The sequence below is a fragment of the Chamaea fasciata genome, unplaced genomic scaffold (genome assembly GCF_029207755.1).
Source record: "Chamaea fasciata isolate MVZ Bird 193981 ecotype frontalis unplaced genomic scaffold, bChaFas1.0.hap1 SCAF_17, whole genome shotgun sequence".
NCBI classification, from domain to species: domain Eukaryota; kingdom Metazoa; phylum Chordata; class Aves; order Passeriformes; family Sylviidae; genus Chamaea; species Chamaea fasciata.
The window spans coordinates 9,468,265-9,537,015 of record NW_027094102.1 but is presented as its reverse complement, the minus strand read 5'-3'; the positions used below and the strand labels follow the sequence as shown (position 1 = coordinate 9,537,015).

Below are 68,751 nucleotides of genomic sequence, written 5' to 3'. Positions count from 1 at the left end.
CTGAGGTTCCTCTGAGCTAAGGGGATTGGTAATGGCAACGGAGCAAGTTGGGCTGGCAGGGAGACCAATGGGGGCAGGCACTCCACAAGGAAAAGCAAAACTCCCAAGCTGTGTCTGCAGGGCTTGGCGACATGTGAAAGTGTTTATTTCATTGGATGGGGATGGAAAAACAGAGCCCCAGCAGAGGCAGTGGAACAAAACCTCCTGCAGCAACCCCTGGCTGGGAGCTGCCAGCTTCCATTCCTGCAGCACGCTTCTGCTTGGGACCCGGCGCCGGAGGTCCGTGGCTCCCGGCCCCTCCAGGGAAAAACAAAGGCCAGGAAAGGGCAATAATGAGTCTGCCAACAATTAACACGCTTGGGGCCAGGCTCTGCTCAGTTCACCCAAAGTAAAGCTGTGGCTGGCGGTGCTTCTCCAGGGAGGCTTTGGTCTGCAGAAGCAAATGCAATAAAATAGATGAAATCTCTCTAAAATAGTGGGTTGGAATGGACACAGGGCAGAGGGGAGCAGCAGGTAAATCCCACAGGATGGCACTACATGAAAGTGCCTGTTGAAGTCTTTACAGCTGATAGAAGACTACATGGAGCATTTCTGCACCTTCCACTTCTCCAGATGGGCTGGCAGAGAGATGCTGGCACTGGACACCTGTATTTCCATTATGGGACATCACACCATGGGGCAAGGCTCTTCCCACCAGAAGATCTCAAGGTGCTTGGCATGTGCTCAGAGGCGAAGCCTCGGAGAGGAGGAGCCAACTGGGGCCCTGGGGGCTGGGTCTTGCACCGCCCCAGCAGCCATTGCACCAGCAAGGAAGAGTTACGTGACTTTCCCAAGCTCCCCAAGTGACTCATAGGCAAGGCCAAGCCAGATGTCAGAATCCTGACTCTGGGACTGAGTGGTCTTGGGACCTCCCAACTCTTTGAAAGAGCAGATGTGCTGAGAACCAGACTTGGCGGTAGTGTCCAGGCTCGGAAGGAAAGAGAGGAAGGAGGTAAAAGAGAGATAATGCAACAGCTTTGAGGTGGTGAAAGGGCCCATCCAGAGTTCAGAGGTCGGTTGTGTTTCTGTTTTGCCTTTTGCACATGAAAGCAGTCAGAGGGAGAGGCTTCAGGGGAGATATGCAGCCATGCTCATTTCAGCCTTCCTCAGACAATCCCAACACTCCAACCCAGCAAAAAACTCCTACAGAGGAGAAGGAGCAGTTTGAGGAGATGTCAAGCACCTTCATTGCCTAATAAATTCCTGGCTTCTCCTCTGGGAGAAGACTGGGTCCAGTGGATGTCAGCAAGGGGGAGTGCGGGTAATGTGCAGAAAGGGAACAAGGCTGAGAACAGCCCTCATTTCCCACCGGCTGCAAAACAGCAGCTACAGATATAAATATATGTGTGCATACATCTCTAATGTGTCTGGAAACTCACAGGGAGATCTGGCCAACATGGCTCCACATCACTCCACCAGACACTTTACAGAGAGAGCTGCACTGTAAAACTATGTGTGATGGGATGGGATCAGGGCTCCCAGGCTGAAAAACACTTTTTGGCCCTCACCACGCTCCCAATCACTCCACTCAAGGGCCACCCATGCCTAAGCAAGCAGATGATCTCCCATTCCCAGCTCCTGCACAGGCAGGTGAAGCTCAGACCTCCCTTCCCTGCCTGTTGCTCTCCTCATTTAGATGGGGAGAAAAGGGAAACCAGGACAGAAGGTGAGGAGAGAACAAGGCGTGATTTTCAAGAAAGATTTTTTTTCCGGTGAGGGTGGTGAGAGATTAGGACAGGTTTTCCAGAGAGGTGGTGGGTGCATGATCCCTGGGAACATTCAAGATCAGGTTGGATGGGGTTCTAAGCAACCTGATCTTGTTGAAGAGGTCCCTGCCCATGACAGGGAGGTTGGACTAGACGGCTTTTAAATGTGTCTTCCAACCCAAGCCATTCCATGACTCCAATGGAGCTGAGAAGACAAATATACAGAGCTGGTTTTACTTTCTGATGTTTGTTTGGAGCAAATCCCTCAAGGCCACCAGATCTATTGGGCTGCAGACTTTGAGACCTGGCACTGGCAATGAAAGAATTTTGTCCCTCTCTGCACTCCCCTCATAGGGCAGAACATGTTCTTTATTTCATTACACAGCCCCCTCCCATGCCTGGAGCATGTGCTTTGCTCAGCCTGAGTACTTCCAATGGATGGGAGAGGTTGCTAGCTCAGTTTCCCTCTTGATGCTTTGGCCATGAATCTTCTCAGTTCCCTTGTGGCCGCAGGGTTGGGAAGGGAAAGGTGGAGCCCTGGCAACATCCTGGGGATGGACAGAAGGCCAAGAAAGTTTCCAAGATGGAAGCCATCCAGCATAAATACAAGCGTTGGGCATGTGTGTGGTCTCCATATATTAATGCTACTCATTGGCTTTAAGGGGACATTACAAAGGCCATGGTCAGGCCCCACAACCAAAGTGAGCCCACATGATCTGGGTCCAAGGGAGGCCGGTTCCTCACTGCCCATCACTCACTGTAGGGTGAGCAGCCGAGAAAAATCCTTCCTGACACCTTCTCCAGAGATTTCCCTCCTGCTCCCTCCTCAACACCCTCCAGTGATATCTGCCCCTGTCAACACACACACACTCATTCGAAAGCTTGCTTGCAAAAGAGAAAAATCTCCGAAAGTAGCAGGTGTCCTTAAGTCCTGTCACAATTCATCAGCGCTGTCTCTGGGGCACGGCTGGCCCTCGGAGCCCGGCCTGACCCCGGGATCCAGCCGCGCCAGCCTGGTCCCTGCAGCAAGGCTGTAATTAGGGCTCGGGAATGAGCAGCGCCAGCAGACAGGAATTTGCAGCACCGCTCGGTCCTGTTGCCTGCCCCATCCCAGTGCAGGCAGGCGAGTGTGGCAGCAGGGCACCCACCTCCCACAGGAGCATCCCAGGGACGCCCATGGGGAGCAGTGGGTACCCGAGCACCGGGTGTTGGGCAGACACAGAGCACCCCCAGAGCACCCCCAGAGCCAGGGGGGCCCCGAAGGGCTGGTGGGGCTGCAGAGGTGGTGGGGAATGACGGCGAGGAAGGGGCTGAATGTCCCTCGGGGAGGGGAACGGGACGGTCAGACGGGTGTCTGCAGGGCGGCTGTTTGTTTTCTCACCCAGAATTAAAGGAGCACGATGTGTCAGGGAAGATCCCTCATGCAAACAGAGTCCACTGTAAATCTTCAAGGGATGGGCTGCCAAAGAGGTTGAAAAGGGGTTAAGCACTCATTTCGAGGAGGCTGACAGAGTTCAGCGCATGTAGCCTGGAGGTTCTCCAAGTAGCCTGATGTTTTATGTCTTTGGGATGTTTTTGTCTTCCTCCAGTTGTATTCAGTGCTGGTATTGTGTTTATATCAGCAAAATTCTGGATTATTGCCTCCTTTTTTTTTTTTCTTTTTTTTTTTTTAGCAAACATCTGCTGCTTCTGCTTGTAACTCATTGTACCACTGCATCCTGCCAGCAGAGAGAAGCTCCAAGTAGGACGTGGGTGGCAAACGTGATGCTCCATGGCAGGCAGAGGAGTTCAGCAGAGCTCAGCCTGCCACTGTTGTGAGTGACACAAAACAAACCCTCTCTGTCTCAGCTGCTCCTTAAGAAAAGGTACTGCTGCATTCAAACACAGAATGAGGTGAAACCTCCTGCTCTGTCGGATTGCAAAGCCACAGGATGGAGAGCTTGAGGAAAAGTAGCTCTTGAAGTGCATTTTGGTAGGGTCCCAGAGTACCCCATGGCTGGAAACTTGGTGGAATCACAGCCTGGAGGAGAGGTGCTGGGCTGGCAGGTGGTCGTGTGGCATTCTCCTGGCATGCTGATCTGCTTGGAACCAGGCATGCAAGGGGTGGAGGCACTGCTGCATTATTTTACCCACAGGATTTCAATAAGGGCTCCCCAGGGACCTGGTGCCTTGCTGGGAGATGGCACAGCCTCATCTGTGAGGGTGGGACCTGGGGCTCCCATCCCCATCCATCCCGTGCCAGCCCCACGCCTCCCAGCTCTCCTGCCTGATCCTCTGCACTACAATCCCCTGTCGCCTCCCCCTCCAGAGCAGCTACTGGGGTAGGAAGCCACCAGAAGCCAAGGGAGCGTGTCACCCCTCCTGGCCACACACACCACCCTGCTGCCGTCCCCTGTTTTCCATCCCGAAACCAGCACATGAAGGGGAATGTGAGTAAACACGAACCCCCCAGCCCCCTCCCATCCCAAATTCCAATGAGTGCCAAAGAGAGGCTGCTGGTGAGCAGGAGCAGTTTCAGTCAGCTCCATATTTACTTATAAATTCCAGCCAAAAGGGTGACAAAGGTGCTGGAGACCTCCCACCAGCCAGGCTTTTCACCCCTCACACCCCAGCATCTCCTCCCACTGCCCAAAGGAGCAGCTCTCTGTGTCCCAGGTACAGTCATTATCCCTTTGCTCCTGTCTTCCAGTGCCTCTCCTCGCCTGCCTGCCTGTCTTTCTCTATCCCTTTCTGCACTTGCTGAGAAAGAGGGTTTCCACATAAGAAAATGAGATCAAATCAAAAGAGAACTGGAAAGAAGTGCCTTAAAACTTGCTAGACAGACTTTTTTGCCCAAGATCAAGGGCCAAATTCTGCTTTCATCACACTGGACAAAAATCTGGACAATTTCCCCTTGAATTAATGGCATTCCTTTGTAAGGGGAACAGAATTTCATTCATTTGCACCTTGTACAGCAGCAGAGGGGCCATTAATCCTTACGGCTTCCAGTCACATCTGCCCCAGTTCACAGCTCCAGCCAGGCCTGCATGGGAAGTCCCAGATCATTTTCTCGCATCCTTCCTTGACTTGTCAGCTCATGATAAACAGCATCTCGTCCGGATCCCAAGTGTACAAGCACACTGAGTGATTACATCACCCCCAAACCCACTCCAATAAGATAAAATGTAGCTTGCATCCAATTTGGATAACTCCACATTCCCCCGTGGGCTCTCTCCTCTCGTGCGTAGCACTCAGGAGCCAAAACCTGGTGTCTGCTGTACGGCGTTCAACACACCACCATCCCTCCCTGGAATCTGGGGATTATTGCTCCAGCTTCCTGCCAGAATCACTGCTGGGGGAGCCCTACTGAAGCAGATGGTCAGAGATGCTTCTGGGAAGAGAGGCTGCCCTCACTCCCTGCCAACAGCAGAGCCCTGAAACCACCTTCCCAACAGCAGGCCACAGCCCTGAGAAGAAGGTGGGGGAGTGCTGGAAACTCTAATTTTCATCTGTGCTATCTACAGGGAGAGGAACCAAGCTCCTTTAAAGCTGAAGTTGGCATCCAAGTCTTGGAATCTGATGTGTCGAAGCAGTGGATTTTCTGCTGCTTTCCAAAGAGAAGCTCCAAACCAAACAGCAGGCAGGCATCACGCTGGCTGGGGATGTGTGTTGGAGTGATTCCACTGTCACGACGGAGCTTTGCCCGTGTGTTAAGGTATGTGCTGGACTTGCCGGGCAGGTGCTGCAAGGCCACAGAGGACTTAGTCTTGTGCTCTCAGGAGGTGTCTGACACCACAAGGTGTCAGTGCACAGCTACTGCTGATGGCAGCACCAGACCCTTGGCAATGTTGGCTCCTTCACCCCAGGAACATAAAGGTCATAAATTAGGAAATATGGCCATGGGACACAGGGTATGTGACAATGAGCCCTACACCCAGCACAGAAGGTCACTGCAGGGACCTCTTCCAAAACCTTGCTCCAAGCCTGCCCTGGGCATATGGAAGGAGCCAGGCAGGCACAACCAGCCCCACTGATCACACCTGAAACCCCTCTGAGATGGCTGCACTTATTTATTAAGATCAGTGGGCAGCAAAATCAATGATGATTTTATAACGTGGACAAACACTTAAATCTCAGCATGTCTGCACTGAAAGGTCAGCAAGATGCTGCCAGGGAGTGAGGAATTCCCTCTTAACACCTCTGAAGAGCTTAGCAGGGAATGCAGCAGGCCAAGGTAGCATCTCAGCAGTACAGCTGCCTCTCAGGACTTCCCTTCCCAAGGCACTGGAGTACCTCAGACCTTGGGAGTGGATGTGGGATTAAAACAAGGGCAGGGGGATCTGGCAATATCTGGGAATAATGGCTTTCTGGCATTAAATGGGCTGTGAAAGGGGAGCCTGCCAGTCTTTGGAGGGGGTTGGGGTGCAGATGGGGAGCAGGCAAGAGCACTTCCTTGCTTTACATCTCTGGGGCTGCTGAGAGCCCCTGGGTGAATAAAGCTCCAGCTTCCTGCCAGGTCTTAAACCTTTACAGTAAGAAACGTTTTTAAAATAAGCAAATAGAGGGAAATCCTGCTGTTTGCTGTCTTACTGCGGGAAGTGCTTGGCATAGGAAGGAGCAGGAGCTGGTGGCAGGCCAAGCTCTGCTGCAGCACAGACCAGAGGAGCAGCTCTGCAGAGAGGGTGAATGTTGCTGCAGGGCAATGGAGCTCAGTGCCTGCCTGCCATGCTCTGCTCTGCTTCTGTACCCAGGATTTCTCTGTGCTGTAAGCAGGAGGCCAGGGAGCAGGGGGGCAGAAATCTTTTACCCAGCAGCCATCCAGCTGAACCTGTGGAGACGGGTTCCTGTGCTGGGATATAGAAGGAGCTAAATGGGCTTTGGCACAACACCTCACATCAGTTCCCCCATTTGGAGCAGTCTGATGTTGACACACGGCTGCAGATATGCTATAAAATTGGAGTGAGGGTGGAGGACAGCATCCCCTGAGCCCCACAGCATTTTCCTTCCAGAGCACCAGTTTGGTTTGCCTTATTAGAGTTGGGGTTCTGTGAAAAATTAGTGACCCACTGGAACGCAGCACTGTGCTGGGGGAGCAGGAACCAGCCCTTTTAGGGCTGCAGAAATCCTTGTCCTGACTTCAGTCTGATGTGGCACAGTGATTTTTCTGCCCTACAGAAACAGTCATCTCAGGCAAGAGCCCACAAAATGTCTCTTCTTACAGAAGACCCTCAGGATATTAGCAGATTTGGATGGGGAAGGGGGTCCTGGAGTTCTTGTTGGGCTTTCATTGTCCTCACAGCTGGAATGACCCTGTCAATTTACACAAACTTCTCCAGACACATGCTGGGGTTTATGCTCTACTGGCACTTGCATTTCTGCAGTCTGGATTCGGGCTGGGAACTTTTATTGGGTGGATTCTAGCAAAACAGAAGGCAAGGAATAAAAATAACTTTTTCTGGGCTGTGTTGATTGTTCTTACACCGGCAGAAATCCAGGTCAGCTCTACTGATTCTTAAGGAGTAACTGGGTTTGTGCTGGTGTAACTTTGTCCCCAGAGCTGCATGAAATGTTCACAGCAAAACCTGAAATTGCATGGAAATAGCAGAGCTCCACTATTGGGGTTTCATAACAAATTTGAATCTCAGACCAAGCTTGTCAAAAAATTCCTTAAGGTTCGTGAACCTTTCAGTCAAGCTTTGGCCCGGAGTCAAACCGAGCCCAAGCTGATTTATAGCTTTGCATGGAAATAATGTGAAATCAGTGGGTTTTGTTTGGTCTCTAAGCTGAAGCTCAATGCTTGCAGCTGAGCTTGGCTTTTGAGAGGTCAATTCTCTTTGAAAGATGAACTCAAACCTGAATCTGCAGTGGGGGCTGTAGGAGATGCTGTCGGGATTAAAAACACTGGCTGGATTTGCAAGGGTAATGAGAGGGGTGATTCCTACACAGCCCTTTCAGTATGAAGAGCTGTGCTGCTGCTCCATGCTCAGAGCTGGGCAAGGAATCAAATGAAATTCATTAGGACATAAGGGCATGTAAGGATCATTTCATTCAGCTGCCTGCTGAAGTGAGCTAAGTACTATTAGTCCTAATCTCTGACAGTCCCTGTGACAGCCCCGTGGAGAGGCAGGAGATAGCAGTGTTCCTCTGATACTGCACTTCACACTTCAGGGATGGTGCAGCTCCCGCTGGTTATATATTGCCTGCGGGATTAGGATCTGCAGGCAGCAGGGAAACAGTTGACAGTGTGGTTTGGCAACACAGACCTCCTCCCCAGCCAGAGCCAAAAGCACAACGCTCACAGCAGCCCCGGAGGAGAGGGATAGAACTCTCCCTGAGCTGTATGGGGCCACGCTCAGAGCCCAGGCAGCTCAGCTTGCTCCTTTTCATGGCCATCTTGGGGTGAAGGAGGCCAGGAATGGACCTCATTCCTAGAGCTAACATAGAAATGGCCATGGCTTGGTGGTACCAGGGTGCAAGAAAGGCAGTGTGACCTGCAGCATGGGACAAATCCTGCTGTGGCACAGCTAGGCTTGTGTCTGACCACCTGCATGAGAAGACTTTTGGTGTCTTGGCAGCAAGTGAAGGCGCCTGGTGTGGACTGGAGGGAAGAAGCACTTCTGCTCCAAAAGGAGAAAAACAGCAGCCCAGGACTCATGGCACCATGTGGCTTCTCCTTGAAGTCTGGCAGGATGAGAAACAGAGCATCTCCTCTGTGCCAGTCAGCTGCCTGGGTTTTCCAGAGTGGTGGTGGTGTTGTTTTAATGCTCTGGTGTTGCCTGGGGCACCCAGATGCAATGAGAGCCCTGCAGGTCCCAGCCCTTGCTTAGAAGTGCCGTCTTGGCTGCATCACTGGGCTTGCCACCACAGAAGCAATTTTCAAATTGCCTAGATACTAGGAATAAAATTATTCATTAAAAGGGTGGTCAGGAATTAAAAATGGTGAAATTGCTGTTCCTGGAAGTGTTTGAAAAATATCTGGATGGATGAAAAATATCTATCTGTGGTTTAGTGGTGAACACGGCAGTGCTGGGTTGACAGCGTGGAATTGATGATCTTAGAGGTGTTTTCCAAACTAAACAATTCTCTGATAAATCAGGAGCTGAGGTCTGCTGGGAGGTCCTGCAGAAGACACTGAGAAACCCCAGGCAGGGTCTGAGGAGCCCCAGAGAAGGAGCTGTAGCTGAGGAACTGGGCCATCCCCACCTGCTCAGGGAGTTATGGCCTCAGGGATGGAAAAGACCCCCAGAGCTGGGACCCAACCCCAGGGCACAAAACCCAAACCCTCCAATTCCCCAATCCTGTTTGAGCAGCACCACGAGCCTTCTTCCTGCAGGACTATTTAGTTGGACCTCTTGGGTGGCAGGATAAGTTCTCACTTATATTGGTTGTGGTTTTTTCCTTTGAATACATGTGACTGCTGTGTCCTGGTGGCTTAAGATCAGACCTGTTGGAGCTTTTTAGGGACTGAGATTCCCTGGCAAAACTGTGCTTACCTAATCTGAGACTAGAGAGCAACATGTAATCTTCCTGGGCAATCACAGCTAATGAGTGCAGTTCACATGTTAACTTTTGGCCAGCCATGCACAGAGCAAACAAGCCAAAATGAGATTAATTGAAAATCAGTTGAAGGGACTTGACATGTGCTCACAGAGATGGCCCAAGCAAAACTAGAGGCAAAATTCAATGGATAAATAACTCATTGTGAGTTATTTGCTCGGCTCTACTTAAGTGGTTGATTATGTGGGTCTTTGGTTAATTGACTTATTGAGTGGCTGGCGTGGGTTTTTGGCTGCTCGCTCACTCCCTGCACGTTTTTGCTATTAACTCAGCTGTTTGATGGAACAAGTAGTCTATTGTCTGTTTTCTGCTGGCTAGGTTGGTGTTTGGTTGGATGTTGGCTCTTGGGCTAATTGAACACATCTGCTGCTGGCTGTATGGTGGCTTGCTGGGTTCATCACTGGCTCTTTGTTTTGTTGCCTGTCTGATGTGTTGGTGGCCCAGTTTGTCACGGATCGGGTGCGTGCCTACCTAATTGCCCTCCTAATTTCCTGCTCCTTTGAACTTGCAAACCAGGTTCTTGCTTTTCCCCGTTGCCATGTGGGGTTTCCATTGCCTCTTCCCTCATCCTTGGGCTCCCAAGAGAGGGCTCCTCCTCCCTGACCAGCTGCAATCAGTGTATCATCTCTAGGACATCTGAGGATTGTCGCTGGGAAGGATGGACATTTTCTGGAAGTCCATTCCCATCTGTAGCTGTGTTCTGCAGCCCTGGCATGGCTCCAAGCTGACCTTTTACCTTTTCCATTGAATTTCTCCTCATGTCTGTGGGGAAATGTGGCACGGGAGTGTTTGGGTTAGAAACAGGTGGGATGTTGGCTTGCAGGGAGGCTTCAGCTAGAGCAGAGGAAGGGGAGGGAAAGAAGGGGAGTAGAGAAGAGATGAGACCTGGGGAGGAAATTATCTCTGGAAGTCTATTAAAAAGCTCACTTGATTTTGACAAGCAGTCTTCATGCTCTTCTGTTCGTGTTTGGCCCTGTCCTAACTTTAATTTTGGGGTGAAAGAATATTTTTCCACTGTGGTGAGAACCATTCCTCAGAGTTTCGTGCTGGGAAGGGTAGAAATTGGCGTCACGCAGTGAAATGTAGGTCTGAGAGCCAGGAGCCAGCTGAAAGGGGACATCATGAGAGACAAGGATGGGAAGGAGGGGGAGCATTCCCTGTGCTCTTGCTCCATGCCTTGCTGGAGCACCTGAAATCCATTAGCAGACAGGTCCCTGCGGGCAGCCTGGCTGGGTTGGGCTCTGGCTGATGTGGGAGGTGTTGACTGGAGCTGAAGCGGACTTGACAAGGCCCCAGGGAGACACTCAAATGAGCTTCTTTACAGCTCTCCTGCTCTTTTATTTCATCTGCCATGCTTGTAAAACACTCTCATGGAGGAGATGGCAGTGTGTGTGTGTGTCCTGCTGTGCTTCCTGCTCCTCTGGGGAGCCTGGCAGGGTGCTTGGCAGTGTTGAGCAGCTGTGACACGTGAGGTAATGCAGGTGTCCCCTGCCACTCCCAGAGTGGCCCTTTTGTGTGTACCCTGTCCCTCAGGCACAGAGAATGAATTGGCTCTCCAGGTCAAGGTTAAAGTCATGGCCAGGGTAGGAATGCAATGAAATATGCTCTGGAAGAATTCCTGCCCCAGGTGAATTCATCCCTGGGCTTTGCAGCCCTCAGAGATCTCATCCCCAGCCATGGCTCAGGGGACCATCCTGAGGGAAGCCTGTTGCTCCTCTTGGACACTTGATGAAACCCCTGGTGTTCGTGCAGAACTAGCTGCTCCCCTGGCCAGGGACACAGAGGAAGAACATCCTGCATGCCTGGGCAGTTTCTGTTGCCCCGGCCTCCCTCTGCAATGCCACACACAAGATATCCCTGACCTTTTTTATCCTCTACTCCAAGTCTGGGGTTTTCCTGGTGAGCTGCAGCACTGAGTTTGTCTATCTGCCCTGGTGCTGCAGACGGAGCAGTCCCTCTGCAGCACTGATCTCCAGCTCAGCAACAGGAGACAAGTTATTTTTGTTCTGTACTAGCCAGGCCTGGCTCCCAGCAGAGAAGAAGGATGTCTGTGGCCTTGGGCAATTCCTTGGAGGAAAGGGGTGGGATAAAGAGGTACCACTGAGGTCAAGATTTCTGTTTCAAACCTTATCTTGGATTTCTCCAGCTGTGCAGTGGCCAAAACCATCTAGGAGAACGTGATTAATGCAAATCTAAAACTTAGGACTCCCCTTGAGCAGCCAGACTCTCTCAGTGGGGATGAGGTGCACAGCTGGTATTGAAAGATCTTCCTCCAGCCATTTGGTTACACGAGGAATGTGCATGAAAATAATTCCTACATTAGCAGTCAAGTCATCTCCTCCCCACCTGTCTCATTCTTTCCCTTTTTCCATTTCTGTGGCTCGTTCCCCAGCAGGCACCCTGGGCTAGGCTGGCAGGAGCTGTCCTGGGGTATGACAGGGAGCAAGGAAGATGCTGCCTAAAGCTCTCTGAGGGTCACCAAAAGGTAAGGGGAGAGAAATAGGCCAAATTCTACACATTTTTTGTTGCTGTCTGAAGTTTCTCCTGTCTTGGAAAATGCCTGCAGGGCTGTCTTGCTGCAAGCCCTCAGAAAAACACGGGGCTTTGGGAGGGCAGATGAAATGAAGGTGATCCAGGGGGGTAGATTCGTTTGCTTAGCTTCTTGGAGAGGCAGTGAGGAAGAAAAAGGTGAGTGATGGGGTGATTTCCACTTAATGTCAGTTGAAACAAGGGACAGAAAGACAGGAGAAGAGAAAATGGGAAGAGGCTATACTAGCAATGGATTATGTGCCTGTAGTCCTTGAACTTCAGAGGGTCAGACACGTGTCCTGCAGAGCTGGTCCTTGGCTCCCACTTGGAACCATCAGAGGCACCAGGACAGTGTTCCCATAGGATGTGACAGGAGTAACTCCTGGGAGTGATACCCTTGGAAAAGAGCCCTGCCTGTATCCCAAGGATAATCAGTTTATCATGATAATCAGGATAACATGGAGCCCTCCTAAATGCTGCTGCAAGGACTGGGTCAGCTGCTGCTGGGTTTACTGTGATAGTTTGTGCAGATTAGAACAAGACATAACTACCCCAAGATAGCACCCCAGCCTCTGGAACAGCCAGGATGTAGCATCTGGATCAGCTCCACAATGTTTCTGCAAGCTGGTGGCTCCTCTGATGCTGGTACCTCTGTCCTCCCTGGCTTCCATTGGCCCCTGGCAGGATGTTTCCTTAGCTGCTTTCCCAGCACATGCAGCAGCATGTGGCTGCTCCACTGCAGCCCAGCTGGACTGTCTGAATTAAGCAACGAGTTTCTCCACAAAGCTAAGAACCATCCAGAAAGTACTGTAAGGATGGGGATGCAGGGGGAGACCAAAGGGGAGCTCTGAGGAGTCCTAGAGCCAGCAGGGTTTGTGAGTGCTCAGCCCAGCACAAATTTCATTTATCCTAGGCTTCCAAACTGAGTTTTTTAGCCCCAGTGAAGTGAGGACAAGTATTAATGTGTGGATTTTTGTTCTATAGTAAGGAAGAATTTTCTGGATGAAAGCTTTAATTAGATTTGTTTGGACCATGTTCACATGCCTCCTGGGTTCACTTTCTCTGAATACTTTAAATAACAGCTTTATTGGCAGGAACGTTTGTGCAAACTGCAAATTTGGGGTCAGCATCTCAGCTGATATCAATCAGCATGGGCCTCTGTGAGGTGGTGGAGGTACACAGATTTACACCCACAGAAAGGCAGACTCCCTCAACGAATATTGAGAAATTAGTCTTGGAACATAAACTTGGAGAGAAAACCTCCAAGTGTTTGTACTGGAAACCCTATCCTGAGGCTGCTGCAGCTTTTGAATTGCAGCAGGGAGCATCAAGCAGCGGTCAGAGGAGATTCTGGCGTTCTCCTGCACCTCCTCACCTCCTCTGTCTCCCCATACTGCAATGCTCTGCTCCCAGCCAGCCCTTCCACTCTGCTCACCCTCTTGTTGCCACCACCCAGGCTGAGCTCCACAGTCTGGACTGGTTGTCCCAGCTGTACGGAGAGCCCTCACCCTTCTGGGACATGATCCAGCCCAGCTCCTTGTTGGGGGTTTTGGGGGTGTTGAGTTTGGAGGTTTTGAGGGATGGAAAATTAGGGGGGCTGGGACAGAGCCTGGGGATGGCAGGAGAAAAAGGAGGTGAGGGGCCCTCTTATTGCTGCCTTCTGGAGGAACTGGAGCATGCCCAGAAATAATAAATGTCCAGTGATGATTTGATGTGAGTTAGTATGGAAAAGCATCACAGAGGGTGAGTCTGAGAAAAACTCGCTTTAAACTTCGGTGAACTCTGGAACAAATTCTTGTTCCTTTGCAAAGCTGTGCTCCATATGGGCCAGGAATCATTGAAAAGGGGGTTGTTCTCTCCCTGGGATGCAGAACCTGCTCAGGACACCTTTGGCTAGTGCTGCAGATGGGGAAAGGTGTGGTCAGGGATGGCTGGGCTGGTGCAGGAGCACAGGAGGGAGCAGAGGTGCTGGATGTTATGCAAAGAGGATGTGCTGCCTCAGCTCCCTGTTAGTCCAGGGGGCATTGAGGACCAGACTCAGCAGAGATCAGGTCCAGACATGGCATTGCTGGCCAGATACTCCACTGAGTGCAACAGTCTTTGCACCCAAAATGTTCTCCAACATGTGTCTTGCATGATGCAGACTGCAATATATTGTAAGAATGAGCTGTAAACCTACAAGAGGCAAAAGCTACTCCCAGGTTACTGCAGGTAAAATTGGAGACAACTGTCATACAATCATAGAATATCCTGGCTGGAACAGACCCACAAGGATCACAGAGCCCAGCTCCTGGCCCTGCACAGGACAACTCCAAAAATCACACCACGTGCTTGAGAGCATTGTCCATGTCTTGGACCATGGTCGAGGTCTTGCCACACCTCCTCTCTGGTCCCACACAGTGATGGGGACAGAACTCCCAGTCCCAGCTGGTACTGGCCATGAAGCAGGACTGGAAGAGGACTCAGGTGGGATTCAGGCACCTTCTGAGAGCAGCCATTCAAAGCCTCATTTGATTTCAGCGCTCTTGGGAAGCCACAGCTTCCTCATGGCAGCAGGGCAGCTTTCCCTGTTTGGAAAAAGCTGGAAGTGGAGGCCCTCAGCACTGTGCCACTCTTGCAGGGGCATCACCACTTACTGGCTCTCACAGCCCTTTTTTAAGCAAATTCTGCACATCTGGCTGGAGCCACTGGCTCCAAAACTCCCTGTGTAGGACTGCAAGTGGACAGAGGGTTTTCATCCCTCGCTGACCACAGATTATTCTTGCTTCCCAGGCCAAACCTCTCAGAAAGGAAGGATGACATCAGGTGTACAAACCAGGCATAAATGCCACCCAAACCAATTAATTACCCTGCTGATCACCTGCATACAGGGCCAAGGGGAGCTGCTCCCTGCCTCCCCAGGCACCCAGAGTCACAGTAAGTCACTCAGAGAAGGGAAATCCCTGTTTTGATGACGGGGGCTGAGAGGGGCATGGGGAATCCAGGCCAGGACTTGTCCATCCCTATCCATCCCCAGAGCACGGGAGCTGAGCCCTGGGGTCAGGCAGGTAAGGGGCTCTGGGGGTCTGTGCAGTCACCTGGAATAAGAAGGGAAGGAATGTGCAGAGACTGTGGCCTCGCTGAGGGGCTTTGGGTGATGAGGGTTAGAAGAGGAGGGAACAAGTATCTCCTGGGGCTTTGCAGGGAGCTCTGCTCCTCTGGGAATTGGCCGTCAGTCCTCAAAATAATAATGCAGCGGAGGGAAAATGCTGCATCGCACACATCCAAGGTTTGCCTGACCCTAGGGCCTAGCTGGCAGCACCTGAGCAGCCCCAAAGCCACCTCACAGAGCAGTTTGGCTCTCTCTCCTGTGGCTTCCATGCAGGGCATCCACAGCCCAACAAGGGGGTTCTGCACACGAGCACATCTGTGCAGAAGGTCCCTGCACGCACAGCAAAAAGTATCCCAGATAAAGCGTGAGTCCTCCAACTCCACTCCAGCATGGTTTTGGGGAGGGAGTGGAGGAAGGCCGGATGTGGGCAGCCCTGCCCTCACACCCAATAAAGTGAGGCTGTGTCTGGTTTGTGTTGAAGGCAAAATGAGGGAGAAAAAGCCTCTCCAAAATGAGATTCCTTACATGACAGCATGCTGACATGCTTCAGAGTGATTTTGGCAAGAGAGGGAAATACTAAGCAGGAGCTGGGGTTTGTAGGATTGCCCAGGCACTGGGGGAGCTTCGGGGGGCTGCTGTGCTCTCCCCTCTCCAGTCCTGCACCCTCCTGACACCTCCTGCTCTGAAACTGCCACTCAACCTTGGTGCAGATGTCACCAGGGCACTGCCCTGCTGAACAGGGAACTCTTTGTAATGCAGGGGGTTGGGGTTTTATTTTTTCCCCTGTTTTTCTCTCCCTATGGTCCTTTCAGCTCTGGCTAAGCCATCAGTGAGGGTGCCCAGCACCCCTGAGCCTTGCAGACCTGGTGGCGCAGGTGTGTCCCCAGTTGGTGACAAGCTGTGTGAGCACATGAGGTGGGTAATGCTGCCCCTATCCATTGGAGAAAGGGAGCAGGAAAACATCAGTCTGCCTTGCAAAATGTCTCCCTGTACCTCCATCACCCCCTGGACGCTGAGGAACCCTTTGGATTTCACTCTCGGACAGCAGACATAGGGAGCTGGCAATGCTCGGGAAAGCAAGTGCCCACAAAACCCGGATTCCCAGGGAGCAGCTGCACCCCCACCGTTCCCTGGGAATGTCCCTGCAGAGCCATCCGTGCTGTTTAGGGCACCGAGTTCGCAGCCTGCGCCTCCTCAAGCTGCTGTTTCACATCCCGCGGCGGGTACCCGCCGGCCGGGGGAGCGCGTTTCGGCACCGCGCTGGTTTACGAGCTGTCGGCTTTGGCCCCGGCCCTGTCCTGTGCCTTTCCACGGGGATGGATCTCGGCGGGACGGGGCCAGGGACCGCGGGCGCCGCTCCCACCGACGCGCGGGGGAATTCGCCGGCGCTTTTTCAAGCATCTGGTGGTTGAATATTTATGAAGTAGGAGAGCAAACCAAACACGGGGAATCAAAGGAAACTGAACCTAATACTTGAAGTTGCTAAAACAGTCAGGAACCAGTTTCTTCTTGGCGGCTGCAGGGCAGGAGCAGCGTGTCCCCAGGGACAGGGGGGTGGGAGGGAGGAGAAGAACCCATCAGCCGTCTCCATCCCAACAGGGCCACGTCGGGCTGGTGAAACCGGGCACAGCTGCATCACAGCCACGCTGACTTACACCCCTGCTGCTGCTCCAGCCCCAAATTATCCATCTGCTTCAGCAGGATCCCAATCCTAAGGTCTTTTTGAGAAATTCAATGCTCTCCCTGCATGGGCCATGCAGAAATGCCTGATGCTTCCCTGCCTGCAGACAGCTGGAGGGGCAGGGAGAGCCTCATCCAGCCAGGAGAGGAAGAAACCTCTGGGTGATTGTTCCTACATGGGCTGAGATATTTTGGGATCTCTGTGCCACAGCCCTGGCTGCCATACCAGCAGCACCAGCACAGGCAGCACTGGAGGCTGGGACTTGTGCAGGCAGGATGTATTTCTTCAATCTCTCTGCATTTATTTGGTTTGATTTCTTTTAAATTATATTTAACAGTTTTTCTGAGTGCTCCCTGGGGCCTTTTTTCTTAGTTAGGGAGTAGAGCAAAGCTGGAGCAGAAGAGAAATATAACCAGCCAGGATGGGATTTCTACCACGTGCAGGGGTTTTGTGGCAGCCCCATGGCCACTAGGACCATCCACCCACACTCACACACTGACAAAGCCAAGCAAAGTGTCTTCTGCAGTCACTCAGCCCTGAGAGCACAGCATCCTATCCTTTCCCCAGCTGGCTGCCAAGTTGTGTCACCACCAGAGCTTTGCTGGTGACTTGCCTGTGTCCCTGCCCTGAGACCATCAGGGGGACACTGGGAAGAATTTGCCCACCCCTTGCAGGAGGCAGTGCAAGGGATAGTGATAACTTTATTCTCCTCTACAACAGAGAGAGGACCTCAAGCTCAAATATCCCACATTTCCAGACTTCTCCATGCTGATGGTTCCAGCCCCATCCTGGATGATGCCCTGCTATTCTCAAGGCTGACATGCCTCACTCCCAATAATACAGCAGCACCCTGAACACAGAGTCCATGCTGAACCATCACTCTTCACCTTCCTTGCTTGCCAAGCAGAGCTTTCTAAAAGGCTTTTGAAGACAGATGTGCCAGAGTATCTTAACCTTGGAGATTTCATTACTCAGAAGGGCTCTAGGAGCAGGGAATATCTCTTACCACTCCTTGTCTCTAGCACATGGAGGAAATCCTGGAGCTGCACAGCAGTGGTACCCCTAGCCCTGGCAGGAACTCAGTGTTGTGCTGTATCTTGGCAGCTGCTGCTCCCAGAGTTTCAGTGGATCCAGCACAAACACCAGCATTATCTCTTAGAGGCTTTCCAGCTCCAAAACCTCTGGATTTCCAGCACAACTACGGAGGGGTTTGCTGGGATAAGTTTCCAACAGCGCCCAAAAGCTGCCCTGCCACTGCTCCCATGGGATGTGAAGGGAAGGTGGGCAAATCTTCCCCACATCAGGTGCACTACTTTGGGCTGCTTGCACATCCCCAGGGGAGGTAACACTGGGAGTTGGTGAGTGTTCCCTCCTGCAGAGGGAATCCAGCCAAGGAGCCCAGATCTGACATTATCCCACAAAAACAGGAGAGTTTCAATATGTTCAATGGGAATGAAGCAAATGAACCCATCTGTAGGAGCCTTTCATGAGTTCCCATCCCACTGCCAGCTCCCATCCATCCTCCTGTCCAGGCCTGGGCAGTGCTGGGACACAGGTCTCATCACTGGGGTGGCACAGAGCAGGAGGAGACCAATAAATGCCTTTGCCAACAGGAGATGATGCTGGAGGAGCTCACACGGAGGCTGTTTCCTGGGAATGCTGTCAGGATAGCAGGGAATGCTGGAGACACTGCCAGCCCCAGCCCTGCCAGCTGCCTGCTCCTGGAGGGACTGGGCTAACTGGGAGAGTTCTGCAGCAGCCAGTGCTCCCAGGGGATGGGTTTGGGCCCAGGCAACATGGCAGGGGGTCTTGTGGGGCATGGAATGGGATGTGAAGGGGAGGACAAACGGCTCTGCAGAGAAATCCATATCAACAATGCAATAAGACCTAGGGAAAAAAAAAAAAAAGTATCCCAGCTGGCATTCATCAGGGAGAGCTTTCTAGGAGTAATAATAAGGAAAGCAGACTTCTGCCAGCACAACAATACCTTCGTGCTGGCTGGGTGAGGTGTGGTCCTGGGAAGGCAGGTTGGGCAGCTGATGAGCTGAGGAGGGACCAGGGGTGCCTCTGCAGTGGGCAGGAGCTGTCAGGCTCAGAGAGTCTTGGAGAAAGGCTGTCTTGGAAAGCCCTTTGCAGGCATTTAAAGCAGGGACTGTTTCCCTGCAGACAGCCCCTCCACCCAAAAGCTGGGCTGGGGAACAGGCTCCTGTTCCTTCCCAGGACTGGTGGTATTAAGCCTAAAAAGGGAATTGTTGGAGTCTTTACCAAAGAAGGAAGGTCGGCTGTGCTGCTGGCAGGCAGAGCTGGGGGGAGGGATGCCACAGCCCAGCCCACAGGTCTGGGGGCTCACTCTCCTGCTTGTCCTGGACTCCCCTTGAATGCACAGGGGCCAGATCCAGCCCAGAGGTGCTGCAGAAGCTGGTGCTGTGCAAGGGTTGCTGCAGGGAAGGAGCTGCCTGGATCCTGTGCATTGTGTGCAGCAGGTGTTGGGAGGCAGTGGAGGATGAGACCTGCACTTCCCTCCATAGATTCACCCTATTCCTTCCCTGCCTGCACAAGTTTAAACAAGGTTCTCATGGGGGGAGGAGTCATACCCCAGCTTCTGCCCAGTCCTCCTCTATGTTCCACCTTCCACCTATTCTATACCCTCCAGCCTCAACTTTCCAACCTCCACCCTCCATCCTCCACCTTCCATCCTCCATCTTCTACCCTCCACATTCCACCCACTGTTCTCCACTCTCCATCCTTCACTCTCACTGCTGCCTCCCCTGAGCCCACCAGCACCATGTGGAACAGCAGAGGAGAGCTCTGCCCCGGGTGTGCAGAGACTCTGCTCTGCCCTGCAGCCCATGGAGGGGCCCTGGCCCTTCTCCCCAAGCTGGCAGAGTGTCCCACACCTCCTGGTCCCTCTGTCCTTGTCACTATCACCAACCAATCGAAGCTGAAGCAGAGACAGGCAAGACACCTTGTGGCTGCAGGGCTGTGCCACAAGGGCAAATCCTGCCCTGACCAGTGAGTGCTGCTGTGTCCAAAGGTCCCAGCAAGGATCAGCCAGAGGATCTGGGAGTGACACTCCCAAGCTGTTTTATAATGAGGCAGTGCAGCTTTTGATGGGCTGCAGGTCAAATTCACAGTTATTAGAACTTAGTAAATGTGGTTTTAACAACCATCTGGCTCTCCTTTTATATGCTATAAGCATGCCATTACATCGAAATAAAATCCACATTTAAGGCTCTTAATTGCACAAATGGCCTTTAGTTTTTTTTTTTTCTCTCATCTCAAAAAAAAAAACAAAACAAAACAAAACAAAAAAAAAAAACACAAAAAAAACCAAAAGGAAATGTCCCATTTCCATCTGTCATAGCAGAAGAATTTGGCTGAGAGGCTCCAGCTTCCTCTTGAGGCTGGGCTGGTGCCTGTGGAGTGTTTCAGCCCTGGGAGAAGGCACTGCAGCCAGGCAGGCTCCCCATAGCCCCTGAGGATCCTGCCCCCAGGGCAGTGGTGGGTCAGCCACCCTGCAGCCTCCCAAAGGGGTCTCAGCACCCCTGGGGACTGTGTGGTCATTTCCTGATATGAACTAGAATAGGGTGAGGTCCAAGACACACCTGATGGCTTGAATAGAACACAAATACCATCTCACAAAGGATTTTGAGTTCATTTTAGTTTGGCTTTGCTCCAGTTCTGGGCAAAACATCTTCCCCTCAGCCCAGTGTCTCACCAGGAAAGGCAATGGAATGGGAAATGCTATCTCATGGCCAAAACGTGTCATTTGGTTACTGCAAAATGACACAAACCCAACGTGGCAAAACAAAAGTGTTTTCTCAGACAAAACAGTAAATTCAGGCACACTTATGCAGGACATTTTCCTCCTTCCCCCAGGAAAGCCACAGCAACAGGATTTTGCACTTCAGAGGAGCTACATCTCCCAAGGGAGAACAGGACAGGAGTAACCCAGTGCAAGGGAGCAACCTCAGCACAGCAGATGCTCAAAGCTGGGAGCACCTCCTGCTGTCTCAAACATGTTCAGGCTCAGTAATTGGAGGATTTAGGTGAGATTGGTGGTTCAGCACTGTGGGAACCAACCTGTGGGCAGCACATCTTGGTTGGGGTTTAAAAACTACCAGGAAGCCCTTCCAGAGCTGGTATCTCATTGTCACTCTGGCACAGAGGGAGAAGCAGGGGCAGAGCAGGGCAGGTTGATTTCCCAGCAGTGTTTTTTTCACATTAAGCAGCTCTGTGGTTCCTTGCTTTCCCCCAGTGAGGGAGGCCAAGAGCCCTGTCCCTGTCACACCAAGTGTCCCCAGGGTGAGCAGAGGCAGCAGAGTGTGCAAGTGAGAGCTGCACCAGCTCCAGGGGATCTTTCCCAGAAAGTAAAAAGCACAAGTTCCCAGTGCCCTCTGCAGGAGGAAGCACAGCCTTTTCCCCCAAATTTTGGGGCCTTCCAGGAGGACAGTGAACAGTGGGATGGGTGTCTGTCACCCATGGCTTGCTGTGTCCCCTGTGGGGACCAGGACACAGAGGCCCATCTGCCCATCCCCAGGGGCTCACGGGGAAAAAGCCATTTTGCACCTTGACTTGTACATGGATTTGCTGAAGGAACTCCAGGACCCTGAAAGCGTGGCCATGGCCATTGCCATTAAGAGTCACCTGAAATAATCACTGCTATTTATTCCCACAGGAAATCCAGCTTGGTTAAACAAGAGGTTGGGGTTTTGCCCAGCAGAGCTGGGGCTTAACATTACACTTGCTTTTTTGTCTCTTTTAATTTGGTACTTAAAGAAGAACAAGGGGGAAGAAATGAACAGATGGAAAACAAGACTCAGCACTACATGGCCCGTGGCACAGGATTGTTGTCCCAAGCATGGGCTTGTTCCTCAGTGTGCAGCACCAACTCACATACCGATCATTTTGGGGTTTTTTTTCTAATTTGCACAAAGTAGGGAGCTGGGTGATAACCCACAAAAGGCTGGCTCCCTGCTCATCTAGATTTTACATTATTTGTACCTTTTAACAAAGTTATCAGCATTCATTGGTTGTAAATTACAGATTTTTTTGTTAATTAGTACTCAATCCCCTACTTGCTAGGTATATCTCTCATGTCTCACGCTAATTAGTCCACAGGCAGAGTTCTTCCCTCCATTTGAGTCCGGGGTCCGCTTGGAGTAGGCGGTCAATGAGTCAGTGCTTGTGATCTCCCACTTCCAAAATTACCTTTTCCTCAGGTACCGCTCAGCTCCCTGACTTCACTCCTGGTGCCTCTCGGCCAGGCACCCCGTTCCTCTTTTCCTTAAAACAAAAGATTGGAATCACAGAATTAGAACCTGGATCAGAATATCGTGAGTCGGGAGTGACCCCTCAGGACGACAGAGTCCAAGCCCTGGCTCTGCACCCCAACAATCCCGCCCTGTGCCTGGGAGCGGGCTCCCGGCGCTCCTGGAGCTCTGCCAGGCCGGTGCTGTGGCTATTCCCTGCCGAGCCCAGTGCCCGACCACCCTCAGCGACAGGAACCTTCTCCTGAGATCCCTCGCGAACGCCGGCTGGTTCGGCACACCGCCGACTGAACCGACTCACCGTGCCACGGCTTGTCATGTCATACACGCAGTCACATATCACATCAGCTGCTGATCCGCGACCGAAAAACCCACACGTGTGACTCAAACCCCATTCGGGTCCCGAGGGGCTCGGTGGCAGTGCGACACAGCGGGCACGGCACAGGGCACGGCACAGGGCACGGCACAGCGCCAGACAGCGCGGCACGGTGTGACACCGTGTGACACAGCACGCCGCGGCGTGGCACGGCTCTGCACAGCTGGACACAGCGTGAGAATACTGGGATGGGGTGTGGCATAGCACGGCACGGCGCGACAGACCGCGACAGACCGTGACAGAACGCGACAAGACCCGGGACAGCCTCAACCCTGGGGCGCTTTCCCGCCGCGGCCCCTTTAAGGCGCCCTGGCCAATCAGCGCAGCCCACATCCCCGCCAGGGGCCGCCCCCGAGGCCCGCCGGGAGGCCCCTACCACTCCCGCCCGCCGGGGGAGTCACTTCTCCCCGTGGCCTGGCGACCCCGGCGCTGCCCGCTCCCCGCTCGCTGCCTCGCGGGCCCCGCTCGCTTCACTCTCGTTCGCTCCTTCTCGGTTGTCACAGTGGGCAGCAGTGGAGCTGAGGGGACCCTCGCACAATCCGCCGTTCCTCTCACCCCCCCCGTAGCATGATGGCGCGTGCCGGGGCGGGGCGGGGCGTGGGGCGGAAGCGGCGCCGTGGCGCGGGAGGGGGCGGCATCATGGCGGCGCCGGGTGAGGCGAGGGCGGCGGGGCTGGGGCCGATGTCGGTACCGCGGGGATGGCGGGACCCGGGGCAACGCGTTTATCTCTCCGCAGGCCCGAGGCTGCGTCTGGAGGCGGCGCTCAGCTTCCTGCTTCTCCTCGCCGGTGCCCAGGCCCTTGTCCCCAGCCATCGTCTCGCTGCCCGGGACCTGGCGCGGCTGCGGGCGGTGCTGGAGCGGCCCTTCACCGACGTGCGGGCCGCCTACTACTCCATCGTGGGGCTCGGCAGCCTCGGGCTGCGCGTGGCGGACGAAAAGGTGAGCGGGGGAGGGCCCGGCTGTCTCTGCTCGGGGCTGCTTTGCTGTCTCAGGGGCTGCTGCATAGCATTGGAGGACGAATTATTAATATACGATGAGTTTATAGAGAGAGCCCTGCTTGGGCAGGGCCGTGTGGCAAATGTAAAACGTGCTTGCGTTATATCCTTAGTAAGTACTGGAGTATCACTGGTGATTGGCTACTGTCATGTGTTATTTGGATAAATTACATCCTTGTCCGGGCGGTAACGTGGCCCTGCTCGCTGACACTCACTGCCTGTCAATGGTGGCCTCAGGGCTCCCTCCTCCACGGCTCGTTGTGGTGTTACTGTGGGTATCAATTTGTTTAACTGCCTTGTGAGTAAGTTCCCTGCCTGTGGCACATTTGGTGCACTGTACTGTTAAATAGAGTTCCCATTCGTTTGTTTCAGTTCAAGTACTGGATTCAGGCGGTGCTATTTTTATGTATGATTAATTATTTAATTTTAAGGCCGGTGGTATCAGCATAATTCTTACTGTGCTGTGTCTCTAAGCATTTCTGGTTTAAACATTGCAGGTTGTGCTTGTATCAGCCTCCTCACACAGGCACACCTGCTCACGTGCATGGGGATGTTTCCCTGTGCTTGTGAACTGCAAATGGAATTTTTTTTCCTCACAGATTCATCCAGTGCAAGGGTTCTAAGCCCTTTGGTCTTGGTTTCTCTTTGAGTGCTGTACATAAGCTGTTAACTGTGAGGCTTCTGAAGATGGGGTTCAACAGTGCACCCCTTGCTGTGGCCAGTTACTGATTGTCTGTGAGCTACACTGGGAATTGCTGCTTTCCTTTGTGTCATTCTAGCTGGGCTTTTTATTAGCTCCTAGTTCTGGCAGTGATAGCACAGCAGGGGAACAGCATTTATTTATTGATTTGTTTATTTATTTACTTATTTCTCAACGTTTGTGGTGAGACTTCTTTCTGCACAGTGCACCTCTTCACAGGATGGGGCTATTTAAAAGGTACAGGTAGTAAAAATAATAGCTAGGTATAACTCTTGAACATCTGTTGTGGAATGACCCAGCCTTGAGATGTTTGTGTGCCTTGATAAGCTTTCCTTGAGGCTGAACTGTCCTAGCTCCCTCAGCCCTCCCTCCTGGAGGTGCCCCAGTCCCTCATCATCTCCACAGCCCTCCAGTCTGTCCTTGTCTGTCTCGAGCTGGGGAGCCCAGCACTGAGTACAGCAGCTGTGCCTCAGCAGGGCTGAGCAGAGGGGCAGGATCATGTCCCTGAGCTGCTGGCAGTGCCCTTCCCAGTGCACCCCAGGACACTCATGGACAGCTTGTTGTCCCCCAGGCCCATCTCTGGAAGGTTGTCCCATTGGTTAAACATGATTTCCCCTTGATGAATCTGTGTTGGCTACTCCTCATCACCCTTTTCCTCCACTTGTTTTGAGATGAGAGCCAGGATGAGCTGTTCCAGCACCTTTCCAGGGCTGGAGGTGAGGCTGGCTGGCCCTGTGCTTCCTTGTGTCCTCTTCCTTGCCCTTTGTGAAGATTGAAGTGACATTGACTTTCCTCCTCTTTTCCATGAGCTTCTAAAGATGATGGAGAATGGCTTAGCCATAAAATTTGCCAGCTCCCAGAGCACTTGTGGCTGCATCCCACTGAGGCCCATGGATTTGAGGGTGTTGGATTTGATTAAGTGATCTCTAACCTAATCCTCTTCAGCCAAGGGAAAGTCTAGGAATATTTATTCCTAGATAACTCAGTCCTGTCCTGCTTGTAAAGGCTCCTGTGCTCCACATACTCAAAGTCCTGTGCTTTATGTATGAGCAAGTTAAATTCTTGGTTATTTACTGGTAAAAATGCACCCCAGTGATCCAAATAATCTTTGTGTTTATGCTGTACCTGCTTTCCCCACTTTTCTCTCTGCACTCTTTGAAAGTCTGTATTTGTATCCATTAATGATGGTGTAATATTCAGCTAGAAAGGAAGATCACCTTCAGAATTTCTGTTCATCTGTTCTCTATTCTGGAAGATTTGCTACTAAATACACCTGTTAGACTTTAATTTTGATAGGCTTTATAATTATAATCAATTTAGGTTTGAATTATGGTTGCAGTAGACCTTATGTGAAAATTCCTTATGTCTTTTAGGAGGGACCACCCTTTCTTCTGTGCAACACTTGGCAGAGTAGGATCTGGGGGGGTATGAAAATGCACAGTGTTCATGAAATTGTCTTAGAGCATCACTTAAATCTCCTCTCAGTGGTTTATGTTAAATTCTGTTTCTCCATAGGCTGCATGCAAGTTCATCAAATCTCATGTGGACTCCAGCAGTGTTGAATCCCTTTTTTATGCTGCCCAGTCCATCCAGGCCCTGTCAGGCTGTGAGGTGAGTGTGGTGGGTTCTGCAGACAGATATTACCAAGGAAATACTTGCCTTGATTTTTTTTTTCCTTGGGTTTGTTTTATGCGTAACTTCTACTTTCTTTTAGTGGATTGTTCTCTGTTGTGCCTTAGGTAAATAAATGTTTGGACGTGCTCTACACAAGGTGAAGTATAAATATATAACACAAGTATTTGGTCCAGGGATGTTTTTTAATTGAACACTGATGGCTAGGAAAAAAGGCAGCACATTTTGTTAGAATTCTCAGAACTGTGTCAAATAGAAACTCTTTGTGTGGATGAAAGTGTTGGAACACTGCTGGATACAGTTGCAGACCACCCTTGCAGAACTTGGGTGGGTTATCCAAGTCCCTCCCCTGGCTACTGCACAGAGGTGATGCTTCATGAAAAGCAGTAGCAGGTTAGCAGGATAAGTCTGAATGGATTATCCTGACTAATTGATGGTTGGCAGCAAAACTTAAGGACTTAATCAATTAAACTAAAAAAGTAATGAGTGATAAATGGATTTTCCCTGGAAGCTTATAGTAGTTCACCAGTCTAGTGTTGCTCCAGAAAGGAATCAGTGGTGGTTTGTAGGCCATTTTTGTTCAAGTGTGATTCACTGTGTTCCCTGTGCTCTTCCTCAGGTCACCATTTCAAATGAGACCAGGGAGCTGCTGCTGGCAGCTGTCAGTGAGGATTCCTCAGTCACCCAGATCTTCCACGCTGTGGGTGCCCTGAGTGGCTTTGGCCTTCCTTTGGCATCCCAGGACGCCCTGAGTGCCCTCACTGCTCGTCTCAGCAAGGAGGAGAGTGTGCTGGCGTGAGTCTCAGACAGGAGGCGTTCACATTTATCCTCCAGGCAACTGGGTTTTCAATTAAAGAGTATTTTAATGCTTCATATTTGTAATATAAATGTAGTGGAGTAGGTGCTGTGTTTTCATTTGGTGTATTTTTCCTGTTCATTATTGTTCCTCAGGGGAAGGAAATATATGTTTTGGGGCTATTTTTGTGTGATTTTGTGAATGAACTTATATATTCAGTTTAGCTCAAGGATAATGTCAGTAAAGGGATGGTATCCCAAAAAAAGCCTCCATTTAAAAGGATTGACAACAGAATTTTTACTTTATACCCAACCATGATTCTGTGTCATTGCAGCAGACTTAATGCTCTTTCTCAGCCCTGCTTGTAGTCTGGGGTGCCTGTACTGTGAGCTGGAAAATATGTGCCAGTAAACTGAAGGAATCTTGGCATTTATCACCAAAAAAATTCATTTCACTGTGACATAAGAGAACAGAATGTCCCTTAAAGGCTGAGGAAGAAAGGGAAGCTTTAAGACTTGCTTTGTTGACTAAAAAAATGGATTCCTGGAAGCCTCAGTAGCAAGTCTGGGATCTGTGCACTGCAGGGATCAGTTTGTTCTCTTCTCTGCCTTTGAGTCTGTGAGTTTCTTGCAGTGCTTATGCAGCTAAAATGACATTCTGTAATGAATGCTAAGTTCACGCTAAATCACTTCAGATTCGTTCTCTTGAGTGAACTGAAGGCAGGAACAGCTGTTTTACACTTCATTCAGAATAGAAAATGCAGTTGCTTTGATTTAAATGATGTTTGGCTTTTAAGGAAGGAATAATCATACACTTGTTTGGTTTTGTTTGTTCTTGTTTAAGAACCATCCAGGCTTTGGAGACGGCCTCTTACCTGTCCCAGCAGGCAGATCTGAGTAGCATTGTTGAGGAGATTGAGGTAGGAACACACTGTGCTCTCTAATTATTGAGAAATTTGCTAGATTGCTTTAGAACTAAGAGATGTATTAATGTGAGAAAAAAAGGGAAAACCAGCCTGACTAATTGTCTGCCTGCATGATGTGGCTTGGCCTTCAAGCAGATAATTCCTTGGACTTTTATCTGTTTCACAGTGGACTGAAACACAGAAAATCCTGAATTTACATATAACTAAATCCACTAAAGGCTGGAAGATTTTCTTTCTTCCTGCTTCTAAATAACTATTAGAAAATATATCATTGATCCCATGCAGATAATTCTTGATTTCAGGCCTAACAGCAGAGTTAACTTCTGCAGATCCCTTAGAATGCAATTTAAATTTTGTTAACTCTTTCTGTCAGGATCTTGTTGCTCGCTTGGATGACCTGGGTGGAGTTTACCTGCAGTTTGAAGAAGGAATTGAGACTACTGCCCTGTTTGTTGCTGCTGCCTATAAGCTGTCAGACCATGTGGGTACAGAGCCAGCAATAAAGGAGGTCTGTACCTGCCCTTTCCTTCCTTGCACACTCCAGCTCCCAGAAAGGATCTGCTCAGTCCCTGTGGTGCAGTGCCAGAGCCTGGTATAACTGGGTAGAATTTCTGCTGGAAAAAGTATTGAGCACACTCAGTGAAAAGGGACTTTGTGGAGGGTATGCTAGGAAACAGAATCTAAGAGGAAATTCCAACTTAAAGATCACAGGCTGGATTTGTTGAGTTTTTTCCTTTTTCAAGTGTACAGAAGGAAATTGCAAGTGAAGCTTAGCTTTTCTTTGTTTATTGAGACAAGGTGTTGAAAAAAACCCCTCTTTTCAGAGTTTGTTCTGGTATTTGGCACTTGTAGCACTTCCCAGCATTTCAAGGTATTTTGCAGATGTTATTTATCTGTGAGGAAATGCAGGCACCCCACTTTGGGGTGCCCAAAAGAGAGACAGCATCACCATGTGCCTGCAGGAATCCAGATGAAAAAAACTTACTGTCTAAGGTGAAAGACTGCCAGAAACTTCTTTAGATCTTGGTTAAGTTGGAAATCATTACTGCAAGCTATCCACTTGATTTTTTTTTTTCCCCACGAGTTAATGGAGTTAGATGTACTTTGGAGTGAGAATGGCAGCTCCCTAAAGCACAAGCCAAAGTGGAAGGGTTAAGACTGAAGCCAGTGTGGGACGTCTGAGTTCAGTCCTGGCTCTTTTCCACACTGCTGCCAAACACACTAATGCAAAGTCATTTTGATGTCATTTTTGAGGTGGTGATTCTGGTACACACAATTCAAACTGTCAGTGTCCAAATTATGTTTTAAAAAGAGACCAATTAAGGGAAATAGTTTAGTTTTTTTCAGAATTGTGGTGTCAGAAGTGCTGCTGTTGGGGCTCAAGGCTTTATCTCTGGTGAATGGTGAGAGTGCCTTTGGAATGCCACAAAACTGTCTTTAAAAAATAACATGCACAATTAGAAAAAATAACTCCCTGGTTTTTTTTCCCCCAACAACTTCAATGAGAGTGTCAGTTGCTGATAAAGGTCTGGAGCAGTGCCATGCTCTCCACAGACAGGAAAACCACTGCAGGATTTGTACTGCGCAGAAGTTCTCTAGCATTTGTCTGGATGCTTTCTCTAGGTGTGATGTTGTTTAGTGTTCAGTGGTACAAGCAGGAGAGTGAAAGTTTGAGATGCAGTGGATTTCATTTAGAAGTGTTCTTTATGGGTCACTAAGCTGTATCCCTATTGCTTTATTTGGGATTGTCTTTGATTGTTCTCATTCTCGTTAGAATTTAGCCTGAAATCCTTGGTTTGGATCAAAGTACAGGTAGCCAATCCCTCTCTTTTCCAGACTAGCAGGGAGTGATGGAAGAAGCTGAATAATGATGGGTAATGAATAATCTGCAGAGAGTGGTGCAGATGCCCTAACCCTACTGAATCAGCCTGCAAAACCAGCTGGGAGGATGCTGTCCCACTCTTACTTTGGAGAGAACAAATTAGCTTTGGCACATCCCAGAGCCAGAGCTGGCTCTGTGCTCCTGGTGGTACTGCTTTAAAACTAATCCTCTTAGCTTGAGGACACTGCTGAGCCTAAGGGGATAAGCCTGCATGGGCCTAGACTGGCTCCTTCCAGAGCCATTGGGATGCTTTGCTCCGTGGCCTTCTTGGCCTGGCAGGTAGCCAGGACATCAAGCCTGGTCCTCCTCCACTGTGTGAAGACAATTGTGCAGCTCCTGCAGCCAAATTGTCTTTTTGCAGCCACATGCAGTCTGGGTAGTGGAGCTGATGACATCTTTTTACTCCAAAACACATCATTTGCAGAGGTGGATCCTTATTGTGCTTTTCCAAGTTCTTGAGACAGTTCCAGCCATTGTGGTTGGAACCTCCCAGCCAAGAATAAGAATGCACACGAAATTCCAAAGGTAGATAATTTTGGGTTACCTCATAATTTGAACTGTTTTTAAAGCAAATGGAAAACTAAACAGTCTTTTATAAATGATGCTTTCATTAATAACATAATACTGAGCCAACCTGCAATGTTGTGGTGAGCTGCTGGTGCTTATACGTGGTTGGCTTTTCCTCTTTCAGGATCAGGTCATCCAGCTGATGAATGCCATTTTTAGCAAGAAGAACTTTGAGACCCTCTCAGAGGCTTTCAGCATTGCTCGCGCTGCAGGTTCCTTGTCCCAGAACCGCTTCCACCTGCCCGTCATCGTTGTCCCCGATGGGGCTGCAGCTGTGTCTCATCATCAGCCTGTGCTCAGGGTAAGGCCTTAGCCCCAAAGCTTGGCTCAGCCTGTGGTGCTGTAGCTCTGGGCTGACTGAAAGCTGGTGGCTTTCGCTTTTAGCTCTGTGTCTCAGGCTCCAGCAGATCTGGGATTTTAGGGCTTATGTGAAGTCATTCTTAGGAGCCTCGGCTTACCAGGCACTGCCTCAAGAAAGCATGGTGTGGAAGTGAGCTCTTCCCCTTCCCTGTTGTGTTAGAAAGAAAAGGGGAATCTGGGATGCTGAGCAGGGAAGAGCTCTGGGGGTGTAACACTGCGGGGCACCGAGTTGTCTGTGCTCCTGCATTCCTTCTGGGACTAGTCTCACATAAATGCTGGTTTATCTCTCCTAGCTACAAGTGACCAATGTTATGTCCCAGCTCCTGACTCAAGTTTCTGTAAAGCTTGACCAAGCCAAGTCTGTGTCTAGCAAAGCCACTGTCCTTCAACAGCTACCATTTACTCTCTCTGGGTAAGAAAATAAATTATTTTTAGAAAAAGGCAAACAGGTGTTATTTAAGCAATGTTGGACTTACTTTTCCATAAGTGTTTTTCCACCAGAGAAATGTTTTTGTGATAGAAAACTCAAAATGCTGTGGTTGTGTTTTGTTAGTGTAGAGTAACTGATCACATTTGGTGGTGATGTTGAATTTCTGTTGTTTTTCTTTTGACTGGGAGTGGGAAATTCCAATGTTCTTTTGACTTGGGTCAGCTTGGAAGAATTCTTTTCCTGCTGCACTTAACAATGTTACTTTTGTGTTGTGTTTGTTTACCTGTTTAATGTAGCGTGTTTGTTGGTTTCTTAACACCTTGGGGTTTTTCCTTACAGAGATTTCTTTGAGCTGAACTTCATGAGTGTGAAACCTGCTAGTGGATATTATGATTTCACTATCAGTGTAGATGGAGATAAGCGATTTATTGCTAACAAAGTGGAGGTGGGTGTGCTCTTTGATGTATTTTCGTTCTGTGCTATTCACTGAAACAGCTTTTTATTCATACTTGTGAAGGATGTTGCCAGTTGTATGGAATTTTTATCACATGCTTTTCTGTAATGCATTGGATTTTGACTCAGGATTATGGCCAGTAACCAGATTAAATACATGATCAAAAGGGATTTGTGTAAATTTCAAACCTGTCTTATCACTGAGATGCTGATCTGACAGCATTTGAACAAAGGGTAACAGTGGAGGTGTTTATATGGCAGCCCTAAGTCGATATACAGAAATGATTACCAAGTGTGAGCTCTTCAGAGCATTCCAGAGTTGAGCCCATAATTCTCTAGGCTTGGCTCTCGGTTGCCTGATGTGTGGAAGCTGAGCATTTGTTGTTGTCTGTTTGTATAAGCTCTAGAGCCCTAGAAGAGAGTCAAGGGGGTCTTCTGGCATTTCCAAACTGTGTATATGGTGAAGATTTTGTAGTGGAGAAGCAGTGACCAAAGCAGATGAAGTTTTCTTTTCATGCATAAACAGCCCTTTTTTGGTGGCAAAAGCTGTTAGACCACAGTACTCTGAAGAGCAGTTTTATATAAACATTTGGAGTTTTCCTTTCCTCAAGTTTGTTAGAGTGAGGGGAATGTGACTTCTCTGACTGTTCATGTAGTCACCCCAGTGTCAACAGCTGAGAATGCTCTTCTCCAAAGAGGTCCACTCCCAGGGTTCGTTTTTGCCCTCAATCACCTATTTAAGGAAACAATTAGCATTTCAAGTCTTCCAACGTTTTTAGCTTGGAGTGGAGGAAGACACAACTGCTGACCTTTACTCTGAGCATCAAATTGTCTCTGTCAGTGGAGCAGTAATGGCACTCCGGGGTGTCAGAAGGGGCTGGATTGTGCTGCTTAAGCTGGGGCTGGCACAGGGAGGCACGGGCAGGAATGTATTAGCACCGGCAGCTTTGTGGGAACCGAGGCTAATAAGACACATTGTTACGGGGGAGGACTGCTGGGGAGCTGCTTTTTTTCCTTACTGTTATTAGCATTAATTGTCCTTAATGCACCATCGTTTTGACAGTAATGAGCTAAACCAGTGGGTTATTACTCAGGCAGAGACTACATTTCCTGGCATTAAAATATTTGAGAGATGTTTGTGTACTGTGCAGTTGGAGGGGCTGTGTGCAGCAGCTCTGAGTGGCCTCCACACAACTTTTTTAAAATTAATATTTCATTAGTCCCTCGTTCTTTACCCCTGTCTTGGAACAAATTAAGGCTTTGCTAAAGTTAGCCTGAATCGTCTGCGTGTTAATGGATCCATTTTTGGGGGTAGCCTCTCTCTTAAATTACACTTTTTGTTGTAAAGGAGCTGCCAAGATGATTTTGTTTGAAGTCTGACCCGAATAGTTTAGTTAATGTTTTTACATGTTTTTCCTCCAGGTTCTCTGTGAATTATTTTTCAGTGTGGGGCTGGTTGACATGAGCAAACCTGTAATAACAAATCGTAGTAGAAGATGAAAAATATCTTGGCAATAAAACTTCAGTTCTCTAGGGGAGCATTTGTAAGCTGTGAGAACAAATGTGCTAATTAAAAACTACAGACTGCAGTGACTGCTTATGTTTGAGAGAAGAATTGAAATCAGTCAAACCCACTCGGCTCAGTGCCTGAATGGGCTGTGGTTTGGGGCTGGGGAAAGGGCAGGAAATCATTTCTCTGCTTGGGGTTTATACTGCACTTAGCACAGAGGAGTGTGATAAATGGCAGGGCCTTATTGGCTGCCCAGCACTAAGGGGTAAATGCTGTGCTCTGAAGGAAAGCTTGCTGGACAAAGTGCAGCTCTGCAGGAATGCTTTGGCATTTGCCTGCTGGTAATAAAATCAACGGAAACCTGTTGGGCTTTAGGAGCCAACAGAGGCAGAACTGTTTCTGTCTGGAGACCTCTTGTCTCAAGTTGCTGTCCAGAAAATAGAAGGGCATGTGCACAGGCAGTGTGAAGTTGTATCATATGTGATGTAATCTTTAATAGCTCGTTTCTGCTTGTTCAAAAGGAAAACTAGTTGGATCTGGATAGTTGGACTGTCATTAAAAACAGCTCTCTCGAGGACAGCTAATTCCAGCAAGCCTGAGAAGCTGGTGTCTGCAGAGCTGGCTGCTTGTTCAAAGGGAGGGCTCAGGGTCAGTGATTGGTGCAGGAGCTTTGCCAGAAGATAAATTGCTGTAGATCCCTCTGTGCAGGTTAGGCTCTCACTTGGGCTTAGGCATAAGACCCTCTTTGGAGAAGGGAGAAGAGCTAAAGCATCTGCAGTGAATTTGACCATAACTGGTGTATGTAGAGTGCTCTGAAGAATCTTCTATTGTGTTTTGTTGCAGCTGAAAGTAAAAGTTTCCACAGAAGTGGGGATTACAAATGTAGATCTTTCTACCGTGGATAAAGATCAGAGCATTGCACCAAAAACAACCAGGTAAAACGGTGTGGGGTGTGTGATCCTGGAAGGGAAACATGGGCTCTAGACTAGAGCTTTGCTTTCTCTGAGCACCCCACCTTCTCTTGGAAGATCACCTCAATTCTGTGTGGTTATTTTCCTCCTAGGGTAGCTTACCCAGCCAAAGCCAAGGGCTCGTTCACTGCTGACAGCCATCAGAACTTTGCTTTATCCTTCCAGCTGATAGATGTGAACAGTGGAGCTGAACTCATCCCTCACCAGGTTAGGACAATTTTTGTCATTGCTGTGTTACCAAGATGTTCCATCATGAAGCATTTGAGGTGACAGTTGCTCTTGAAAAGATTTGATAGGTTTTGAGAAGCCTTATGTTTCTGACATGTACTGTGAAGATCACTGATCTCACTAGATGGGAGATTCACTTCATTTGTTTTGTCTGGCTGTTAAATGAAACCTCTCCTGGCTCTGGTATTGTGTTGTGTTTAACTCCACAGATTGAGTGCACATAGCCTGCCATGTAAAGCACACTTCTGATTTTTTTAATGTAGATTGCTGGCTGAAAAGTCCTTGAATGTTACAATCTTCCTTGCAGACTTTTGTTCGACTTCACAACCAAAAGACTGGCCAGGAGGTGGTGTTTGTTGCAGAACCAGACAGCAAGAATGTGTACAAATTTGAACTGGATACCTCTGAAAGAAAGACTGAATTTGACTCTGCCTCTGGGACCTACACTCTCTACCTGATCATTGGAGATGCCACTCTGGAAAATCCAATCCTTTGGAATGTGGTATGTAGCTGGAAGTGGGGTGATGTGGTTTTGTCATTACAGACAGTCTATCAGGAGGGCATGGTACGGGCTTGGAAGCAAAAAGATCAAATGTTTTGTTCTTTTTAGAGAACCAGAATTCTTTTTGGCTAGCTATGGGCTCTGAGGTTTGCTGTTCATTGCAAGTTTTAAGTAAACTTTGCATCAAAGCAAGACAGAAATTAACATTAATTTCATCATGTGGTGGTGCAGAAACTTTTGAAGGTTTATGGGTTTGATTGCAATTTCACAGCAGGCTCTCAAGGTTTAACCTCTCTGTTCTTTCTCTGCTGGAAGTAAGTCCAATACTCAATGATGGATGAATGACGTTACCGCCCCTGTTTAGGAGAGGTTGCTTCTTAAAAAATCTGGTGTCTTTTTCTCAATTTCCTTTACAAATTATGTAAATCTTAGATTGTCAAATAAGGAAATGGAGCACAGTAATGGAATAGGTGTTATACATTTAGATCTAAATGCATGAAGCTGCACAATTTCATTTCAGGCTGATGTTGTGATCACATTCCCAGAAGAGGATGCACCATCCACAGTCCAGTCCAAGAACCTCTTTGTTCCCAAACCTGAAATCCAGGTACAGTCAAGATTCTATGTGGAGATGAGGGCTTAGTGTTATGTGTTCTCATCATAATTGATTTGTAAGTAATGTAATTAAAGGAAGACCAGAGTTACTGCTTAATTGAAAGAAATTTGTTGGAGTTCTCTGGTGTATGAATAAGACAGCTGTGTTCTACCTATGAGAAAGCAACTGGTGTCAGTGAAAAGACTCAGATATGAAGATTTGGCCAGGCAAGCACCACAGAAAGATCTCTCTCATTCCAGCCATCTGGGCTGATGTCAAGCTAACAAGTGCCCCTGTGGGTGCAAGGAGAAGTTAACTGTGCAAGAAATGAAATGTTCAGAGGCTGCAATAGACACTGCTTTAAAGAGTCAGTCTTTGCGTTAAGAAGAATTGCTCTCTTCCAGAGGAACCTCTGAGAACAGCACCAGGGTTGCAGCTGATTGTCTGGGGAGCAGAGGAGCTGCTCTGTTGGAACACTCCTACTCATGAGCTGGTTTTGTTTGTTTGCAGCACCTCTTCAGAGAGCCTGAGAAGAGGCCTCCCACAGTGGTCTCCAACACTTTCACAGCTCTGGTTCTCTCCCCACTGCTGTTGCTGCTCATCTTGGTGAGTGAACTGGGTCACAGGAGAGCAACACTTCCTCCCACCCAGTCCACAGTCACTTTTAGGAGGTTGGACAGCTCAACTTCTTGCTGAAACTCTTAGTTAATCATGACTGGCACAGCAGTGCTGCAGTCACAGCTAGCAGGTGTCAGTGCAGAGCATTGGTCTGGTTTGGTTTTTTGAGGTTATAGTCAAAGCAGAATAACACTGCTACCAAGTTGAAGTGGGTGGGTGAGTTTCTTCAGTGTGCTTCAGCTGGGGATGGTGAATAACAGTGGGCAGATTAAGCTGTAGTAACATTAGATTTCTGTAGGGAAAAGGGAGTTATTCTGCCTCACATGTAATAAATCCATCACAAAATCTGTTACATAATCCTATCAGATTGAATTCCCATTTATGGACATTTGAGCGTCTGTAGTTGAAACATCCACTGCTACTTACTGTATCATCAGGTCAGTGATTTGAACTTAATGTAATAAAAAAATCTCACTGAGACAAGTTAAATTATTCCTTACTTGGAAGATTATACTGATTCCAACAGTAATTTCCCATTAGCCAGTCTCACTGAAAGCTGTCATTCAGGCAGTCATGTCCTCTGGTCTGTGGAGTTCACAATATACAAGCTGATGACACTTCAATGAAAAAACTGATTGTTGCTGCTCCTCTTTTCCACCCTTCATGCCTTTATCTTTGTAGTCCAAAACTGAAAGTGTTACTATGAACAAACATCTTGTATCTATAGCTGTTCAGCTGTTCTTTGTACAAGTCCAAAATAAGAGCATTACCTTTTTTTTTTTTGTATTTTTAATGGAAATTAGTTCAACTGGGTAGAAATAGCAATGTCTATTTCCTTTTCACTATTTAAATTTGGAGCAGTGCTCTCTCATCAGTTCAAGATATTTGAGGATCTGCATTAGGGCAGTCAGAAGTAGCAGGAGAAATTTCCACTGAAGGTGCTCAACTATCCTGCCTTTAGCAAAATTACTACTGTCTCCTCTTGCAGTAGTAAACAAGTGCTTCTGTAGAGAATACACTGGATTCACTGAAGATCTTAAACAGGCTTGAAAGATGTTGAAGCTTAAAATAAAAGCTTGTGTTTCCAAGGCTGTTTAACTCCAATTTTGTTTCTTTTCCTTTTTAGTGGATCAAGATAGGTGCCAACATCTCCAACTTCAGCTTTGCTCCCAGCACCATTGTTTTTCACATGGGACATGCTGGTAAGTGTCAGAGCTTTCTGCTGTGTTTGACCTCCTCACCTGGGAGTTACAGATGACAGCCTGTGGTTAATGGGCTCGTGGTCTATTAACTCTAATGACATAACAGCATAACATTTGTTCTCTTTTTTCCATCTGCCTTCCTGCTTTTCATGATTGTTAATATGGTGATAAAGCTGTTTTGGCCATCAGCTTATAACAGCTGTCATTATCCAGGCCCCTCTCTCACTCCATTTATCTGTACTTAATAGAACTTCTTATTTCCAGAGGTCACACTTTCTTTATTGCATGTTTATCCTCTGAGAGTGGGGAGGTTCTGTGGGGATTGAGTCCTGCAGTGCTCTCAACAGGGAAAGGCTGCATCTTTTCTTTAAAGCTCTTCCCATAAAAGCCCTTCTGCTTCTTTGGCTGAACCAATTTTTTTGCATCAATTTTATTGTGTCCTTGCTTACACAGTTATTTACTGTCTTGGTAGAATTTCAAAAACATAGCAGGTTGGGAAAACATTGAACCTATTGAATTCCAAATGTCACTATGTTTCTCAGTCCAAGTCAGTTTCCTTGGAAGCTTTATTAAGCTGTAAGCCCTTACAGATGTGTGAGGTTAATATCCCCTATTGAAATCCAGACTATCCTTCTCTTTTTAACAGCCCTTAGTGTCTGTAATATGTCCATAATTCTGCCACAGGAGGGTTGGTTGCAAGCTGTCAGTGTCACATTTTCTTTCCAGAATGGGGACCCAGATGTCTTCACTCCCTGGTGATAATGTGTGGTCTTTAGAGCTGCCACTCAGAGCTTCAGAGATGAGATAGGAACCAAATGCTTAGGCCTGGCAGTACAGTTGTTCTGAGGATGACAAATGGTTGGTCTTTGAAATGCAGTTTCAGTCATGAGTTCTTTTTTATTTTTTTTTCCCCCCAGCAATGTTGGGACTCATGTATGTCTACTGGACTCAGCTCAACATGTTCCAGACTCTGAAGTACTTGGCCATTTTGGGTGGCATCACATTCCTGGCAGGCAACAGGATGCTGGCTCAGAAAGCTGTGAAGAGGTAAGAGGGGGGGGACAGAGCTTTGACATCAGTGGGGAGGAGTTCACAGGGTGCTGCTGAGTGTCACTGACCACTGCTTTGGCCTCTGGGACCTTGTGTGTGGGGCTGGGCTGCTCAGCCCCTCTTCCCTGCCTCTGGAACTGAGCAGGGCAGTGAGGGGCTGTCCCCAGGGTGCAGCTCCTGCAGAGGGAATTGTCCATGTGGCATGTGCTGAAGGAAGCTCTTAGAATAGTGTGAGATTATGAAAGCCACTATAAATGTAGGAGAGGCCCAACTGTTTGGGAGCTCTGCTTGTGATCAAGGTTTTGAGAGGAGGAAGGTAAGGTGGGAGTAAATTACTGCTGTGTTCCCCTAGCTAAGGGGAGATTGTAGAGAAAAGGAGGCAGCTGCTTCTCAGCTGTGCAGCAACAGACAAAATGCAACAAACACTAGCCAAACCCAGGGGAAATTCTGCTGGATATTAGGGATAGAGCATTCCTTTCTGTACTGGCATTGGATTCCTTGTGCACACTTGTGTCTTCTGCCACACAGTGTCTCCGTCTGCCCAGGTGTGGGCAGCCAGCAGTTTGCTGACCCAGACTGCCAGTGCAGGGCCTTGGTTAGAGGTCACACCATTCCCTCTCCTGCACTTCTGCCACACACAGTTTCCATGTGAGACTTAAGCCTTTGTACTGATGTAGCATTTGACTTTGAAGATGATTTTATTGACTTGCTTTGCCATCACACCTGTGCTTTCCTTACTTTCCCCTTTTTGAGCCACTGGATACCTGCCTGCATAGATATCTCTTGGGTCTCACCTTTTTGATTACACTCTATTAAAACCAGGACAAGGACTGTAAAAAAACCATGAGCATATAATTTTCAGAAGGCTTGCATTGATTTGTTCTCTTTAAAACATTTCTACATTTATGGCTGTGTCAAGGAGGATGATTTATGTAATTAACCATTTTCATACTGTCCTCCCAGCTTTCTCAGCCTTGCTCCCTCAGATGTCCAGCCCTCTCCCCTGTGGTATTTTATTGTGTTAGCATAACTTCCTATGGGAATTTTGTTGCCCCTGGGGCTGTTACATCATTTAATTATGTTTCCTTTTTCACTGACAGAGTAATGAGGCACTGTTATTAAGTGCAGATTGCCTAGGATACAGATTTGGGGGAAAATAATACAATGAAGCAAATCTCTAAGTGTCTTGGCTCAACCAGGGCTTCTGTTAGCACATAAATGCAGGTGGTTGGTTCCTGCTTCAAACCACTGCAGGGGGTGTCCCTGTGCTTTTTTCCCTGTAAATGACACAAAGCTGCAACTACAATGGCAAATTTGAAAGTAAAACTTCTCTCTGAGGCTAAAGTTAAACCCTTTGTACAGGACTTTAAAGTTCAAAAAGACATCTTCTTGTGAAGGCACTGCCTGCCTGTCTCAGATGCTGAAGTGCAGTGACAATTAAGCAGATTGCACTTTGAGGAGAAGCTGTGGAGGCCAGCAGCAGGCGTGGGCAGGAGAGGGAAGGGGGCTGTCTGTACAAACCAGCTTGTTACAGAAGTTACCAGAAGGCCTGGTTTTGCTTTTTTTGCATTTCTGTCACTGGGTCTGGTTCCTGGAACAGGGCTGCTTTCTTCCTTGCTGTCTTCTCTGAACCTTTCTCCCTCTCTCCTTTTGGCAGGATCGCTGCAGAGCAGAGCAGTAGGTTGGCAAAGTATAGAACGCTGCGGTAAAAGGGGGTTTGCTAGTGACCAGCTCTTCAGGAAGTAAGGGCCTTTTTGCATTTTGCCTTTCCCTGGGCATGCTGCCTGTTTCATTTCACCTCATCACTCACTCACTCACTCCTTTGACAAAAAGTATGTGAGCTGAAGTTGCTTCCCCCAACATTGCTTATTGGGCTTTAAATCAGTCCTTGGGTGCCCTGGCTGCAGCTGGGTTGGTGTATTAGCAGTACGTGTTCTCTGAGGCTAAATTGCTTTTGTGTGATTTCCTTGTCTAAGTTTGTGCTGTGATATGTGCACATGTAAGTATGCTGTTGTGGGCATCATGCAGCTCTCAGGTGATGAAATAAAATTATATTATTGCTCCTGTGAATAAATTATTAGTAATGTTGGCTGGAGGAGACCATGATGAATGTGGCTGATACCAGGGCTGTTCCCATCTGCTGCTGGTGCTCCCTAGCCCCAGCTGCAGTATTCTGGCTATTCAGCTTCCAGGCATTCTGAATTACATCCTCATTTGGGGTGCTGAGAGCTCTGTGCAGCAGAGCCAGGTCAGCACCACCTCTCTCAGCTGAGAACATGACCCAGCCCTGGGTCACCCCCCCATGAGACTGAACTGGTCATGATGGCTCAGGCAGCAGCTCCCAGCCCCCTCCATTCCATACAGTCCTGTGCTGGGTCTCCATTGCCATTTGCCAGGAGAAAGCCTTTTGTTTCCTTTCCTTCCAAGAGGTAAGGTCCCAGTTTGCTCTGTGCACACCGGTGTAGGAGGCAGGACTGCCCAGCTCTGAGTGTGTGTACATGGGGGCTTCATTCCTCATTCAGGGCTCTGGTTTGTTGTGGGGAAGAGGGAGAGTTTCTGAGATGGGTTCTGTGATGAAGCAAATCACTGTACAATGTGCTGCACAGGTACATCTGGGCACCTGCTTTCTCTCACATCCAGAGTCAGTACTCCAGGGACATGGGGAGTTGAATGGAGCCCAGTTTTTGTGGTTTAAATCAAAACCAGCACTGGGAGGTTGTGCCACACAAATGGTGTGCCCTGTGGGGAGAGCTCCTGTGTGCAGGATGGTTGCATGGAAATTACCTGTGGGAAATTTGGCATCATGTCCCTCAGAAAAACACCCTTTTGCTGTCTTTTCTTTCCCTGGAGTGTTTTGAGGTACTTGGGCACAGAGCAAGCTACAGCAAGTGACTGGAGAGGAACTGGAGGTGGCTGTCACTTGTCCTTTTAGATGACTGCTGTGTTTGCTGTTCAGGCTCCTGGGTGCTTCTCTTTAACATCACTTTGGGCCAGTGGTTTGCAGCTTTTTAGTGGCTTGTTCCCAAGTGCCTCATGAGTGTGTTCTCCACAGCCTGCATTTTTCCTGTTTCTCGGCCTGGTATTTTAACTCCTTCATTCCTTATGGGCTGTAAGTAATCCTAGAGAATCATGGAATCACACACCGGTTTGGATTGGAAGGGATCTTAAGGTCCTCTAGTTCCAACCCCACTACCATGGGCTGGGACACCGTCCACTAGACCAGGCTGCTTAGGGCCACATCCACCCTGGCCTGAAACAAATTCCAGGGATGGGGCATCAACAGCTTCTCTGGACAACCTGTGCCACTGCTTCACCACGTTCTAAATTAAAAATTTCTCCCCAACGTCTAATCTAAACCTGCCCTCTTCCAGTTTAAAACCACTGCCCCATCTGCCTGTATAAAACATCCTTCTCTCTCCTTTTCCTAAGCCCCCTTCAAGTCCTGCATGGCCGCAGTGAGGCCCCCCTGGGGCCTTCTCCAGGCTGAGCATCCCCAGCTCCCCCAGCTTTGCCTCAGAGCAGAGGGGCTCCAGCCCTCAGACCATGCCTGTGGCCCTAAGAGCTTGCAAATAACTTAATATCCATAAACCCTAAGTTAGATTTTGCTGCCATGTGCAGTCACAAGCATTTTTTCTCATTGCTGAGTTTTCTGATGCCCCAGCTGTGTCAGTTAAGAGAGTCATGCTATGTGTGCCTGTGTCTGGCATCATGGAAGGCAAAAGGACCCCAAAAAGTTGGGTTTGCTGTGCTAACCCTGCTTGATCTTCCTGGGGAGATGAAGATCTTTGTGTTGATGTGGACCAACGATTCCCAGCAGATGGATCAGCCCTGTTAAAAGGAGAAGTTAAGGTACTTGCAGGCTTTGCCTTCAGCCTGGCAGGTTTTTTTTTGTTCAGTTCTGTAATTTAGTAGGCACATTCATCCCTTTTGCACCAGAAATTAATCTTCATTTTCTCTGACCATTTCCATGCTCCTTGAATTCCATCCCCCATTCCAGAGCAGAACTGATTTTATCACTCAAATTAACTGCTTAGGGGGAAGTTTTCCAATGAGCTTCTTTGTGAGAGAATGATGGGTCTGGGGGCACTTGTACTGCACAACCAAGTGCTTTGTTGCCTGGAAGAGTTCATTTTTTTTAAAATTTTTCTTTCCAGGACGCACTAGTACCAGAAGAATGGAAGAAATGTGGAAAAAAGCAAAGCAAATGCCTTCAGAACAGAAGCGAATAAATAACTGAAAGGCCAGAAGAAGGAAGGCAGAAGAAGAAAATTCTTTTTTATATATTAAGTCGAAAGGGTGCCAGTTAAACTTTTTTTAAAATCCTTATTTTCATCATTGTGTTCATGCTACTGGAGTGCTTTTCATATGAATCTGGAAAATCTTTTCTTCCCTGGATCCTCCCCCCTTCTCCCAGGACATTTGAATTTTCTTTCAAGAAAAAGGAAGAAGAAAATACAAATCTGCTCTTTCCCAGATGCCCTTTCCTCATCCTAAAGATTTGTGAATAAAGAGGAAAGAATGGTCCTGAGTGTTGTGTTTTGGCTGTCTCAGAGGCAGTGATTGGAAGCTGGGTTCACATGGGAATGAAAAGAGCTTTTTCTGGTGGGTAATTTTGTGTGTGAGTCATTACTGAGTGTGAAGCTTCCTGTTCTTTCATGTCCTTTCCCTGGGGGCAGTTTATTGGGGAGGATTTCCCTCCTGCCTTTCTCCACTGAAGGCTCCTCTCTCGCATTCCAGGCTGTGCCCAGCTGGGTCAGACCCTGAGGGGAGCCAGCTGTGGTGGTGGTGTGCCTGGCTGTCTCTGACCCAGCAGTTTTGGGGGTCCTGTGTGGCTTCACTTTCTCTCCAGCCTCTGGCAGTGGCCTTCTCACTCCAGATACGAGTTCGAGTTCGATGGAGGTTGTTGCCTCTGGTCCTCTGTGAAACCAAAGGTCAGGCTGCTGCTTGCCCTGTGGCCGTGTTTGAGTTACTCAAACTCTAATTTCCCACCTAATTACTCCCTTTAGGACCACCAAGCTGTGCTGAGGCAGCAGATTTGGGTGTTACTGAAGGACTCACAGATAGAAGTCACTAAAGGCTTAAATCTCCTCATGATGCGCAACTTCCACATGGAAAACTTAACAGTTGCTCCCTCCCCGCTCTTGTTCATCCTCTGTCAAGGGTAGTTGCTTTAGAGGCCTTTTGGCAAAGGAATCTTATGAAATGTCTTCTGGAAATCCAGGAAAATCACATCAGCAAGCAAGCATGTAGATAAAGGGTGTGGATCTGAATCCTCCAAAGCATTTCATGTGTGTAAGACGTGACCCCACTTTATTAAATCCACCTTGTCCCTTCCCCATGCTGTTGCTCACACTTAGCTCACTGTTCCTGCCTGTTCTAGCAGTTCCTACCTGCTTGTTGAGTGTAAACATTAGGATGGACCCACAGAGGTTTAATGAACTTCTCTGACCTCCTCTGCATTCCAAACACCAGATCTCAGGCTGCATCAAGTCCTGTGTGACTAAAGGAGTTTTAGACAAGAAATAACTAAGATGCTATTTGTAATAATTTACCTGGAAATATTCTTTTTTAGCCTCATATTTTGTTACTGCTCACTTACTTTGTTTAGTAACTACTTCTTTCTGCTGATGCTTTGTGCTAGGGCAGAACTTTGCCTGTGCCTGTAGAGCTGCAGTGTGTTATCCAAGGAGAGCATGGATCAAAAGGAAAACCATGGAGTGTCCCTGCGACGCATCTTGTCTAAGCTGTGTGTGTTGCTAATGATTTTTCTACTTCCTTGGGTATGCATTAGGAAAGATTAGTTTTATTATTTTGATTTTTTCCTCAGATATTTTTATTTGCTTTGCTTTTAATTTAATCTCGCAGTCTTTGAGCATTTGTTTCCTCATTTTGCAGCAAACTGAACTTCCAAAGGAGTCTCTTATATTCCAAATAGCTGCACTCACCCACTCATTTAATGACAGACTTAATCACCCACTTTCTGAAATGTTTTTGATTTTATTGGCAGTACCCAGTCCAGTGTTTGCATGTGCCTTTTATGCCACTTAACAGAGTTTAAATTCTTTTCGCTACTCTGTCTACTTTAGGAATCTTCTTCATTTTTTGCAATTCCTTTCCTTGGAGTGAGTTAGTCCTAATGGCTTTGAGTGTGTTGTTACGAAACAGGTTTACAAACCAGGCTGCTCAGGTGATTTTTCCTGTGTGTATTTCTGCACTGTGAAGCAGAAGGATGTCTCTGACAGCTGCCTGCCCATGGAAAGGTAGCAGTTATCCATTAGTGCTCCTACTGCTGTCACAGCTTCACTGATGTCCCTCAGCATCCCCTCGGTGTTTCCCATCCTGCTGGGTGATTTTTAATCCTTCCCTAGTGCTGGAATTGTAAAACCTGAACAGGGAGGCTGTAACAGGTAGGGATTTGGTGCAAGGATGAAATAATTTCCATGCACACTGGAGCCTCCTATCCTAAAACATGTCACCTGAGGGAAAATGAGATGGTAACTACTGCAGATTGACAAGGAAGTGTTGGAGTGCAAGGAGGGAAGACTTCATAAACCTTAACACACATTTGTATATCATTGTGTTTCCAGCCTGGTGTTGTTATTGGTTCTGGAGCTGGTGCCTTTGTTAGCCCAGTTTTGAGTCATCCTTGGTGCACTTGACAACTGTCTTTGAGGAGCATCTTCCATTCTGGGCCCAGAATCAAGAAACTAAGGTCTCAACAAAAGAGCCATCTTGACCTGCTGTTGGACAGGTTTATTTAGAGCAACTCTCATTTCCTGCTGCTGATGGGAGAGCAGACCCCATCCTGGTGTTATTTACATTTCTGAAGACATAATTATTACACAAACAACAGATGGATTAGGGTGAGAGGGAGGAAGTGGCTGTATGAGATCACTGGACTAATGACTCTTGTTGAAACATTCACTGTTGTAACTGTAGCCACGGTGGAGTTCAGAGCCAGGGGATGGCACTCAACAGAACACTGAGTTGAAACAGTGACAGCCCAATCTGATGCACAGGGATCTCCTTTAGCTCTGGTAGAGTTGTAACTTCAGCTTGAACTCCTGGAGGCTGAGCAATAAGCATAGCTGAGCTCTTTAGGGTTCATTCTGCTGCTGGGGCTCTGTGTCAGCCCATGGCAGTGTTTCCAATGAACGGGAGATGCGTGGATTCGTGTCCCACCTCACCCTGATCCTTGCTATGTGTGGTTGTGCCATCAGCATCAATTTAGAGGACGCTGTAATCAATTTACTAAGTTGCCTAAAGGTGCCTTTTGGTGGCCTCATATTTATTAATCAGGCCCTCAAACAGAAAGATGACTTGGCAGAATTTTGCTACACTTTGTGATTTGAAACCTTAATTAGTAGACAGAATATCCCCAGGATGACAAGTGTATCGCTTGTTTTAGTCTCTGTGTAAAGCAGCCTGAGGTTAAACCACAGAGGTGGGTTTTTTCTGATTTAGTACAGAGCAGTATTTCAAGAGGGGAGTTAAATTGCCAAGACTGGAATAAATTAAGTAGTGCTTCAGCAGTGCATTCCTTGGATCAAATCTGAGGAGTGTATGCATCAGTTTCCAGCTGCTCACATCTGGGAGTGTCTTCACTGCTGTGAGGGGCTCACTGTACAGTTTGGTCCATGAGCTCTGAATTATTCTGGACAGAAAGAGGAGGAAATGAGAATTACCAGAAAATTTCATAAGCACACACAGAAATTTTTTCATCCTTTGGAGGCTTTTCCTGACTGACCTTCTTTGTGGGAAGGTAACCGAGTCAAGCATGGCAAGAGAGATGCTGGAATATTATGCTCTCCCAGCTGAATCCATAGGTGTGATTTATGTAGAGTTCTGATCTTCCCTCTCTTCCCCAGCCCCTCTTTTGTTCATGTGCACACTGATCTCTCCACCCCCCTTTATATTATGCTGGCAGGATTGGACAGGCTTGGTTTCTGTGGGACAGGGCGGTAAGATGAGGTTGCTTCGCAAAGGAAAACTGACCAAGTGAAGGTATTCCCAAGGATGGACAGTTTGCTGGCTCTCATTCCCCCAAGGCTCGCAAGATTCAGAGCATAATTCAAGTTCCAGATGACTGTTTTCAGGAGTGAGGGATACAGAAAACAGTAAAACCTCCTCTGCTGTCCAGAGATGTCCCAGGGACCTAGAGACAGGTTCTGCTGCTGGAGGAAGACTTTTGTCTGCCTTTAGCCTGGGCTAGACACTCAGACACTCTACCTCATATAGCTGTGCTTGCTTTGGGTTGTTGTAAACCTGTTCCCAGACATCCACATGCAGCTTCACAGCAGTTGTGGTCTGTCTGTTCTAACTAGCAGGGTTTTAGGGACTTGACAATATTGATTGGAAGTTTTTTTCCCCCTTAAATTGCAGCAAGCACCTTTTTCATGGACAGCCAGCAGTGGCAGCTGGCATTGCTGAAGGAGAACCTGCAAACCTTGAGCAGTGCAGCAGCAGTGAGTTATGCACAGGATTGAGCAGGGAGTGGTACTCACCAGAGCGGGGAGGGATGGAAAAGGGAGAAGTATTTACATGAGCTTAGCCAGGGTGCTGGGAAAGCCTTCTAACTGACTGCTGTCGATGTCCTGAGGCCTGCCAAGGAAGAGCACAGGGATTGTATAACTGGGATCAAGACAGAAATTCTCTTTTCTGCTGTTATTTTACTGGATTCTGAGGCTGAGAAGGCAGCAGAGTGATGTGCTGCTGTGAGGTGCAGGCTGCCTCAGGACAGGCTGTTCTTATCTGCACCTTGCTTGGAGTCAGCCTTATTCTTTTCCCTGACTGTTCCTGAAATGGCACTTAATCCAGGAGCTTCACACCTGGAAGGCAGCCAGCAAGAAGGACCAGAGGGCAGAGAATGAACTGATCCCCACCCACCTTTGGTTCTGCAGGATGGCTCCCAGGAAGTCCCTCAGTACCATCTGCTGGTGGTACTGGCTGTCCATCAGGATGCTGTCGGACTGGCGCCTGCTCAGGAATTCCTGCATCCCTTCCCCTGGGCTGCTCTCGCTGCTTCTGTTAGGTGAAGGTGAGAAACCTCCTTGTTTCTGAGATGCCTTTTTGTCCCTCTCTCAAAGTTTGGTTCAGGCTGAGCAGCACAGAAAGGGAGCCTGCTGTGACTGAGCCTGGGGCCATTCTGCTTAATTTCAGCAAGAAATTGGTCGTTGTATTTGCTGCTTTGTTAGAAGATGGATTTGGGCTGGCTTGCATCTGACCAGTTGGTCTTGTTTAGTGGCAGTCAGTAGTTTAACTAGCCAAGGGGAATGGAGATGCTGGTTTCTGTGCTCAAACCAGGCCAGGGATAATGGTTCCCTACCAGTGAAGGATCATGGCAAATATCTGCAAGCTATATTGTTGTTATTGCAGCAGAGCTCTCATCTGATCTGATGCTAACAGCCTTGGAGGAAAGGATTAATTAGGCTGCTTAATGATAACTGTGATAAGGGGTATCCAAGACTGTAGGGGTGCAGGATGCCCTTTGGGATGTGGAACAGCAGGAGAGGTTGATTCTGTTGCAGTGGAAGGCAGCTATTTCTGTCAGGTGTATGGAAGACACTGCCCAGGGTAATAAGCAGAACCCAGCCCTAGGACAGCAGGGTGCTGGGGCTTACCCAAGCCTCTTGCCAATGATGGTCTGCAGGAATTTTCGGGCGGAAATCTGCCCCAGGAATTTCCGGTAGTTATCAGTGAATATGGCATCAGCGTGGCGCTGCATCCTGGGGGGAAAGGAAGCACAGTGTGCTCTCTGAGCTGCCAGTGAACCCTCCAGGTGGGAAATAACCAGACAACCCAGGTGGCACAGTGCTGATATCAGGGCAGGTAACCACAGCAAACACCTTGTAGTGTCAGAGGGTAAAAGGACTTGAGGGAGCTCTATCCTGACATGGAGGTGACAGGAAAATAAAATATCTAGAGCAGAGCTGGGCTGGGATATTCCTGTGCTCTGCAGCAGCACCATCACCTCCTGGGAGGGCTGTGTCTGGGACAGGGTGACAGGAGCCTCCAGCAGATCTCTAGCCTGTGGTTAGGCTCCAGAAAACCCACAGGTGAGGAAAGCACAAACCACTCGTCTGGTCCCACTGTTGTAAGGACGAGTTCTCTGTACTTCAGACAGAAATAATCATCCTCTATCTCCAGTCAGAGGTGCAAAGGAGAGGCTCTAGCACCCCTGCTAGATTCCCAGAGCTTAGTGGAAAATTCTGTGCCCTGCAGGAGCCTGTGAGCCTGCCCCTGTGTCCTCACTGGTGGGGGACAGCAGGACATGACTCTGGACATGGGTGATGGTTTTGGACTAACTGAGCTGCTGGTCTCCTCCTGGGCTGGGGGGACACTGTAACCAGCACACTCTGCAGCAGCAAGGCTGGCAGGTGAGGGACAAACCTTTTCTCCGTGGGGTCTGTTAGCAAAGCCTCCTCCTCCTGCTCCTCTGCCAAGGGGTTATGGCTCTGCAGTGAGCTGCTGTGCTGCAGCTGGAAGCTCATGGCCTTGGCAGCAACTGGCCCTGGACTGTACCTGCAAGAGAAACCCCAGGCACACTGTGAGATGTGCTCCGATGTCAGCTGGGCTCAGTCTTCTTAACCATCATTCCCTACTCTCCTGCTTTTCCTTTCTCCATTTGTCATCCCATCTTAGCAGTAACACAAGTACTGTCTCTGTCACTCTCCCCGGCTAGAAATTGCCCTGAAGCTCGTCCAGCAATGAAAGGATGGTTTATAGAGCTGCCTCAAACACACACATCCCCCTTGCTGAGCTCCCAGCATCCCTGAGCAAAATTGCAGTGTTTCTGGTATCAGTGTGCCATGGCTTTGGCACAAAGGCTAAAGCATTTTCTATGGGACACTGCAAACCCACGTTAGAGAAGCCAGTGCTCAATTTTGGGCTTCTGTTGATTTGTAGATGTACAAAGCAGTGTTGTACCTCTACAACAAGGAAATACTTGAAATATTAATAGGTATCTGTAGATTTCATGTGCTAGAATATTTGCAGTTCTGACTTCAGTGCAGTAGCTCTGCAGCCACAAATTTTTATCAGTGTTTGAGCTGGAGGTGCTGCCAGATTTCCCTTTACAGAACCCAACATTCAATTCTAAACCCGACTGTCTGGGCTGAAATATTCCATCAGGTGCCTGCCTTCTTTGGAAATCAACCCTAGGCCAGCAGTGTACCCAAAAAATAAGACAGGGTAAAGAAATGGGCCTAGAAACACATTTAGAGTTCTTCTGACTTTCAGAAGCACTGACAACTTTAGTTTGGCACCTGTTTGTTTTGCTCAAGGTCAGAGATGAAGCAGAATGAGAGTGTGGCACAAAGCACTTGGCACTTACCTGAGAGCTGGGTAGAGAGGAGAGGAGATGGAGCATGTGACTAAATGCAGGAACAGGAGCAGGGTGGCCTTATCCAGCATCTTCCACCCCTTGGAGTCACCTAAAACACAGAGCAGCCTGAGTCAGGGCAGTGAGGTGCCCTGGGCAGGAGGGGATGCCGAGTGCCACCTTTGTGTTCTCAGTCCCTCTGCTCATTTCTCAGCTCAAAGGGACTGGGGATGTGCCTCTGTGGTTGTGGTGCTTCCCGAGGCAGAGATGTCTGGGTGTGGCAAAGTCTCCCCCACAGAGGGCAGTTCCTGGGGGCTGTGTGTGACCCCCTGGGAGCCGGTGCCTGCCGTGGCTCGGGAGGCAGGGCCCATCAGGGTTTGATGCTGTGGGACCCCTCACTGAGCTGCTGTGCTGGAGGAGAGCTCTAGAGCTCTCTCTTGGGCTGGCGTGAGCCCCAAGAACCCCTGCACGGGCTGTAAAAGCACCTGGATGAGGGCAGCAGTTGGCAGGGATGTGAAAGGAACCTCGCTGCCAGCAGAGAACCATCTGCAACCAACTCTGGGACCTCTCCTGTCCCACTCTCCCAGGGATGTGTCTGCTCACATGACTGCACCCGCAGGGCACAGGTCTGTGCCTGGCACCTGGCTGGTCTGCCTTGCTGCTTGTCCAGCGACTGGGGAGAACCGGGGAAATGCAAATAAAACTCCTGAGCAGAGGGGTAATACCGGCACAGAGGTAACCCTGGCAAAGCCGTTTATCAAAGGCAAGCGCTGAGCTTGGTTTGGCAAACAAAACACAGACTGTTCCTTCAGTGGAGCGGGGGTGGAGACGGGACTGGACTGAAAAATGTCCCTTTGGAAGGGCTGGATAGCTGCCGTGCGGGGAGCAGCCCCCGCAGCTGCCCTGAGCGCGGCTTCGGTGCGAGGTGAGCTGGGCTGAGCCGTGTGTGCAGCCCTGGCTGCCCAGCGTCGTGTCCTGGGCTCGGCTCAAGCGCTGAGAATGACTCAGGCCAGAGTCGCCCGAGGTCACCCACCCTCGGGAGCTGAATACCGAGCTTTTGTCCCTGAAAGCGAGCAACCACAGTAGGAAGGTATTTCAGTGAATGCTGCTCTTCCTGAGTCTCCATTGAAAGCGACTGATCTTTTGCTCAAAGAAGATTCTTTAAGAATGTGGATAGGCACCTTGAAAATACCAAGTTTCCCCGTTCCCTATCTCATTTTACACAAGAAAAGAGCAGAAAGTTGTTTGATCTCCCTAAGAGGGGGGAAAAAAAAAAAAGAAACAACCTCTTCCAAATGTAGAACGATACTTGCTTGTAAAAGGAGCAGCTTCCAGATGGAAAGGGCTTGCTTGGACTTCTCAAGTGAACTTTCAAGCAGTAGGTTTTACTGATGAGGGGGAGGCAGGGAGGTTCTCTGATGGAAAACATCATCAGTGAGCTCTCGTTTCTGCCTGGACAGAGAGGGGGAGGCTGATTAAGGACCTGTGGTCTTGCAAGTGGGTTTGGTGTTGACGCCAGGGAAGTTAACAACAGAATTCGTGGCAGTGTCAGAAGTGCTCGGACAGACTCGGGGGAAATGTCACTCTAAGAAATGCTTGGGGTTTTTTATCACAAATTCATTCTCACCCTGTCTCTGTTTCCAGTTACTTGTGCTCCCAGATGGGACCAGCAGCTTCCCCAGCATTTCCCCTGGGAATAGCACAGTAACTCCTGGTCCTGCAAAGCTCCTTGTGCTCATGGGTGGCATCTCCTGCCTCCTGCTCTATTACAGAATCACTTTGGCCCCTCAAAGAGCCAAGGAATGCTTAAAGGAAGGAAAAAAGGGACTCTGATAGACACACAGGACTTCTGCTTTTAGAACAAATCCCCTGCTTCCCTTGCTTTTTCTACTTTTTCCTTTGAACTTGGAAAAATATGCTTTTTCTTGCCTCTTCCCTAAATATCTTCAAGAAAACCCCAAGTCAGATCTTTCTAAATAGAGGAAATTATCTAAGGCATCTATTAGTGGGTACCAGCAGTCTGTGGCACCAGCATCTATAGAAAGTGCCAACCAGGAGATTTTATCAGTATTAGGGAAGCTTCTACGTGAGCTGAGAAGTGAAGTGCAAATGTAAATGAAAACCTATCCCAAAGGTGTCTGCTTCCCCTTCTTCTTCTTAGGATACAGCCCTGATCACCACTTTCTTTCTGTCTCTTGCTTCTCTTCTTTAAATGTTGGGGGTTTCTCTAGAACTGCTTTTTTGAACATTTGAGATCCTTTTTTTATTTCTCTTCTATTAGTTACTTTGCAATTATTTTTTTTGTTTGTTTCTGGCTCTGTCCTTCTTCCCCTATCCTACTTTGTCTTCTCTCCCTTAGCTACAGCCTGCTTCCAGATTTTTGGGTATAGCTGTCCCCCTTTTTCCCCCGGGAATAAATCAGAAATGAAAGTCCTACATCCTTTCCCAGATGTGTCTGCTATTTCAGAGGAGAAACTGGGAAATTGAAGTGTCACCCTGTGTGCAGGCAGCTTGACAGATCTGCAAAACATTGTCACCTTCGAAATTCTCCTGAGGTGAGGGACAACTTCGCTTTCCATTCTGGCAGCATGTGAAAAAATGATTAATAAATAAATCCCCCTTAAGATGAAGAGCTTTTAGCACCATTCCAGCAGATGAAGTGTAATATCTTTGTTCCATCCTGTGCAGTGGGAACAGCAGCATTGTGACAGGGATGTTGGAGAGCTGAGTAACCACTTCTTGCCATTTCTGAAACCTCAACCTGAGCAGCCTTCAAAATACCTCTGTGTAGATGAAATGAAGCTTTTGCCATGCCTGCTGTTTTATAAAGCCAAAACTTTTATACCCTGAAATGCTGCGTTAGAAAAGCAGAAATCCTTTTAAATGCCTCCCTGTGCCCCGTCGTGGCTGGCTTTGCATTACCTGTAACTAACACACAGTTGTGTTTCTCCTCAGACTTTGGTTTCACTCAAACACAGTTTCATTGCTGGGTGAGTAAAACACCATTCATTTTCCAGGCTAAGAGAAACTCACCTCAACACAGCAAAAGAGAAAAACTGTGTTACAGCTAGTAATCATCTAATGTATTTTATATTTATAAAGCTCATCTATAGTATAATACCATTGGTTTGCATTTATGATGTAGTTCAATTGTTGTTTCATTCTATAACTTGGTACAAAAGCATATTGGTGGTACAAAAGTACCTGGTGAAGCTCATTCCCGATGCCAGCTTTGATTGCATTTCAGTGGAATTTAATTGCTTCCAACTTCCAAATAGACATTATCTTGTTAAACGCACAGAGAGAGGCTCCCACTTACCGTTCCTGGAGAAAACAAGCGCTTCCTAGATCAGCTCCTGCCCAGGTGCTCCTTCCCCTGTCGCAAATCCCAGTTCTCCTGGGGACCGCCCGTGGGATCCCGCTGGTGCGTGCCCCGCGGACACCGGGCAGGACCAGGACCCTCGGCCGGGCAGGGAGGACAGTCCCGGAGCTCCCCCCGTGTCCTCTGCCTGCCAGGGAGGTGCATCTCCGCCTTTTATACCTGAGCTCCCTCAGGAGTCCCGTGGGCTTCCAAGCGTCAGAGAATCAATTATCCTGCTGAATTTCAAAGGCTGTGTTTGCATCCTCTTTGTGTGTGTGCGTGTGTGCGTGTGCGGGGAGGGGGCTATGCCCTCAGCCCGGGGTCATTTGCACGGTTTCTCTTTATCCCTCAAAGAATGAGGAGCAAATAACAGCAATAATCTGGCGGAGTGAACGACAAATTCACTTTGCTGGGTAAACTTCGCTTTTCCTCTGCAGTTGCATTTTTTTTCCTTCCACTCCACAATGAGAGTGAGTTAAGCATCAGTACTTTCTCACACTGCCTGAACAGGAGGGTTGATCTTCTTTGCTATTTTATTTTTCTTTGATTATCAGCTTTTTCCTCCTTCTCCTTTGTTAGTCACACCTGCATTAGGGGGGCAGTTCATGCTTCAGTCCCTCCCAAACATCACAGCTTCACACCAAGCCCACAAAGCAGCTGGAAAGCCCTGCTCCATTCATGTGCTCTGGAAAAAGGCTGAGGTGTTCCCCGGGGTGCTGCATGCACTGGCAGCTGTGTTCGTTCCCGAAACAAGGTTTATGAAAGCCCCATTAAAACAACAGAGCCTTCATGCCAAGAAGACCAGGACAGTTCAGAGGAGCTCAAAACGAGGTGTCAGCATGAGCTCCACCTGCCAGATTTTTCGTCTTGACATTACAATGCCCAGAATTGATGGGGACGCAGACCGTCCTGTCTCATGACTCGATGATGGGAAGAAGTTTCAGCAGGTGAGATGACTCATGTCTGCCTGCTGCCAAATACCTTCCCCTGACACCACAGTGGCACCACAGCTGTTGGTGGCAGGGCGGGATTGTAGGGAGGATGGTGCAGCTGGGTGCACGTGGGTGCCTATGTGTGCAGGGGGTCAGAAGCATCCAGTGATGGTCTAACTCTGTTATTGTCTCTCATTGCTTCTTGCAAATCAGGCAGGTATGTTATCATCTGTGCCATCCACTGGAGACACTGGGGATGGGGATTTCTGGGTAGCACAGAACAGGTTTTCCAAAATCCTTGTCCTGGTGCACTCAGCTGCATGCAGTCCCTGCAAACCGGAAAGGGATTTTTGTGAGCTTTTCTGAATCTGTTCGTGTCCTCTCATGCATGAGGCTGGTTGCACTAATTTTTCAGCATGACTTATTTATCTTCCACTCTCTTGGTGCTGCACTGGCTGAGCAGAAGAATCAGATCATGCTGTTAAACCAGTCGAGAGCCAGCGCTATTTCAAGGTATTATAGCCTGGTCTTGAGCTGATTCTCCATCCAGCTGGCCCCTTGCCTTACACAGAGCTGCATGTGATACCAGGAAATATTTCTCTGATCAAGGAGAATCAATAGATCAAGGAGAATCAGCCTATAACTGACTTGTTTATAGCTGCCTGATGCTCAGCTTGGGTTAGGAGGGTTCTGAGCTGTGTCCATACCTCAAGTGATCTGCTTTCACAGGAGACTGCATCATCCCAGGGGTTTCCTTGTGCTGCCCAGGCTGGGTTCCTGCCATGCACAGCTGGACCCAGCCAGATCCACAACAATGGCTTTGGGTTAATTGCAGGAGGCAGCAGAAATTTCTAAAAACCCTCAAGGCTCTGTTGGGTACATCCATCTTAGGAGTTCTGCCATAGCATAAATAGAGCAGCATTTCTGTCCCTGGGATTTCCTGTCCCAGCTTCAATCAAAACCTTCTTGTCTTCCCAGGACCCAGAAAGGTCATTTTTGGAGCTTCTCCACCAAGCTTTGCAGGCTTTCCCTCTGGCTCATGCAGCTGCTTCTGCAGCAGAAATGTCTGTGATCCCCACTGCTGCCTGGATGAAGATGCTACAGACTGTGACAAGATCCAGAGCTGTTTGGAGCCAGTTTTGCATCCATCCCTGTTGGTGTTGCGGTGTGTGTTTGAGCTGGCAGTGGCAGGCTCTGTTCTCGTGGTCATTTTTTCAGTAGGGCTGTCACACATGTAGAGCTGGTGCCCTCTGCACGTGCCAAGGGGGCTCTGGCTGCAGTTCTGTGCTCCCCACAGCCCCAGAACTGCCCCCAGGACTATCAGTCTAAACACACTGCCTGTGTGACACCATTGCCCACAGCAATTTCACTTCAGGGTTAGTATCGATAACAATTTGACACAACAGATGACAAATTTGATTTGCCAAACGAACAGCTTTTTCTCTTTAGGGTATCTCTTAGTTTGTCCCTAGAACTTTCCCAGTTTCTCCCCATCTCTCCTCCCTCCCACAGCAAATGATGTGTCAGCATCCCCTGGCTCCCAGGGGGAGGTTTGTAACACTCATTACCTCCCACAGATCTTCATGTTAGCAACGAGCAGTGGGTAACTCTCAGTTTGCCCTCTAAACCCAAGCCCACTCCAGTGCAAGCTTGATGGAATCTACTGCCAGGTACAAGCTGCCACGGGCACCTTCAGCATCTGGAACTGCTGGATTTTGGAGCCACATCCAGGCAGACCCACCCTCCCCATGGCCCTTGGGTGAAGCAGATGCCAGCTACTCTTATTTCAGTGCCAATCCTTCGCTGACAAAAGACACAGAGTTAGGATCCTGAAGCAATTTCCCAGGTATTGATTTCCTCTCAGCTTTACCTCCCTTGGTCTCCATGCTATGCTTTAAAAAATCACCCCTGTCTCTTCCAGGTGCACGACATCACAGCTTCAGATAAGCTGAGCAGTGTGTGAATTGGGGTTCAGCCTCGTGGGGCTGAAAGTAATGACAGTCAGAAGTAACTCATCAAATGGCAAAATACCATCCTCTGTTCTCAGCTGCCAAAAGCTTTTCTGCACTTCTCCAAAATGTCACACACAGTGGCTTCTCCATCCTCTACCACTTTCAAGAGAGCCCTGGGGACAGAGCTGTTCCCTCTGGTTTGCTTTTACTTGAGTGAGAGGTGGGGTGGAGACTAACTTGTGGCAAATGCCCTAACAGTGAATTAAATAGAACTGCCTAAGACTAAAAGTTATGGATTTTTTTGCCTGGGTTTGCCACCACAGAGGTAGGATGGAACCCATTTTGTGTCTTATCCTAAGTGGCAGAACTCGGGCACGTTATAATAAATTCATAATCATTTAATTGCAGTGTTCATTACTGCTGTGTTCCTTACTGCTGTGTTCACAGTAACTTTCATTTCTAAGCTCTTTGTAAAAATCCAGGCATTTCTGTGGAAGGCAAGCGAACTAAAATGAGATGAGAAAAACAAGATTTAGCCTGTGCTACTAGATCCTTCTAAGGAAGAAAAAAACCCCCAAAACTCCAACCCAGCGGGTGTGGTGAGACTTGCCATTAGAAAATCATACAAGACTTGGTTTCTTCTTCTTGGAAGGATAAAGTGTTGAGACTTGGATCTTCAGATCCTCCAGACTCAACCCTTTGAACATCAATAGATTTCCTGAGGAGAATTTTCCCTGGAGGAATTCGTATTGGTAGGAAGCCAAATACAAACATTTATCAAAATAACCTCAAGGAAGGAGACACTGTGGATGAGAGCACTGCTTGCACTCTGAGAATGAGTCTGAAGCAGGGGATCAGATTAAAAACAGACCAAATAAATCAGAAATTCAAAATGTGCAAGAAGTGCTGTTGGAAAGGACTGTCTCATGGTGTTAAAATCCTGCTTGAAAAGCCTACTTAATCTTCAAACATTAACTCTCCCTGAGCCTGTGCAACAGAGCAAATGGCAGCAGCCTGTGAGATGTGCATCTGCCAGGAGGCCCGATGGGTCTGCAGGTGGGATCCATTTATAGAGCCTGTACCTGTCTGGCTCTGTTTATTCCCCAGCAGAGCTCTGGAGCCCAAGAACTGCCAAGACTTTCAGCCAGGCATCAGCACATTACACTCAGCTGTAGGCTTGAGAGTTACTGACTCTTGAATTTCTGGCTCTCTAAATACCATCTCCTTCCTCCTCCAACCCTGGCAGACAGAGCTGAGATGCCAGCAGTGAATGTCAGTAATTAAGGAGCTCATCTTTGGTCTTACCACTCTCATTTCAGTTTGGAAAGGAGCCTTGGCTAGAAGGTTACACAGCAGGTTACAGCCAGAATCAGTGAACAGGGAGAGTCAGCTTCAATCCTTTGAAAAGCCTCTGATAAAAACCAGAATAAGAATGAGATTACTGGCATTGAAAAGGCAAAATGTGGTTTATGGAGAGGGAATGAAAAAGGCTGTGTTTCCAGTAAGGGATGAGAAATGAGAGCAGTTGTGAGAATTTTTTTTTTCCTGGCTGAATACGAATGAGGCAACCTGAAGATGACAAGACCTTGGAGCACAAGGATCACACATACAGTGAGTGGTAATAAAGAGGCCTCACTGCAAAGACAAGTGGGAAATACCACAAAGAAGAAATGTAGAAAGGACTTTTAAAAGCCAGTGACTATTTGGATTTGGAGAAAGACTTCTTGCTTGAGCATTGTCCTGAGTTACAACAGAGTGCTGACAAAATTACTGTGTCCATTTGTTGAATCAATTTTAGCTTTGAAACCCACTTGCATCCGGTAGGCTTTGGGAAAAGCTTCCCTTGTTTGTAATAAATATCTTCCCTTTTTTGGTCGTTTCCCAGTCAGGTGCAAGGAGTGGGTCAGTGTGATGCTGGTGGAAGGTGGGGAGCCACACTGGGCTGAGGGCACCACCTGCTTGTGGCTTCCACACTGGGGCACCCTCAACCTGGCCTGGAGGGTTTGGCAGCCTTGGGGTGAAATAGAGGGGGAGAAAAGGGGCAGGAGCTGCACATTCCACCTGCCTAATTCTGCTTGGAGTGAGTAGTGCCCTTTCTGTTGGGGAGAGAAGAAAATTAATAAAATATGCAGTAGCGAGTGTCTTTTCCCCTTTGCCTGCAGACTCCATCTGCGAGGACTGCAGCCTGTGACAAGGTGTGTGGACAGCAACACCAGCACCTTCAGTGTCCTGGTAATACTGGGAAGAATTTAATCTGTCTGTTAATCCGTTCTGATAAAATCCCTCCTGACATTTTCAAGAATTATTTCTTCCTTCTCAGTGGGGTTTTTTTTTTCATCCTAAACATTAAGAGTGTGGGAGGTAAGAAGGTGAAAGGGCAGAATTTACTGCTTTCCTGAGCTCTGGCATTATCCCTTAGCCACTCACCAGGGGCGGGGAAGCTCCATTTAAGTGTCATTTTCTCTTAGGATTATCATGCCAGAAGAATTTCTGTGTATAAATGTCTCTGGCTTCTGCCGCTCATTCAGCAGTGTTCTCCAGTTGTCTGTAATGTCTTTTGCACTAAAAAAAAAAAAAGACAAATATTTCTAATCCAATTGTTAAAAATCTTTGAAATTGTTTTCGTTAATATCCACTTAATTCAAATACTTGGTAACAGCCTAGAAAATCCTTTTATCACAAATGCCATATCTTACTTCCTCAGTAGATAAGTAACTGATTAGATTTTCCCCAAAGTATTTAGGTTCCCCAGTAATAAAGCTCTGCAGAAAAACCAACCTGATAGTTTGGGGTTAGGAAAAGGGCAAAACAAATCAGATTCTTTAAATACCACAAACAAGCAAAACAGAGCCCAAGCCATTTCCCTCTTGGTAGGTTATCTTATCGAGACATCTCCAGATCAGAGCTGGAAACTGGACGGGACATTAAAAATAAAGTCCCTGTCAAGGGCAAAGCCAGAAGCACTTCTTGATTGTTGCTGCCAGAGTATGTCAAGGGAGCGGATGCCAACCTTGTGGATAAAGAGAGACCCACCAGGACTGAAAGGCCACATAATTGGTGGTGGGATTAAAACACTCACAGGGATTTAGGGGGTTAGTACATTGAGCCGGAGGTGTAAAGGCCTGGGGTGCATCTGCCAGGGGCACCCAGCCAGGAGGAGAGGACATAGCCTCAAGCTGCACCAGGAGAGGTTTAGGTTGGACATTGGGAGGAATTTCTTCACAGAAAGGGTGATCAGACATTGGAATGGGCTTCCCAGGGAGGTGGTGGAGTCACTGTCCCTGGAGGTGTTTCAGTAAAGACTGGACATGACATTAGTGCCCTGGTTTGGTTGACAAGGTGGTGTTGGGTCATAGGCTGGACTTGGTGACCTCAGGGGTCTTTTCCAACCTTATTGATTCCGGGATTCTGTGACCAACCTGGGGCTGGGCACCCACAGCTGGGGTGAGGCCCAGGGCACACGAAGCTGATCGGCCTCAGGGGGTTTGGAGGAACGTGGCAGTGGAACCCCCAGGCCTTGGACCGCCCGTAGGCCACCCTCAGCAACACGGGGCCACGGGGGGATGCCGGGGGGTTAATGGGATGCTTGCTGTGGATGGTTGTTGGGATAGTTGCCAGGATGGTTGCTAGGGGCGGTTGCTATGGACGGTTGCCGGGATGTGCCGGGCGGTCACTGGGATGGTTGCCGGGGCGGTTGCTATGGATGGTTGCTAGGGGCGGTTGCTATGGACGGTTGCCGGGATGTGCCGGGCGGTCACTGGGATGGTTGCCGGGGCGGTTGCTATGGATGGTTGCTAGGGGCGGTTGCTACGGACGGTTGCCGGGATGTGCCGGGGCGGTCACTGGGATGGTTGCTAGGGGCGGTTGCTATGGACGGTTGCCGGGATGTGCCGGGCGGGGGCCGGATGGAGGCGGAAGCGGTTCCTGCGGGCGGGAAGCAGTTCCGGGGCGGCGCGGGCCGGGAGCGGAGCGGGCGGTGAGTGGGGCCGGGCGGGCGCTGCGGGCACCGGGCGCTGCCGAGGGGCGGCGGCGGCGGCGGCTTCGGCACCGGGGGGCGAGCGCGGCGCCGGGGAAACCTCGCTGGGGCTGCCGGGGCCGGCGGGGCCGGCCCGGGAGGGAGGGAGGCAGGGAGGAGGACGCCGTGTCCCCGCCCTGGGATGCACAGCCGCTCCTTGTCCCTTGGCCCACAGCCGGGCTCCTCGGCCGCGCTGATGGCCGTGGATATGTCGGTGCGGATAGCAGCAGCCCGTGGAAATTGCCCAGGCTCCATCCCCACGCCTGCTCAGCCATTTAAAAATTCCCACCTGAGCCTTTTGTGCCTCGCCCTTTCGACGGGGTCTTTCACTGTGCTTTATTTCCACCCCAAGAAGAAGCTCATAGACGTTACTTGAGCTGTTCCCGTGGCTTTCGGCCTCTGCCAATTATTTAAGGAGTGCCAGGGGTTGAAGATGTCAGCTGGGAAACACCGTGCAGCGAGAAGAAGGGTTTGAGTCTCCTGGCTGGAGCATGGCCCTGATCCTGGAAATATGTGGATTATTTATCCCAGGCCCGGTCCTGGGCTATGGGGAACAGACACATCTTTGGTGCTGTTGGCTTAGGTGTGAGGCAGAGGCTTTGGGCATTGTGTGAACCACTGGATTTTTTAAAACTGAGGATTTTTGCTCAGAGTTTGGCTCCACTGACAGCAGGAAAACCGATGGTCCGAGTGTGGGTTGCCTGAGCAAGCAAGGACACTGCTGTAATTAGTTGGAGCACAATTCCAGGTCTTCTCTGAGCATATTTCGTGGGATACTGCTTCAAATGGTGGTGGCAGCTGCTGCCAGCCTGCAGGAGAGCTCTTGGTGCAGGTCATGTTACCTGGATTTGTTAGAGAAATACTAATGCCTCCAAGGGAGATGAGCTACAAAAGGGGAAAGGAGGGGACAGTTGTAGAAGATGAGGACAGACATTTTTTTGTTTTCATTGTATCTGTTTCCTTCTCTCGTTTATCTCTGTGTTGTGTTTCAGGTGGGTGAATCAGGATTATCAGTAGGAGTTTGTCCTGAGAAAACTCCAGGTAAGGAAGGAAGGAACGTCCCTTCCTGCTGTGTTTGAGGGCAGGGGCAGGCAGCAGCAGTTTTCAAAAGATATCCAGATGAGATAAATGCAACTCAGAGGTGATTCTGTTTCCTGCTTAGGAACTGCTGCCTTAGTGGGTTGGGAGAGGGGGTGATTTAAAAGGCGAAAGCAGTTGGGATGAGCCACAGGCATGCAGGCTTTGTTCACAGCATTGAGCAGCCTTCGGGGCTGGCTGAGCCTGGGTGGATCTGTGTGTCCTGACTTCATCTACAGGTCTCACACAGCCCTTGATGACTGAGTTTGAATCAGAATTTGAAACATTTTCTTTCACTGAAGTACAGACCAGGACAGGACCTCAAAAGGTCACCTATTCTTATCTCCTGGTTCAAAGGCAAAATTATGTATACCCACACCCCATGCCAGGCCAGTGCTTATCTGATCTGCTCTTCTGAACCACCAGTGCAGGGATTGCACGGTGTCTATTCCAGTGGCTGTCAGTCTGGGCAGTTGGAAATGTTTTCCTGTCTTAAAATCCAAAATAACATCCTGTATTTCAGCTGAATGAAAACGAAATAATTATTTTTTTGTAATTTATGTTTACATGCCTCTCGTTTTAGTATATCACCAAGTGATATTGCCTCTTGTGCAATGGCATTGAGTTGATTCTCAAATTTATCAACTGTAACTTTGCTGGAATTACACACCACGTTTGCCATCCTTCTGGACTGGGTCACATCTGCAGATTGTAACAATCTCCTCCCAGCCTGAGAAATGCAGAGCCTGCTGTGGAGATCATTTCTAGGAGGCAAACTCAGCATGCAAACTCAGACCCACCCAAGCTTTAGTGGTACAGAGAACTGTAACTGTCAGGGGGCAGTGCTGATCCGGGGAATGCACACTGGGATCATCCAGGTCAGGAAAACAGAGTCGGGCAGTAATCACAGCTGAGTGTGATGGCATCTCAAACTAATTGGATTTCCCTTTGGGGACTTCCTGAGGCCTACTCTAGCAATTCTGGCAGGAGAGTTCTCCCTCGTTGTAAAAAGCCATTACTCATTCATAGAACAAATTGACAGCTCCATTAGCAAAAGATAAAGGGAGGAAGGAGGGATGGTCTCATGGCTGAGAAGCTTGGGGCCCAGGAGATCAATATTTAACTCTGCCACAAACTACCTGTGTGACTGTTTTAAGTTTTATGGGGCTTAGTGCAACCAGCCACTAAAGCCACACTTAAATTTATACACATAACTTGTTCCTCTGCCTTCAACAGCTCTAATTCTGTGTGGTTTAAGTAGTTGGGTTTGTACAGCATCTAAAACAACAAGGCTGTGACCACATAGACAATATATGTAAAAATAAATAGTAATCACCTTACATGTGTAATCAACTTCAGGAAGAAATTTATTCTAATTAAGCTTTTGCCTTATTGTTTCATGAACATGGTTCATATTTTGTTTGTCTGCTCCTCACCCACAAATGGCCTAATACCAGGAGTTGAGGGCTATTTTTGTAGGCAGGTGACAAAAGACAAAGACCCAAATTAAACACAGCTTTCATTTTCCTTTTTGTTATTGCTCCAGTAGATCAAGAGTGTCTTCACAACTCCACGAGGGAGTCTGTCACTTTTGGATAAGAGAAAGCGAGTGCCAGAAAGGATGATGCCAAAAATTGCTCTGTGTTTTTCCCCTTGCAGTAACCAGTCTTCTTGAGAGCAGCAGAGGAGGAGGGTGCACTGACAATGGCTGCAGAGTTGGATTTCTCCCCACCTGAAATCCCTGAGCCCACGTTCATGGAGAATGTGCTGCGCTATGGGCTCTTCTTTGGAGCCATTTTCCAGCTGATCTGTGTGCTCGCCATCATCCTGCCCGTGTCCAAGTCCCACAAGACAGTAAGAAGTGCTCTTTAACATTGATATAAATGGGCAGGGTCAGAGAAAACAGGATGGGAGGGAATGTTGGGATTGATGGCGGTTTCATTGTTCTTTCTCCTTCCTTCCCTCTGGCTTTCCCCCCCCCTCCAGCTTCTGTCTTGTGATTTACCAATAGATAGGAAAGTCAGGAACAAATATCTGAGCCAGGATCTCCCTTAATATCAGTGAAAAAAGCAACCTGAAGCTCTGACAAGGTGCTAAATGCATGGGCAGTTCCTGGCTGCAATAGAAGGCTTTGTCCCAACCCATATTGACATCCTGCTGCTGATTTGCTTCATTAATTGCCAGGCAGGCAATCGGGCATCCCCTTTGCAGGGCCTGCCTTTCAGGAAATGACTCTGGGCTTGAGTTTGTGTGTGATTTTTGGAAGCAAGATGCAGGTGAAGTTTCTAATATATCCTAAAGGTGAGGAAAGCAGTTTTCAGGGCTGACATCCCATCCAGTGCCCAAGGGTCCTCTGATGCAGTTGGCACAGGAGAAGGTGAAAGGGAAAGGTTGAGGTGAGCTGTTCCTCTAGACTGAGGGATGTCCTGCTTCTGCCTGGCTTTTTTTCATTAAAGGGAAAAATGTCTTTGGTGCTGGGGACAGAAATTTCAGTGCTGCAAGTTTGGTGCTTTAACACAGATGTTGTCAGAAGGCACATGGTATATTTTCAGTAACAACTCAGCATGGGGAGTTTTGTTTTCAGACTCTTTTATTTCCATGTTTGCTCCCTCCTGTGCAGAGGGAGCACGGAAATTCTCAACCCATTGGGGGAAGGGAATGCCTCAGGATGAAGTACAGAGTGAAGGATAAAGTTCATGACCCAGTTTTTCCACCTTTAACTGCTGGTGTGATGTGATGCTGTCCTGCCATGGATCATGCTCCCTCCTGCTTGTCCCGCCGCAGGAGCTGCAGCTCCCAGCAGGGAGATGAACAGGCAGTTGCTGGATACCATGCAGCAGTGGCATTGCAAGGCTTAGAATCGTTCAGGTTGGAAAAGACCCCCAAGATCATTGAGTTCAACCTTTGCACTGTTACTCTGCAGCCACCAGCACCTGTTTGTCAGAGTCCATCATTTCCCCAGTAAATTTTTGAGAAATACCAAGTAAGCCCATTCTTAAAAGTTGAAAAGAGTGAGAGCTTTGGTCTGGAGTGGGAAACTGGAGACCAGCCTCCAATGAAAGTGATACGGCTCAAGGACCTTTTACTGCTTACTTTTGTAGTATGCCTTGTTGATTGCATACTCTAGTTTCTATTTTCTCCATAAATAAACTGTCCTCTTGTTGTGCTGTCCATATGACCTGTTTACAAGACCATAAACAGCATAGGCTGCCCCTCCAGACCTTGAGAATGATGCTTGAGTCCGGGTAAGATATTGGGGAACTTTGCTGTCTTGGAGCCTCAGACTTTGAAGTCTGCCTTGGTTTGGACATTAGAAGGCAGCAGTGTTCACGTTATGGCAGCAGCATTCTGCATCCCTGAGTAATAACCACGTCCCTGGAGCCTGCCGGCTCCCTGCGCACTGATCACAGCCTTTGGAAAGCCAGCCAAGTCTCCTTCCTTGGAAAGCCACACAGATGTGAGATGTAATAGCCCTCAGTAACTTGAGAGACGTTTGAAGCAAGCTCTTTGATTAAAAGGACACTGTCAGAGGCTGCCTCCCCCTCCATTATCTGGAGTTCTGGCTTGCAAGCTTGGAACTCGCACGTCTCGCTCAGCCATTTTTTGTGCGTCCTTTTCCAGTTGGCACACTCAGGCTGAGAGAACCCAAGATGCTAAAGCAATATTTATACTCAAATGCATTTAATGAAAGGAGGCAATCTGCATGTGTGTGCTTTCTCAGAGGAGACTGGCGCTGTTCCCTTGTGTTTTCACGAGATAACTAGATTTTATTTCCCGTGGCTGCAATATTATCTCTCATCCTCTCTGAAGGAAACAAGCATCACATCTCAGTATTTTGTTAGTCCAGGTGAAGAAAGCTTTGCCTGCAATTCCCTCCTTGGATTTTAGAGGCTCTGAACTTTATACTCTTACTGCTGCTTTGAGGAATATTTTTTTGTCTTGCACATGATAGTGATTAATGTTTGGCAGAAATGCCTGCTGACTGTTTCCATGCACCCTGGTGATTATGTGTTATCTTTTCCTAATTCAAATAGTTTTCATTTAGTTTTGATTTTCTTCTTGCCTTCAAAGTTCTTCTTCTCTAAAGCCTGTTTTAGATACTTAAGCTTTTAATGGCATCTCTGGTAACAAGCTGTTTCTGTGCAGAAACTCACACTCATCAAAAAGCACATGCAGAAGGAGCAGAGATGATGCTGCTCAAGTCTCATTAAATGTGGCCTCAGTTGGACATCAGTGTGTTCCAACAGAGATACCCAGCACTTGTTTCCTCTGGCTTATACTCCAATCCCCAAGGCAACCTGTTAGCAAATGGTGAAAAAAGTTACTGACTGTTTCTTAATTGATTCTTGTAGGACTCGGACAGTTTTGAGCCGAAGAATTCAGAGACAGTGAAGAAGCCAAAGGCAGCTGCTCCACAGATAAGCAAGAAACCCAAGAAGGAAACCAAAAAGAAACGATAGAGGTGTGACTGATGAGCCTCCAAAGACCAGATAACCACCTATAATCATGCTTCCTCAGAGACAACATCAAAGGCAACTAACTGTGTTAATGGTTTTCTGGCGTTGCCATCTTTTACTTTTCAGGGACAAGGGAGAAGAAACTTATCAGAGTGGAAGGGTTGGGATTCTGCCATAGATTTCTTACAAGCAAAGAGAACTTCACATATCCAGGACTTCATTTGACTTGGTTAATGTATCAGTCACCATTAGAGTGACTTCTTCCAGTTCTGGTGGGTAGAGAGGGCTGGTGGCCTGGCTCCTCCATGCTGGCTGGGATTTGTAGTAAAGTCCCTGTGGAAAGTGGAGCATGGGTTTGCTGCTTTGGATACCAGTTGGTGTTGTGTTTTTTGAAGGCAGAGGGATCAAATGGATCAAGAATACCACACTACACAGCTTTGTATTAATCTCTGTTGTCATCTAGTCTGAAATACATAGCTGCATTTTATGGCTTAATCATAATGCCTTTGTCATATTCTTTAATTCTTTAGGTAATAACTCACCAGATTCCAGACTGCTGGAGATGAAAGCTTTCATTTCCCCAGCGTGGCTGCCTCTTGTTCCCCACCCATGCACTCTTCCTTTCTATTCCCACCTTTGAAAGCAGGTACATTTCAGGGAACTGAGCCTGTGGTGGGGATTGCAATGACTACAAGAATCAGGAAACAATTTGACTCTGGAAGGTGCAGAATTTAATGCCTGTGCTAGTGAAGTTGTTTTTGGAAACCTGGGAAGAGCAGGCACTGCATGCTGGAGAGGAGCTGCTGAGGTGGGTGTCTGGGGATGGTGCGCTGGTGGTGTATCAGCCAGCACTGTGCCGTGGAGAAACCCTCCTGCCAGCTGGCTGATCCCTGACCACAAAACTGGGGATCATTGCACTTGCAAATTCCCTCCCAGCCTTCCCTGCCACAGTCTGCTCCATCTCCTCTGACTGAATTCCTCCTGAGGCTGAATACGTTCCCAGCCTGAGGAGATGTGGTATTTTAAGATCCAAGGGGTGGCAGGCCGGCTGTGCACCATGGCTGTGTGGCAGGAGACACAGACACTGTGTTCCCTCAGGCTCTGGCTCTCCAGGCCCAGGGACAATCCAGGATTGGATTTAAATATGGCTAGACAGGAAGGAGATAGGTGGTGACGTAGCCACGGAGTCTCTGCAGTGCAGCTCGAGCTTCCTGATGCCAGCTCACATCTTGGTTTGTTTGATCAGGAGTGAGTCAATGGGAGGAGAACCTGCTCTCTGAGGCGCACCCAGGGTTCAGAGTGGCTTTGAAGGAAGGGTTCTCCCTGGCAGGGCTGCAAGTCTGTGATCCTCTTTGCATACAGAGAGTCCCATCCTCGAGTCACAAATGCCTGGTGGGCCCAGGTGTGTGCTCTTTAACAGCAGGTGAGTAACACATTTACAGAAACCATCAGTGCTGAGAACAGCCACGTCTTCTGCTCACTCTTACTTTTGGTGGGGGTGACAGATGGATCCCAGTCCCAGTGTGACTCTGACTTCCCTGCTCCAGGCTCTCTGATGCTCTTAGCCAGAATGCTGGCACCAAGTTGCACTTCTTAAAACCCAGCTTGGAGTTCTGCTTTAAATTCTGCTTTTTAAATATTTTTTTTTTGAGCTACATGAAGGCAGTACCAGGAGGACAGAACAAAGCATAGGAGACACAAGCACTCTAAAGTTGCTTTAAGTTCTCAGTACAAAGAAGTATTACAAAAGGTTCCCACGCAAATAACAAAGAGCACTGTTGTGCCATGAGTTTCCATGATGGACCTGTGCTCTGCCTCTGATCTGCAGGGCAAAGAAAAGCCCTGAGTGGGCACTGCAGATCTCTCTTTCCATTTTAATACATGAGAATGGTTTTATGTAAATTCCAACTTTCTGCAGGTTACCTAAAGCAGGGGGTTAATGCTTTAATGGAATCACAGGACACATGTTATCCAAAATACAGAGTCACTTTTGCAGTTCTGATCCTGTTAGCAGTGGGCACTGTGTGGCTGTTACCTGAAATAGCAGCTCCTACATCAATGTCCACATCCAGCTGTTTGCAGGCTGGCTCACTCATTGCTCAGTAGAAATCATGGATGTTGGGGTTTTGTTTTGTTGGGGGGAAGAGGGGTTAAGATGAATTCCTCAGTCTGTTCCTGACAGCTTTATACCTATTTGAATGCTCTTGTTTGCTGAACTTAGAGTATGTAGAGATTACCAATACCACATGTATTTGAGTTTATCTTGAAATGTGTAATAAATGCCATCAGAATCTTTGTTTAAAAAGAAATCTGTGTTTAAAGTTATGCTGCCTGTTCCCTCACATTCACTGCTGCCAGAAAAGCTGCCAGAACTCCCAGACTATAGGAACACAGGGACATAAATAACCTATTCATTAAAATGATCCATTAAGGGAAATCCTTTCAGATCCTTTAATCTGTGAGAAATTGGTGAGTTAATACTGCCAGGCATGTGTGCATCTGTATCTGTGTTTGACTTGCAAGTGGCAAACTGTTTCCCAACACTGCTTCGCCTTCCTGGACGGAAGGAGAAAACCGTCCAGTGACTAAATCAATTTGCCCCCCATGGGAGGTTTGTGGCTCTAAGAGCCCCAATGAAGGTAGCCCTAAGAAAGGCATCATTTGTTAATAGTGCAAGCTGGGGATTAGGTGGGGATTCAGTAGACTGGTAAAAGGGATTTTCAGGAGCCCAGGTTTGCATGGCTGGAGTGTGGGGCTGTCTGCTGGCTCTTCTTGGCTGCAGTGAGACCAATGTGGTAGCCAAGCTCTGGCAAATGTTTGTTGGTTCTCGGTAGCCAAGCTCTGGCAAGTGTCTGCTGGTTCTCTCACCAGAAATCCAAAACAGAGGGAAGGACTAGTGTGGCGACTCCTTTAATTCCCAAGCACTTTTCTCCAGGCTGTTTTGTAATTAACATCCCACAGGGAGCTGAAGACCTCATTAAGTCAATTTTATTGAAGGGGAGGTTTTCAAAGGTCTGTCTCCAGGTCCCTGCCAGTAGGCAGCACCACTGCAGCCACACCTTGCTCTGCCACCCGAAGCCAGGAGCTGGCTGAGGGCTGGATTTCCTCTGCTCGTGCTGTCACAGAGTTCCTGTCCCTCAGCAGGACATGCCTCAGCTCTGAAGAAGCATGGCTGGGAGTTGGGAGTTCTTTCCCCTGATTTTGATCACATTCAAGCAGCTCTGCCTCTCTGGCCATACTCATCTCCAGAGCTGTGGCCATGGCTGTCCCCTGGAGCTGTCCCACGCTCACAATGCATCCTTGTGCTCCCCCAGTGCCAGCAGCACAATCCCTTGAGACGGGCTAATAAGTAGCTCGTGACTGGAGTTCCAGTTCACACAGTTCAATTAAATCCCTGTTAATCTTGTTCAGACCTAATTTACTTTCATTCTCATACACACGCCTCTCTCTGCCTCAGAGAGATTCTGCTGAGGTTCCCTGCCCACGGGACCGCAGAGCCCTCAGCCCCACCAGGCACTGATGTTTGCAGAGTAGCCCCCATGTTGAGTCAAGGAGATCAGATTATTTCCCAGCCCATCATGAAGAATGAAAATGCTCCTTCAGTGCCTGGGTTTAGGGAGGGTCAGGCTATCTGGCAATGCTTGAGGGGTGATAAGGAAGCTGTTGGAAGGGAGGACCTGCTCAGTGTCTGTTTGCCAGGGCACTGCTCAACCATTCCCCTGTGTGTGTGTGGTGATTTTTGGACAGCTGGGAGCTGGGGTGCTGGACTTCCCTCCTGGGAGCATCTCTTCCACTCTGATACTTCTTTCAGGCAGAAGTTGTGTTGTTCACAGCCTGTGGCCTGCAGGGATTGAGATGACAGTATTGATTTAGTTGTTTGTTTATTAATCTCATGAGGCATCAGAGGCTGACTGCAGTGAGAAAATGGGATGATGAATGGAGAGTGCTGGAGTACAGAGCACTGAGTGTGTTTGATGATTAGCTTGATTGCTG

At 48.5% G+C, this 68,751-nt stretch overlaps 3 protein-coding genes across 5 annotated transcripts; 2 read left to right on the top strand and 1 right to left on the bottom strand.

Moving 5' to 3' along the window:
• Positions 1–22,795: 22,795 nt before the first annotated feature.
• RPN2 (ribophorin II) lies at positions 22,796–42,172 on the top strand. Of its 2 annotated transcripts, XM_066198942.1 has the most exons (18): positions 22,796–22,880; positions 22,965–23,167; positions 25,439–25,534; positions 26,175–26,350; positions 27,195–27,270; positions 27,650–27,784; positions 29,850–30,026; positions 30,379–30,497; positions 30,855–30,960; positions 33,322–33,413; positions 33,542–33,656; positions 33,985–34,179; positions 34,700–34,786; positions 35,285–35,380; positions 36,519–36,594; positions 37,512–37,641; positions 39,302–39,386; positions 41,799–42,172. In XM_066198942.1, the coding sequence occupies exons 1-17, from the start codon at positions 22,796–22,798 to the stop codon at positions 39,351–39,353; spliced, it is 2,016 nt and encodes a 671-aa protein (XP_066055039.1). In that variant the 3' UTR covers positions 39,354–39,386; positions 41,799–42,172. The 2 variants fall into 2 exon arrangements, with proteins under 2 accessions (XP_066055039.1, XP_066055040.1); XM_066198943.1 differs by lacking the exon at positions 39,302–39,386 and having other exon boundaries at positions 22,860–22,880.
• A 1,836-nt stretch (positions 42,173–44,008) lies between these two features.
• On the bottom strand, positions 44,009–52,455 carry GHRH (growth hormone releasing hormone). Its single transcript, XM_066199002.1, has 7 exons — positions 52,284–52,455; positions 48,977–49,076; positions 48,034–48,165; positions 47,265–47,369; positions 46,531–46,668; positions 46,149–46,245; positions 44,009–45,298 (listed from the first exon to the last, which is right to left on the bottom strand). The coding sequence occupies exons 2-6, from the start codon at positions 49,054–49,056 to the stop codon at positions 46,182–46,184; spliced, it is 519 nt and encodes a 172-aa protein (XP_066055099.1). The 5' UTR covers positions 49,057–49,076; positions 52,284–52,455; the 3' UTR covers positions 44,009–45,298; positions 46,149–46,181.
• A 6,706-nt stretch (positions 52,456–59,161) lies between these two features.
• On the top strand, positions 59,162–67,067 carry MANBAL (mannosidase beta like). 2 transcript variants are annotated; one of them, XM_066199055.1, is made up of 4 exons: positions 59,162–59,185; positions 60,217–60,265; positions 61,961–62,155; positions 64,654–67,067. In XM_066199055.1, the coding sequence occupies exons 3-4, from the start codon at positions 62,006–62,008 to the stop codon at positions 64,759–64,761; spliced, it is 258 nt and encodes an 85-aa protein (XP_066055152.1). In that variant the 5' UTR covers positions 59,162–59,185; positions 60,217–60,265; positions 61,961–62,005; the 3' UTR covers positions 64,762–67,067. The 2 variants fall into 2 exon arrangements, with proteins under 2 accessions (XP_066055152.1, XP_066055153.1); XM_066199056.1 differs by lacking the exon at positions 59,162–59,185 and adding an exon at positions 59,561–59,807.
• Positions 67,068–68,751: the final 1,684 nt, after the last annotated feature.

What these genes read in the sequence shown, in the direction of transcription:
- MANBAL (XM_066199055.1), top strand. Translation starts at nt 62,006, where the DNA reads ATGGCTGCAGAGTTGGATTTCTCCCCACCTGAAATCCCTGAGCCCACG. An exon ending in TGTCCAAGTCCCACAAGACA is followed by an intron (nt 62,156 to 64,653) that starts GTAAGAAGTGCT and finishes TGATTCTTGTAG; the next exon opens with GACTCGGACAGTTTTGAGCC.
- RPN2 (XM_066198942.1), top strand. Translation starts at nt 22,796, where the DNA reads ATGATGGCGCGTGCCGGGGCGGGGCGGGGCGTGGGGCGGAAGCGGCGC. An exon ending in CTACCATTTACTCTCTCTGG is followed by an intron (nt 30,498 to 30,854) that starts GTAAGAAAATAA and finishes TTTTCCTTACAG; the next exon opens with AGATTTCTTTGAGCTGAACT. An exon ending in ATTGCACCAAAAACAACCAG is followed by an intron (nt 33,414 to 33,541) that starts GTAAAACGGTGT and finishes TTTTCCTCCTAG; the next exon opens with GGTAGCTTACCCAGCCAAAG.
- GHRH (XM_066199002.1), bottom strand. Translation starts at nt 49,056, where the DNA reads ATGCTGGATAAGGCCACCCTGCTCCTGTTCCTGCATTTAGTCACATGC. An exon ending in ACAGACCCCACGGAGAAAAG is followed by an intron (nt 47,370 to 48,033) that starts GTTTGTCCCTCA and finishes CTTTCCCCCCAG; the next exon opens with GATGCAGCGCCACGCTGATG. An exon ending in ATCATTGGCAAGAGGCTTGG is followed by an intron (nt 46,669 to 47,264) that starts GTAAGCCCCAGC and finishes TTCACCTAACAG; the next exon opens with AAGCAGCGAGAGCAGCCCAG.